Source organism: Megascapheus bottae, chromosome 18, assembly GCF_031878675.1.
Source record: "Megascapheus bottae isolate mThoBot1 chromosome 18, mThoBot2.hap1, whole genome shotgun sequence".
In the NCBI taxonomy this organism is placed as follows: domain Eukaryota; kingdom Metazoa; phylum Chordata; class Mammalia; order Rodentia; family Geomyidae; genus Megascapheus; species Megascapheus bottae.
Genome location: NC_143526.1, coordinates 15,725,942 through 15,786,960, shown reverse-complemented (window position 1 = coordinate 15,786,960; position 61,019 = coordinate 15,725,942). Strand labels below are relative to the sequence as shown.

The 61,019-nt window shown below is 41.7% G+C and overlaps 2 protein-coding genes, 1 long non-coding RNA gene and 1 pseudogene across 4 annotated transcripts; all 4 read left to right on the top strand.

Moving 5' to 3' along the window:
• Positions 1 to 838: 838 nt before the first annotated feature.
• LOC150050158 (small nucleolar RNA SNORA40) lies at positions 839 to 952 on the top strand (annotated as a pseudogene).
• A 7,415-nt stretch (positions 953 to 8,367) lies between these two features.
• LOC150050157 (uncharacterized) lies at positions 8,368 to 10,914 on the top strand. The gene is made up of 2 exons (XR_016538705.1): positions 8,368 to 8,467; positions 10,298 to 10,914. It is a non-coding gene; the product is annotated as an uncharacterized LOC150050157 (long non-coding RNA).
• A 7,350-nt stretch (positions 10,915 to 18,264) lies between these two features.
• Positions 18,265 to 22,514, top strand: Pet117 (PET117 cytochrome c oxidase chaperone). Its single transcript, XM_090351951.1, has 2 exons — positions 18,265 to 18,453; positions 22,365 to 22,514. Exons 1-2 carry the CDS (start codon positions 18,358 to 18,360, stop codon positions 22,509 to 22,511), a joined length of 243 nt encoding a protein of 80 aa, XP_090208077.1. The 5' UTR covers positions 18,265 to 18,357; the 3' UTR covers positions 22,512 to 22,514.
• Positions 22,515 to 22,814: 300 nt separating this feature from the next.
• On the top strand, positions 22,815 to 54,860 carry Kat14 (lysine acetyltransferase 14). Of its 2 annotated transcripts, none has more exons than XM_090351949.1 (10): positions 22,815 to 23,073; positions 25,324 to 25,442; positions 31,575 to 31,696; positions 35,125 to 35,306; positions 35,882 to 36,298; positions 36,931 to 37,493; positions 48,066 to 48,202; positions 48,990 to 49,165; positions 51,110 to 51,300; positions 54,414 to 54,860. In XM_090351949.1, the coding sequence occupies exons 1-10, from the start codon at positions 22,815 to 22,817 to the stop codon at positions 54,585 to 54,587; spliced, it is 2,340 nt and encodes a 779-aa protein (XP_090208075.1). In that variant the 3' UTR covers positions 54,588 to 54,860. The 2 variants fall into 2 exon arrangements, with proteins under 2 accessions (XP_090208075.1, XP_090208076.1); XM_090351950.1 differs by lacking the exon at positions 54,414 to 54,860 and adding an exon at positions 49,898 to 49,943 and having other exon boundaries at positions 51,110 to 51,196.
• Positions 54,861 to 61,019: the final 6,159 nt, after the last annotated feature.

Here is a 61,019-nt window from a genome sequence, read left to right as displayed (position 1 = left end):
CTGTCTTTGAACCTTGATCCTCAGCTCTCAGCCTCCTGAGTAGCTAGGATTACAGGTGTGAGCCATCACACCAGGCTAACAAATACTTTTTTTTTTCTTTTCTCTTTTGCCAGTCCTGAGGCTTGGACTCAGGGCCTGAGCCCAGTCCTTGGGCTTTTTCAAGGATAGAGCTCTACCACTTGAACATGGCACCTCTTCTGGCTTATTCTATTATGTGATACCAAGGAATTGCACCTGGGTCTTCATGTATACTAGGCAAGCACTCTACCACTAGAAACTCCCAGCCCTCTCCTTGGATACTTTTTACTCAAGGCTAGTACCTTGCCATTTGAGCCACAGCACCACTTCTGTTTTTTTCTGAGTAGGTGGTACCAAGGAATGGAACCCAGAGCTGCGAGCATGCTAGGAGAGCACTCTATAACTAGACTATGCTCCCAGCCAAAATCTTGCTTCCATACAAAAAAAATAATAATAATCTCACAGACTTTCCTGCCCTGTCTGGCTTCAAACCCTGATCTTCAGATCTCAGTCTCCTGAACAGTTAGGATTATAGGTGTGATATACTGGCACCTGGCTCAAAATTTATTAAAGAAAAAAAAAAGATACGGTCTAGGAATGTGGCTTGATGGTAGAGTACTCACCTAGCATGCATGAAGTTCTGAGCTTCATTCCTCAGTACCATATAAATAGAAAAAGCCAGAAGTGGCACTGTGGCTCAAATGGCGGAGTGCTAGTCTTGAGCAAAAAGTATGCAAGGACAGTGCAGAGGCCCTGAGTTCAAGCCCTAGGACTGGCAAAAAAAATAGGTGAATCTCATAGACAAAAATACTAACTAAGAAGCACTTGTGTGTGTCTTCATAATAAAGTCTTACAGACAGGTGCAAATAGTAAATCCTCTTTTGCAACTCAGAAGTTATTAATGAGGTTTTTGGTACATATAAGAAATAATATGAAAATGGGGACAAAAGCATGAGGGGGTATCAATGTGTGAGAAATAATGTACCTACTACATGACAAATATAACTATAACCTCTCTATACATTATCCCCCAAATAAAACAAATTAAAAAATAAAGAAAGAAAGAATATGATTCCTACAATAGTTGGCAGTGATAGGGGTTTGTTAACTCATGAAAGCTGGCTCTGATAATAAAGTTGATCTAAAAGCTTTAAAAAGTTAAAGAAGACCCCTCCAGGCAAAAAAAAAACAAAAAAAAACAAAACCTCACAATGTATGGATTTATTTATGTAATGGCCCAAACCAGGCTTGTGGCTGGAAGGAAAAAAATACAAGAACTTTCTGAGGAGCTAGAAGTACACTCGATGGTGACCTATGTGGTGGCTTCATGCATGTGTATTCAGTTGCTAGAGTTCACTGAGCTGTGCATGTTAAGACTTTCACTTGTATAAACAATGCATCTATGTTTTAAATGTGACCCCTGGGTTATTTGTTACTAGACAGTAGACCCCTTATCTCAATTAGACAAACACAGAGGGCACTGTGCAAGGCTCTGGGAACCCACAGAAACAAAAACATTATCCCTGCCTTTAATCAATATTTGCTGTTGATAACAAAGGGATGATGATATTTGCAATCTACCAAAGTCATGATTAGGCTTTGTTCTGGGAAGAAATGACCATTTTTGTCATGGGAAAGGGTATTTAAAAGGACTTGTACCACCATCCATCAGAGAGCCTCACTTCAAACTTTGTTCTTTTGTTTTGGGGGAGAGGAAGAGAAAGATATATTGCCCTTTCTTTTTGTTTCCATATGAATCTGATTTATGCTTGTTTTGTCTTTCACGTTCATATTCCTTATACAGTTTCCAAATAAAAATCAAGTCTATTTATTTTTTTATTTTTATTTTTTGCAGGGCCTGGGCACTGTCCCTGACCCTCTCTGTGCTCAAGGCTAGAGCTCTACCACTTGAGCCACAGCACTACTTACAGCTTTTTCTGAGTAGGTTATTGTAGATAAGAGTCTTACAGACAGGCTGGGAGCGTAGCCTAGTGGTAGAGTGCTCACCAAGCATTCACAAAGCCCTGGGTTCAATTGCTTGGTACCACATACACAGGAAAAGCTGGAGGTGGCACTGTAGCTCAATATGTTCAATGATGGTGCTCAGGCCCCGAGTTCAAGCCCCAGGACTGGGGGAAAAAAAAAGTCTCACAGACTTTCCTGCCTGAGCTTGGCTTTGAACCCTGATCCTCAGATCTCAATTTTCTGAGTAGCTAGAACTACAAGTGTGAGCCACTGGTGCCTAACTATGAAGTCCATTTTTATGAACTAAACCTTGACTTGTTTACTTGGTAAGACCATTTACATATGTTAGAGGTAAGCAAACTTTTTTTTTTTTTTTGGTCAGTCGTGGGGCCTGAATTCAGTGTTTGGGTACTGTCACTGAGCTTTATGGAGATAACAATCTCATTGCCTTTCCTTATGGAGCTGGCTTTGAACTGTGATCCTCGGATCTCAGTGATGTGAGTAGCTAGAATTGCAGATGTGAGCTACCAGCTGATTAAAAAAAAAATAAATTGCCAGTTGTAGAGCTTGAACTCAGGGCCTGTGCACTGTTCCTGAGTGTCTCTTTTGCTCAAGGCTGGCACTCTAGTCATAGTACCACTTGCAACTTTATGTGGTACTGAGGAATTGAACCCAGGGTTTCATGCATACTAGGGAAATGCTCTACCATAAAGTCACATTCCCAGTCCTGATTTTTTTTGGGGGGGGGCTGCCATAGGGCTTGAACACTGGGCCTGGATGCTGGCCCTGAGCTCTTCAACTCTGAGCCCTACCCCTTGAGCCACAGTTTCATTTCCTGTTTTTAGTGATTAATTGGAACTAGGAATGTCAGGTTCTTTTTTTTTTTTGCCAGTCCAGGGGCTTGAGCTCAGGGCCTGAGCACTGTCCTTGGGCTTTCTCAAGGCTAGAGCTCTACCACTTGAGCCTCAGCACCACTTCTGGCTTTTTTCTATGTATGCGGCACCGAGGAATTGAACCTGGGTCTTTGTGCATGCTAGGCAAGCACTCTACCACTAGGCTAAACTCCTGGCCCGAATCTCAGGTTCTTTAGTGCTCTGGCTGGCTTTCAACCCTCAGATCCGAGGAGGAGGAGGAAGAGGAGGAGAGGGGGAGGAGAAGGAGAAGGGGAGAAGGAGAAGAAGAAGAAGAAGAAGAAGAAGAAGAAGAAGAAGAAGAAGAAGAAGAAGAAGAAGAAGAAGAAGAAGAAGAAGAAGAAGAGGCAGCAGCAGCAGCAGCAGCAGCAGCAGCAGCAGCATGCCCATGGTATGACCAGAACTAGGTTGCAATTGTGGTTCCCTAGGGATGGGACCTGAGCTGTGAGGCCAGCAGGTGTGAATAATTTCCCCAGGCTCTGGGACAGGGAAACTGTTTTTAGTTTCTAGGTACCTGGCCCCTGAGGGGGAATAGGGCAGTGAAATGGTAGGCTGGATAAGAAAGTCAAGTAGAGCCTCATTTTAGATTGATTGGTTTGCATTTGAAAGGCATACTGCTTGAGGAGTCCTTTCCCACTTTTAGGAACTGACTAGCCCCAGCCAGGGCAGTCTCTCTAGATCCCCAAAGCCATCCAGGGCAGGAAAGCACTTGAGACTCATCTCCAATTAACTCCCAGAAAAGTTTTTGAGCTGTGGCTGGAAGTGACAGAATAATAGCCTTAAGGAAAAGAGTTCAGGGACAGCACACAGGCCCTGAGTTCAAGGCCCACAAGCAGGGAACAAAACATGAAGTGTGGGGGCTAGAAGCATGGCCTAGTAGTAGCATGCTTGCCTGGCATGGACAACGGCCTGATTTCAAGTCTCCAGAAACAAATAACACAGAACAAGGTGGAAGTAGCACTGTGTCTCCAGTGGCAGAGTGATAGCCTTGAGCAAAAAGTGTCCAAGGACTGGCAAGAAAGAAAGAAAGAAAGAAAGAAAGAAAGAAAGAAAGAAAGAAAGAAAGAAAGAAAGAAAGAAAGAATAAAAAAATGTGAAAGTCTGTCGCATTTGTTTGTTTGTTTTTTGCCAGACCTGGACCTTGAATTCAGGGCCTAAGCACCGTCATTGGGTTTTCTCAAGGCTAGAGCTGTACCACTTGAGCCCCAGCACCACTTCCAACTTTTTTCTATGTATGTGGTACTAAGAAATGGAACTCAGGTCTTCATGCATGCTAGGCAAGCATTCTACCACTAGGCCAAACTCTCAGCCCGAAAGTCCATGTATTAACATATATAAATCAATAAATGTAATCCATTACATCCACAAAGACAAGAACCACAGGATCATCTCAATGCAGAAAATGTCTTTGACAAAATCCAACATCCAGGGCTGGGAGTTTGGCCTACTGGTAGAGTGCTTGTCTAACATGCACAAAGACCTGGGTTCCATTGCTCAATACCATATACATAGAAAAAAGATAAAAGTGATGCTCTGGCTCAAGTGGTAGAGCTCTAGCCTTGAGAAAGCCTAAGGACAGTGTTTAGGCCCTGAGTTCAAGCCCCAGGACTGGCAAAAAAAAAAAAATCAATATCCAGAGGCTGGAAATGTGGCTGAATGGTAGAGTGCTTGTTTGCCTAGCATTGCATGAAGCCCTGAGTTCATTACTCAGTACCACATAAACAGAAAAAGCTGGAAGTGGTGATATGGCTCAAGTGGTAGAGTGCTAGCCTTGAGCAAAAGAAGCCTAGGGATAGCTCCCAGGTCTTGAGCTCAAGTTCCAGGACTGGCTATATATCCAATATCCATTTATGTTAAAAGCCTTGGAAGAAGTAGTGCTGTGAGCCGGTTGTGGTAACTCACACCGGTAATCCTAGCTACTCAGGAGGCTGAGATCTGAGGATCGTGGTTCAAAGCCAGCTCAGGCACTAAAAAGTCCATGAGTCTGTGAGACTCTTATCTCCAAGTAATCACTAGAAAACTGGAAGTAGCACTGTGGTTCAAGAGATAGGGGGGTAGCCTTGAGCTGAAGAGCTGAGAGACAGCACCCAGGCCCAGAGTTCAAGCCACATGACCAACAACAACAACAAAAAATTCAGAGTAAAATTTGGCTGGGAGGGTGGCCCAATGGTAGAGTGCTTGCCTAGCATGCCCGAAGCCCTGGATGCGATTCCTTGGTATCACATACACAGAAAAAGCCAGAAATGGTGCTGTGGATCCTGGAGAAAGCCCAAAGACAGTGCCCAGGCCCTGAGTTCAGGCCCCAGAACTGGTAAAGAAAGAAAGAAAGAAAGAAAGAAAGAAAGAAAGAAAGAAAGAAAGAAAGAAAGAAAGAAAGGCCTTGGAGAAGAATAGAAGGCACATTCCTTAAAATAATAAAGGCTTGATGTGACAGATCAATAGCCAATATCATACTGAATAGTGAAAAACTAAAACTATTTCCTCTAAAAATTAGGGAAAAGATTAAGGTCGTCCACTCTCTCCACAGTTCTTCAATATATTCTGGAGTTCCTAGCCAAAGCAAGAAGGCAAGAAAAGGACACAAAAGAAGTAGTCTATCTCTATTTGCTGGTGACATAATCTCGTATCCAAAAGACTCCAAAGTCTCCACCCCTAAGTTCCTAGAACAGATCAACCATTTTGACAAAATAGCAGGACAGAAAATAAAACCACAGCGAGGTGCCAGTGACTCACGCCTATAATTTTAGCTACTCAGGAAGCTAAAATCTGAGGATCCCAGTTCAAAGCCAGCCCAGGCAGAAATGTTCCCATGTGATTCTCATCTTCAATTAACCGGAAGTAGAGCTATGGCTCAAAGTGGTAAAGCACTAGCTTTGAGCAAAATTGCTCAGGTTCAGTGTCCAGGGCCTGAGTTCAAACCCTATGACAAAAAAAAAAAATCTGGTTTTGACACAAGACCAATGGAACATATTAGAAGACCCAGAAATAAAATCATATACTTAAGAGTTAACTGATATTTGATAAGGGGATCAAAGACATACAGTGAGGAGAAAAACAGCTTCTTCAATAATTGGCGTTTGGGGGCTGGGAGCGTGGCCTAGTGGTAGAGTGTTTGCTTGTCTATCATACATGAAGCCCTGAGTTCAGTTCCTCAGTACCACACACACAGGAAAAGCCAGAAGTGGTATTGTGATTCAGTGGTGCTGTGATCTACCCCCTGATAGAGTGCTAGCCTCGAGCAGAAAATGCTCAAGGACAGTGCTCAGGTCCTGAATTCAAGGCCGAGGACAAAGAAGGAGGAGGAGGAGGAGGAGGAGGAGGAGGAGGAGGAGGAGGAGGAGGTGGAGGCTGAGGAAGCTGAGATCCAAAGGATCAAGGTTCAAAGTCAGCCCAGGTACTAAAGTTTGTGAGACTCTTATCTCCAGTTAACCACTAGAAAACCAGAAGTGGTGCTGCGGATCAAGGGGTAGGGTGGTAGCCTTGAGCTGAATAGCTCAGGGACAGTGCCCAGGCCCAGAGTTCAAGCACCATGACTCAAAAAAAAAAGCCTAGCAAGAAAATGAATTCAAGCCCAGTACTGGTGGTTAACAGTCTCACAGACTTTCTTGCCAGGACTAGTTTCAAATGGTGATCTTCAGATCTCAGCCTCCTGAGTAGCTAGGATTATAGACCTGAGCCACTGGCGCCCAGCCCTGCATATTAAAATGTTCGTTTATATTGGATCAAATAAAACACATAAAAATTAATTTCATGTATTTCTTTCTCATTTCTTCCCTTATTCCTTCTCCCTTTCCTCTTTTCTTCCTTTAAACAAGGTTTATTATGTAGCCTAGACTGGCTATAAACTTGCTATCCTCCAGCCTCAGTCTCCTAAGTGACAGGATTATACCCATGTACCATCACACCCTGCTTTCTTTTGTTCCTCTTTTTTCTGGGGGGGGGGCAGTTGTAGAACTTGAACTCTGGGCCTGAGCACTGTCCCTGAGCTCTGAGCCACAGAACTTCCAGCTTTCTGGTGGTTAATTGGAGATGAGTCTCACAGACTTTCGTACCCAAGCTGGCTTTCAACCAAGATCCCCAGATCTCAGCCTCTTGAGTAGCTATGATTACAGGCATAAGTCACCAGTGCCCAGTCCTGCTTTCTTTTTGTGTGTAATGTTTCTTGAAAATCTAAAGCAGAACTCTGCTTTAGACAAAAGAGTTGGAAATGTTCAGTGAATATTTTCTACCTATTTTTCCCTCCCATGTCTTTGTTATTCATAGTTCCTGTATTTGACTTCTTTTTCTTTTTTTTTTTCTGCCAGTCCTGGGCTTGAGCTCAGGTCCTGAGCACTGTCCTTAGACTTTCTCAAGGCTAGCGCTTTACCACTTGAGCCTCAGCATCACTTCCAGCTAGTTCCTTTATTTGAAAACTACAAAATGCATCAGCTAATGGATTTATAAACTACCTGGAGATCTGTATTTGTTTTTGGTTTGGGGTTTTTTTGTTTGTTTTTGGTCCATTGTGGGGCTTGAACTCTGGGCCTGGGCTCTGTCCCTGAACTATTCGTCTCAACGCTAATGTCTACCACTTGAGCCACAGTGCCATTTCCAAATTTCTGGTGGTTAATTGGAAATAAGAATTTCATGGACTTTTATGCCAGGGCTGGCTTTGAACTGTGATCCTCATATCTCAGCCTCCTTAGTAGCTAGGATTACAGGCATGAGCTACCATTGCCCGGCTTGTTTCAGTTTTTGCCATGAAATTATCATAGTGTTGTAAGAATTCAGAAAAGAATAAATCACCTTGAGTTTTAACTTGATTAGAGAGGAAAAAATGATTAAACATGTGGGACTGAATATATTTTTTATTCCCATTCATCCTTGAGTCTACAAAAATAACATAGGCCAGGTGCTGGTGGCTCACACCTGTAATCCTAGCAATTCAGGAGGCTGAGATCTGCCAGCTTGGACACTAAAGACCTTGAGATTCTCATTTCCAATTCAACACTAGAAAACAGGAAGTGGGGCTGTGGCTCAAGGGGTAGGGCAGTAGCCTTGAGTTAAAGAGCTCAGGGCCAGTGCCCAGGCCCAGATTTCAAGCTCCATGACTCAAAAAAAAAAAAAAAGTACACCTGCCTTGCAAAAGTGATGCCCTGAGTTCAATCTCCATTACCAACAAAAAGAATTGTGTGTGTGCTTTTTCAGGGCTAGTACTCTACCACTTGAGCCACAGCACCACTTCTGGCTTTTTGTATGTATGTGGAACCAAGGAATCGAACTCGGGTCTTTGTGCATGCTAGGCAAGCACTCTTACCACTAGGTCAGCCTCCTGAGTAGCTAGGATTATAGGTGTGAGCCATTGCACCTGGGCCCCTTGTTTTGGCTTAAAATTAAAAAAAGCTAGTTGGGGACTGGGAGTGTGGCCTAGTGGTAGAATGCTTGCCTTCTATGACCTAGCTTATGAGTTAACATTCTGTTGCTATGTCTTTTGGTTATGACTACAAAGTTCCAATCAAACTCAAAGGAGGAATATTTTGATGTCTACCTCAGTGGAGGAGTGTGAAAATAGTTTGTAAGAAGTGGGTTACAAGGTAAGATATACAGAATTGTGGCCATTTTGTAAGCTGAAATTTCCTTCAGGGCAAAAAACTGCCACATAAAGAAGGAACAGTTAGAACCGTAAGGCCAATTCTCTGCCTAGTTTAACCATCAACTCCTTCTACCCAGTTTCAGGAATGGAGAATCTAATCCAGAAACTCCACAAAGGGATAACAGGCAGAGAGGTGACGCCTTACCAGAAGCTAGGAACGGAATTAGCTAATGAGATTTCTAGTGTCATTCTAGAGTTGGCTCTAAGGATGCTGACTGGCAGATCTGTGGCTATGCAGCCAGGAAATTAAAGGACTTCTTTCTGGAGAAACTATCAGCATTAGACATAAGACTGAGGAATAGAAGCTGGGTACTAGTGGCTTATGCCTGTAATCCTAGCAATTCAGGAGTGTGATATCTGAGAATGGTAGCTCAAAGCCAGCTTGGGCAGGAAAGTTGGTGAGACTCTTATCTTCAACTAACCACCAGAAAACCCGAAGTGGGGTTGTGGCACAAAGTGGTAGAGGCTAGTCTTGAACTGTTAGAGATCAGGGACAGCACTCAAGCCCAGAATTCAAGCCCTGTAACCACCTACAACAAAAAACCCAAAACATAGCCTGGCACAGTGAGTCAGTCCTGTAATCCTAGCTACTCAGGAGACTCTTATCTCCAATTAATCACTAGAAAATGGGAAGTGGGGCTGTGGCTCCAGGGGTAGGGTGGTAGCCTTGAGCTGAAGCATTCAGGGACAGCGCCCAGGCCCAGAGTTCAAGTACCATGACCCCTTCTCCCCCCTCCCCCCAAAAAACAAAAGCACTCAAGTTGTCCAATGAAACCACAGACCCTGGCCAATCTCACCAAAGGGACTCCACTAGTCAGCCACCTGGAATGCTCAGAGGACTTTTTTTTTTGGGGGGGGGGGCTTTATCTGAAAGCCTGAGCACTGTCCCTTAGCTTATCCTTTCCCTTGAATAAAAAAAAAATCAAGGTGACAGGGACTTTGGCCTAATGTAGAGTGCTTGCCTACCTAGCATGCACAGACTGGGTTTGATCCCTCAGTACCACATACATAGAAAAGCAAGCCAGAAGTGGTGCTGTGGCTCAAGTGGTAGAGGCCTAGTCTTGAGGAAAAAGCCCAAGGACAGTGCTCAGGCCCTGAGTTCAAGCCCCAGAACTGGCAAAAATCAAGGATAACACTCACTATTGAAGATAAGAGCTCACCAATTCCCTTGTCCACAGTATTTTCTTTTTTTTTTCCGCCAGTCCTGGGCTTGGGCTCAGGGCCAAAGCACTGTCCTTGGGTTTTCCCAAGACTAGCCCTCTACCACTTGAGCCACAGCACCACTCCTAGCTTTTTCTGTGTATGTGGTACTGAGGAATGGAACCCATGGCTTCATGCATGCTAGACAAGCACTCTACCACTAAGCCAAACTCATGGCCCATGTCCAGGGTATGTTTGAACAATAATCCTACTAGAGCCCAGCTGCCAATATTTTTTAAAAGAAAAAAAGAAAAAGAACCATTTCTTAAGCAGACAATTGAGGGGAAGATATGGAAATATCCATAGATCTAGGATTTGAGGGTGACCTTACTGCATGTGACATTTGCCAGGGTTGATTGTGCCTCCATGGCTGGCTAGGTAGGTGTCCACTTTCTCCTTCCCTGCTCTTCCATATGGGTTCATCCCAAATCTGTCAAGGAAGTACTCACAGCTGCACAGTTCTGCTAGAACCCCTGAACACTTCCCCAAGGTCCATAAACCTCCAGTCATGATATAGCCATAGGTACCCTGATGATCAACAGTCTCCATCAATGATGTGCATTTGTTGCAGGTAATGAAAGTGCATCTAGAGCGGCTGCAAAATCCAGACCCGCAATAAAAACTAGCTTCCAAGAAAATCACATTGCAAAAAAAAATGGAAAATAAATGGAACAGAAAGAGTATAAAAATTGAAGAGGTAGAGCCTGAAGAATATGAGGTGAAAAAAGTACTGGCTCGACGTGTAGTGAATGGAAAGGTGAAATATTTGCTGAAGTGGAAAGGATACTCAGATGCTGACAATACCTGGGAACCTGAAGAAAACTTACATTGTCCTAAATTGGTGAAGGCATTTTTTAATTCTCAAAAGGCTGGTAAAGGAAAGAATGGTACAAAAAGGAAATCTGTATTGGAAAGTAAATCTGATGCTACAAAATCCAAGAAGAAAAAAGATGCAAAGGGTTTTGCCCGAGGTCTGAAGGCTGAACAAATACTTGGTGCCACCAACATTTTTGGAGAGCTGATGTTTGTCATAAAATGGAAAGATTCAAATAAGAATGATTTGGTGCTGGCGAAAGAGGCATATGTGAAGTGTCCTCAAGTTGTAATTGCTTTTTATGAAAAGAATCTAACTTGGATTTAGATGATGAAACATTATTTTTGAAATACATACTATGTATACCTGTAAAATCTGAGTCTTGGGTTTTGAATTAATGGTGTAAACAAGAATTACATTTTAATGAAAATTAAGTTTGGTATGCTGGTACTTTAAACAAATAACTTTTTTTTTGTTTGCCAGTCCTGGGGCTTGAACTGAGGGCCTGGGCACTGTCCTTGGGTTTTGTCAAGGCTAGAGCTCTACCACTTGAGCCTCAGCACCACTTCCAGCTTTTTTCTATGTATGTGGTACCTAGGAATCAAACCCGGGTCTTTGTGCATGCTAGACAAGCACTCTACCACTAGGCCGAACTCCCAGCACAAGCTTTTTTTCTTTTTTTTTTTTTTTTAAATGTATGTGGCCTGCTTTTGGGTTTCTTTGGTAGTTGAGTCTCAAAGTCCACAAGGGTCTTATGAATCTTCTTGGAAGTGAAGCTGTGCTCAAGCTAGTAGAGTACTAGCCTTGAGTGTAAAAGCTCATGGACAGCACTCAGGCCCTGAGTTCAAGCCTCACAGCTAACAAAAACAAAAAGTCTTACAGTATTTTACTGTATGAAAATACACTTATATATAGAGAGAAATGGTGAGCATTCTCTCTGATATGTGAAAGTCAGACCTAAAAGGCATTGGGATATGACAAATTATACAGGATTCTAGATACAATGAAACCAAGAAAAGATACTCTTGGGAGAGAAACACAAAGGTACAGTGTATAAGTGCCTCTTCATATTTGTATAAAATAATACACTACTGAGATAAACTCAAAGATACAGAAATAAAAGATTATTGTTTAGTTTTTTTTTTCAGTACTGGGGCTTGAACTCAGGGCCTGAGCACTGTCCTTGGGTTTTCTCAGGACTAGAGCTTTACCACTTGAGCCATATCACCACTTCTGGTTTTTTCTATGTATGTGGTACTGAGGAATCAAACCTGGGTCTTTGTGCATGCTAGGTAAGCACTCTACCACTAGGCCAAATTCTTGGCCTAGTTTTTAGTTTTTGATGATTCTGTCATCTTTACCTTATATATGGTGTATTCACACACACACACACACACACATATATATATATATCTTTGGGAGGGAGGGGCTGAGAGAGAGGGATGGGGAGAGCACAGAATTCAAGGGAAAAAGGATGAAAATGTGTAGCAGTGGAGCTCACTGGACGTTGATGAAAGTAAAGTATACAATTCGTGGGTGGAGATGGGAAGGAGGGATTGGGAGAGAATGAGGTAACAGAAGACACTATATAAAAGAAATGTACTCATTACATGACTCACATAATTATAATCCCTTTGTACATCACCTTTATAATAATACAGTAAATTAATTAAAGAAAATACATTTTATCTGACGGACTCTCCTACTGATAGATACTTGGGTTGTGTTTAGATTTTGCCTGTTGTGGTTGAATCTCCATGTATATTTTTCCACATTTTCTTTTGTGAACCCAGGGAGTACAAGTGTGCTGACTGTATGTATGTGGGAGAAGCTGCTGCATCACATATGCAGGGGAGGAGTTCCACCTATGCTATATCCTTGCCAACATGTGGCATGTGTGTCCAAGCCATTATTTTCTTTCCCTACCCATTTTGGGGCTTTTTGCTCATGGCTGATAATCTACCATTAAGCCATTTCTGGCTTTTTGCTGGCTAACTAGAAACAAGTCTCTCAAATGTGTATCTTGGCTGGCTTTGTGGGGGGGGGGCAGTCCTGGGGCTTGAACTCAGGGCCTGGGTACTGTCCCTGAACTTTTCTGTGCTCAAGGCTAATGCACTACTACTTGAGCCCCAGTGCTATTTCTGGCTTTTTCTGTTTATGGAGTTCCGAGGAATCAAACCCAAGGCTTCATTCATGCTACACAAGCACTGTACCACTAAGTCACATTCCCAGCCTTCTCAGGATAGTACAAAAAGTGATATACATTCAATAGGAATTGTATTTCAACTTGAATTTAAATGTGCATGTGTGTTCATGTGCTGAGGACTAAGCCCACATTCTTCCACATGTTACCACTGAGCTACCATAGTCTTGAATTTTGGTGTATTTCTAGGCTGCTGCTTTTTTTTTTTTTCCAGTCCTAGGCTTTTAGCTTAGGGCCTGAGCACTGTCCTTGGGCTTTCTCAAGGCTAGCACTCTACCACTTGAGTCACAGCACCACTTCTGGCTTTTCTAGGTATATGGTACCAAGGAATTAAACCTGGGTCTTCATGCATGCTAGGCAAGCACTCTACCACTAGGCCAAATTCCCGGCCCCTCTAGGCTATATTTAATGGGACCTTCTCCCACTGTACAGCATAGCAAGCCACAGCTCCCTGTGAATTACGTGATTACAAGGGAATCAACTGACATGCTACAGTGTGTGCGGTGTTGCTGAGTTAAGAGGTTTGGTAGGTGCATATAATGAGAACTAATCCCATTGGAAATCAAAGAATATCTCTATTTTGATATAGATTTCTATTTCACAGCTTAGGCAAATTCTGTTAGAAGGAGTACACTATTGCCAGCGAGGATGTCACCAAACGGCTTACACAACTACAAACAAAGGGGGTAATTTCAAAATTTGTGAAGATAAGCATCCAGGGCCATTGCCTGCAGCAGAAGTGACTGGAGCCTTCCCTGGGTCTTCCTTCCTCTCCCAGGTGGTCTGACTACCAGGTGAGCACTGGAGGCTCCCTGGATGTGATACTCTCTTATGTGTGACTGTCACATGCCTGTCTGTGGTGTAGTCATACTCCTAATTAGTCATCTCGGGGAGCACATGAAAGAACGAACGTTATTTTCACTGTAGTACAGAGGGTGAAACAGAGACCTAGCAAAGCAGAAACTTATCTCCCAAATGATGCAACAAGTGATCAGCCATACTTCCCAACTTTCTTGCTGCAGAGGTGTCTTGTTCATAGACACCAGTTCCTTTGAACATCTCAGTGGAAGGCTGCAGCAGCTGGAAGACCTGAAAAGGCATGTCTCTCTGAATTCCACGGCATTTTTTTAAACCATTAACCCCAAATATTTATACGATGAAGAACTGCCCAATTTGTCAAATAAAGCTGATCAAGATGTTAAAACTATTAGCATTTGAAAAGCCCTGGATTTGATCTCGAGCACACCCCCTCACCCCCACACACAGCATAATTGTGTTCTTTGCTACCATACTGACCTCACAGAATTTGTGGATACCACCCATCCCCTTCCAAAAGTATAGATGATGATCAACTAGGTGCTCTCTTTCTCCCTCTCCCTCCCTCTCTCTTCAGATCACAGTTGGATTAAAGGAAAATTCATTGTTGATGCCTATAGCTTTCTTCAGTGGGATATGATTGTAGGAATAAGCCTTCCTAGAAATGTGATGAACATTGCTAGGAAGACAATAAGGTAAGGGAACATGACCAAAAAAAAAAAATACAAGGGTCTGGGAGTAGCTTAGTGGCAGAGTGCTTGTTAACATGCATGAAGCCCTGTGTTTAATTCCTCAGTCCTACATTATCAGAAAAAGATGGGAATGGCGCTGTGACTCAAGTGGTTGAGTGCTAGCCTTGAGCAAAAGAAGCTTAGGGATTAGTGCCCAAGCTCTAAGTTCAAGTCCCAGGACTGGCAAAAAATAAATAGATAAATAACATGTTCATCAGTGAATGAGTCTTTCTCTGGAAAAGTTTAATGAAAAGGGGAAATACAAAAGAGAGAGAACATATTCAGTGGGACAAATCCTACAAGTTGTTCCAGAACATTTATTCTAACTCACTGCACATACTTAAAAATTCACATAGACTAATAAAAACTACTTTAATGCATAAAAATGCCTCTAAATGTCTGGTGGTACCCAGTCAATCTTAGTCACTCAGTAATTTAAGGACAACAATCATTTACAACATGCTGCTTGGGCTTATAAATATTTAACCAGACAAGCCACCTTTTTTATTTGACATAGCACACATAGAACTTTTTTTTCTGGTCTTGGGGCTTGAACTCAGGGCTTAAGTGCCATTCCTCAATAATTTTGCTCAAGCTTAGGGCTCTACCACTTGAGCCACAGTTCCACTTTCAGCTTTTTTGGTGCTTAATTGAAGTCTCACAGACTTTCCTACATTGTTTGGCTTCAAACTGCAATCCTCAGATCTCAGCCTCCTGAGTAGTTAGAATTAGTTAGGATGGCATGAGCCATACATGCCCAACACACAGAGAAAATTTAACAAGGAGAATACATTTCAAGACAACAAACTGAAAAATTGGTAACAATAAAAGTGAAAAGCTAGGAATGCAGTGCAGCTCATGCCTGTAATCCTAGCTATTTGGGAGGTGGAGTTCTGAGGATCACAGTTTAAAGCCAACTCTAGCAGGAAAGTCTGTGAGTCTCTTAACTCCAATTAATCACAGAAAAAGCCAGAAGTGGAACTGTGACACAAGTGGTAGAGTGGTACCTTTAAGTAAAAATAAGCTCAGGGACAGTGCCTAGGCCAAATTTGAGCCCCAGACCAAGGGGGAGGGGGAGTGAAAATTTATCTTACTATCTGATGTATAATCTAAGGACTTGCATCTCCGTTAAAGGTTAATGATTTACAGGGAAAATGTCTGGGATCTAGCAAAAACAAAAAGCAGACTAGTAAAAATTTTATTTCATTAGATAAATATACAAATACACCATGAATTAAATTTTTTCTCATCCCAAAGTTCATTAGGCCTGAAATTTTATTTTAAAATTTGCTTTCAAGTGGTTCATGCCTTTAATCCTAGCTACTCAAGAGGCTGCGATCAGAGGATGGTGGTTCAAAGCCAGCCCAGGAAGAAAAGTCCATGAGACTCTAGCCTCCAATTTACTACCAAGAAGCCACGTATGGAGCTGTGGTTCAAGTGGCAGAACACTAGCCTTGAGCACAAAAGCTCAGGGACAAGTCCTAAGTCCTAAGTTTAAGCCCCAGGGCTGGCACAGGAAAATTTTTTTTTTTTTTTTTTACTGATTTCAGGCTGTAAAAACTGCTGTGGATGGAATGCTGTTTGGAGAAGGCATGTTATAGAAATAGAGATACAGATATATAGATATAGATATAAATAGTACTGGTACTGGGGCTTGAATTCAGGGCATAGATGCTATCCCTTAGCTTTTTCTGGTCAAGTGTAATGCTCTATCACTTGAGCGACATCACTACTTCTGGCTTTATGCAGGTTAATTGGAGATAAAGAGTTGCACTGACTTTCCTGCCAGAGCTGGTTTCAAATCAAAACATGATTGCCTCCTGAGTAGCTAGGTTTACAGACATGAGCTCAGTCTATTTTATTACATTTCCCTCCCCTGCCCCCCCGTTTTGTTTTTTTTTTTTTTTTTTTTTTCAGTCCTGGAGCTTGGGCTCAGGGTCTGAGCATTGTCCTTGGGCATTCCTCAAGACTAGGGTTCTACCACTTAAGCCATACCACCACTTCTGGCTTTTTCTGTGTATGTGGTACCAAGGAATCGAACCTGGGTCTTCGTGCATACTAGGCAAGCAAGCATTCTATCATTAGGCCACACTCTCGACCCCTTTTCCCCCATTTTTTAATTGTTATTATAAAGGTAATGTACAATGGAGTTACATTTTTTTTTTTTTGCCAGTCCTGGGCTTGAGCTTAGGGCCTGAGCACTGTCTTTGGGTTTTCTCAAAGCTAGAGCTCTACCACTTGAGCTACAGCACCACTTCTGGCTTTTTCCTATGTATGTGGTACCAAGGAATTGAACCCGGGTCTTCATGCATGCTAGGCAAGCACTTTACCACCAGACCAAACTCTTGGCCCCAAGAGGTTACAGTTTTTAAGCCAAGTAATGAGTACATTTATTTTTGGACAACACCATTCCTTATTGCATTTTTTTTCTTTTCTGCAATTTTGTTATTATAAAGGTAATATAGGGATGCGAGAGGAAGAAAATGGAGACAAAAACATGAAAAGGGATATCAATGTGTGAGAAGTAATGCACCTACTATCTGGAGAATGTAACTGTAACCCCTTTATACATTACCCTGATGATAAAAAATTAAAAAATAAAGGTTATATACATAGAGGGTTACAATAAATAAGTCTTTGGAAGAGTACAATTCTTTTTGGACAATACACCTTCATTTGCTCATTGTGTTTCTTTTTCTTTTACCCTTCCTTCCTTCCTTCCTTCCTTCCTTCCTTCTTTAAGTAGAGATAAGAGTCTCTTGGGGACTTTCTTTTTTGGACTGGCTGTTTATAGGATGTAGCTACGATTATAGGCATGAGCCTATACTAGCACTCTGGCTCTCATACATGTCTCATATCATTTGTGGTCTCTTAACTAGAGATTGAATGGGGAAGCATTTAAACACAGATGACAGTTGCAGAATCCTTGGGAGAGGTTAAGCAAGACCTCTTGTTTATTAATTTCCTTGAAAAATTGTAAATGTCTCCTCATAGGGGCTCCTTCCATTGTGCCACTGAGGTGTGGGTGGTTTTTTTTTTTTTTTTGTCATTTGTGGGGCTTGAACCCTGGACTTGGGCACTGTCCCTGAGCTCTTCAGCTCAAGGCTAGCACTCTACCACTTTGAGCAACAGGTCGTTTTCAATGCATTTTTCCAGCTTAAAAACAAACAAACAAACAAACAAACACAGAAGGAATCCTGCATTACCCTTGTGGAAACCAAAACTCCAAAGGTATGTAGGAGATGATGTTACAGGAGGCCAGGATAAGGGCAAATTTCTCCACTCTCCATCCAATATATTTCGTATCAGGAAGAAGTAGAAGAAAAAAAGATTCTGGGCTCCATAACCCGCAGGCAGAGTGTAGTCCCAGCACTCGGGAGGCAGAGACAAGAGAATCGCAAGTTCGAGGCCAGACGGAGCTGCAAAGCAAGAGGCCCAGTCTCAACCCTCTGCCTCCCGCCCCAAAACAACAAACTCAACGCTCTCTTTCTCTTTAAATTCTAAGGAAAGTCATTCTGACCAGATGCCCCAAGGTGAAGGCAGGTGGCTGTGTGTACCCCGTTTCACTGCGGGTCTAACACACATTCCAGTGAAGACCCCTACCTGCACCTCTGAACCCACCCATCGAGGCAGGCGACTTCTGCTTAAGTGAGTTTGACCACCTGGTCTACCCAGGCGCACAGGACGGGCTGGAGCCACCGGCAGAGAGAACCTCGACCCTCGGGGATACCCCAGATTGCTCAGGCTTAGAACCTCCCTAATCCCAAACCTGACAAGATGTTGGCGTCAGCTTTCAACCACAGGTCTCTGGGATTTGAATCGAGTCCGCCTAGGAGCCTAGTGAGGGGATTGGGGGAAGTGGGGGGGGGGGGGGGGGGCGGAGGGAGGGAGTAAACGCACGGCGCTCGGCTATTGATTGTTCCGGCCTGGCGACGGCACCGCTCGTCACTCGAGAGCTCTGCGCTCGAGGGGTCGAGCCTGGCCGGGACGGGCAGGATTCACGGTCTGGGGTAGCCACGGTGCCTCGGGGCGAACGGGAGAAAGAGGCCTCGGCGGCCGGCGCGGGAATGTCAAGAAGCTCGAAAGCGGTCCTGGGCGTCTCGGTGCTCCTGACGACCGCCACGGTGGCCGGCGTGCACCTGAAGCAGCGGCAGGACCGGCAGGTCGGTGTCACGTGACCGTGTCTTCCGGGGGGGGGGGTGGGGGTGGCTCGCGCGTAGCGGGGGCGCCTCGGGCCTCCGGCGGCGGCGGCGGCGGGGCGTCCCACGTGGTTCTCGGAGTGGTCCTCTTGTCTCCCCGCTTGGCCTGACCGAGTCGCCCCTGGCGGCCTCCTCCCGAAGTTCGCGGACCCCGCGCCTGAGGCGCCGGGCCCGAAGCGCTGGGGACTCTCGCTCCGCGCGTGCTCAGTGACGCGCGCCGCCCTCCACTGCTCCCTGGGACCGCTTGGAAGTAGAAGGCGGGAAGGGATTTCTTTCCGGGGTGGGTGTAGGGTGGGGGGTGCGTTCTGCAGGGTACCAGCCTTCTGCGGCCAGTCGAGCCCAGGGTCAGGAGTCTTGGAGCCTAAATGCCTAAGTGCTAAAGGTTTGAAAAGTTGGGGGTGCAGCTCGGCGGTGGGGCGCTTGCCTAGCCCGCGCGAGGCCTCGAGTTCCAGCCTGAGCCTGGTAAAATAAGTTAGCCTGCTTAGCCGACCTCCCCCCCGCCCTCACCGTTAGCCAGGGTGATTTTAGATGAGGTGGGGGGGTGTTTGCTTAATTTAACCTATTACAGTGGAAATTAGATTCCGGGAACGGTAAAGGTACCATCTTCTCCACTTTTCTTTTCAGTGCTTTGTTTCAGAAAACTTTTCTCTGTGCTTTACTAACGAGTGCTGACCATCTACTCTGTCAGTAGTATCTTCTTATTCAAGTTGGCAGTTAGTGACCTTATCACTAAGTGCCAGGCAGTACACTGGGCACTTGGGGAATATGGTTACAAAGGTAAGGAATCAAGGAACAAAGACTCTACAGACTATTAAAAAAAAATGTGTAGCTGTGCTAAAATATTTGTAAGCAGGTCATTCATTACTTTGACAAATTGGGTTGAGCCTAGTTGGCCAAGAGTGGAAGTAAAAAATCCAAGTGAATCAAACTAAACAGTCTTGATGTGCCTGACCAGAGCCTTTTGACTGGTGCTATGGTATATGAAGGCAGCTAAGGTTTGTCTCTGCTGTCCATAAACTGGAAATGGAAGGCTTGGAAGTATGTGAATGGCACAAGTATTTGGAGCCAGTTGAGAGGATCAATGATGACAAGGAAGGAAAGAGATTAGAGGTTTGAAAGTAAAGTATAACTGCACCAGGTTAGCTTTTGGAGTAGAGGCAGGAGATTTCCTGCTTAGAAAGAACAGAAAATGATGGTGATGGAAGAATACAGGATGTCACTGTAGTCCTGAAATTAGCGAAGCCTTTTCAAGAGAAAAGGCTAGGGATAGTTAGAGATTTATCTGGTGCCTTAGCTACACATATATGTACAGCACAGGTTTGTGGGAAGTTTGAACAATCAAGGTTGGGCCCCTTATTCCACACTAATTAAACTCTTGCGTGTGGGGATTCAGTTTCTATATGTTCTGAAAGTCACCTGGAAAACTTTAAGTTTCTTAAGTTAATTTATTTGGCAATTCTGGATTTTGAACCAAGAGTCTTATGCTTGATACTAAAGTGCTGATACCACTGAGCCACACTTCCAGCTCTCTAGAAGACTTTAATCCATAACCAGGGTTGAGAACTTTTAGAGAAGGGAAAAATGAGAGAACACCGAAACTTCTTTATGTGGAAGTTAGTGATGAGTAACCTGTTTGTTTTGTATCCAGACCTCCATTAGAGACCCACTTTGTAGCCGGGAGAAAGAGTAGGATCAGATTGGCATGGTGGATGTGTTGGGACGGTCAAGGAAACAATAAATTAAAGAATAACTATTGTTTCCTGAGCGTCTGCCACATACAAGACAAGGCACTGTATACCTCATCCTTAATCCTCACTGTTCCCCAGCAAAGACCAAGTATGGTGGTTCATTTTATAAATTTTCAAGTTTATGCTGGTCATTTGGTAGAAATGACCTCTAACTTTGACTGTTGGTTACCGCCAGGCTACGGGTATGTTATATGATTATCCTCTTTGGAGACACTGGGCAGTGAAGCAAGTTACAGGTCCCAGTCAGGCAGTCTAAGTCTGTCACTGAATGGTAGGCAGTCTGTTGCTGAATGTTAATGTGTGGTTGGTTGGGGGAAATTCAGTGCATATTTTGCAACATATAATAGGCTTATCAGGGCATAGCCCCTCCTCCCCCTTTTTTTGTGGGTCATGGGGCTTTAACCCTGGGCCTGGGCACTATCCCTGAGCTCTTCAGCTCAAGGCTACCACCCTACCCCTGAGCCACAGCCCCACTTCCCATTTTCTAGTGATTGATTGAAGAGTCTCAGTTTCTTTAGTGCCTGTGACTTTGAACCCACAATCCTCAGATCTCAGCCTCCTGAGTAGCTAGGATTATAGGCATGAGCCACCATGTCCAGTTGACAGTCCTGGATCTTAAACTCAGAGCCTGAACACTATCCTTGAGCCTTCTCAAGGCTAGAGAGAGCTCTTCCACTTGAGCCACAGCACCACTTCCACCTTTTTCTATGTATGTGGTACTGAGGAATCGAACCTGGGTCTTCATGCATGCTAGGCAAGCACTCTACCACTAGGCTAAACTCCTAGCCCTGCATAGGGCAAGTATCTGACTAAGCCAGAGTTGCAGGTAGGTGTTAGAATGACAGCCACCTAAGAGAGATCTTTGGTGGTTAGTAATATAAGAAGGATGTGTGATGCAATCACTTGGCTGAAAGTGATAGAACACTAGCCTTGAGCAAAAAGAGCTCAGAGACAGTGCCCAGGACCCAAGTTCAAGCCCCCAAAACAAACTTACTAGAGTATTTTGTGAGGTTTTTTGTTGTTGTTGTTTGTTTTTGGTGTGCAGGTCCTGGGGTTTAAATGCTTGAGTCACAGTTCCACTTCCAGATCTTAGTGTTTAATTAGAAATGAGAGTTTAACCAGAAATGAGAGTTTAACCAGAAATGAGATTACTTGTGTGAGCCACTGGCATCCAGCTCCATCAAGTATTTGAAGAATCAAATATTAATTAAACTTTCAAATTAATAATGCCAGCTTTTATTTTTCATTAATGTGTGTTATTGTTTTGTATTTATTAATTTTGTAAAATGTGAAAGGAGCCCGGGACTGGTGGCTCACACCTGTAACCCGGCTACTTAGGAGGTTGAGATCTGTGTATCACAGTTCGAAGCCAGCCTAGGCAGGGCATTTTGTGGGACTCTATCTCCAATCATACATGAGAAAGCTGGAAGTAGAGCTGTGGCTCAAAGTGACAGAGTACTAGCTTTGAGCAAAAGAGCTCAGTGACTAGTGTCCTCATCCTAAATTCAAGGCCTTGTGACCCACAAAAAGGAAAGAAGAAAAAAATTAAAATGGTAATTGGGTATTTACAATCTATAATCTGATTTTTTTTTTTATTTTTGTGCCAGTTCTGGGGCTTGAATTTAGGGCCTAGGCGCTGTCCCTGAGCTTCTTTTGCTCAGGTTAGCACTGTACAACTTGAGCTACAGCACCACTTCTACCTTTTTCTATGTATGTGATACTGAGGAATCAAATCCAAGGCTTCATGAATGCTAGGCAAGCACTCTACCACTAAGCCACATACATTCCAGCCCAGTCTGAATTTTTTTTTTTTTTTTTTTTTTTTTTTGGCCAATCCTGGGGTGTGATCTCAGGGCCTGAGCGCTGTCCTATGGCAGTCCCAAGGCTAGAGCTCTACCACATGAGCCACAGCACCACTTCTGGCTTTTTCTGTGTATGTGGTACCAAGGAATCAAACCAGGTCTTTGTGCATGCTAGGCAAGCAAGCACTCTACAACTAGGCAAAACTCCCGGCTCCTGAATGTTTTTAAGTGTATTTTGGTAGTACTGTTGTTTAGATTTGAAAGGCACAAGGATGAGTGTCTCCTGTTGAGGGTGTTATTAAAATCTGTTTCTTAATGTTTTTAGAGGCTTCGTGATGGAGTAATCAGAGACATTGAAAGGCAGAATCGGAAAAAGGAAAATATTCGTCTTTTGGGAGAACAGATTATTTTGACTGAGCAACTTGAAGCAGAAAGAGAGAAGATGTTGGAAAAAGGATCTCAGAAAACATGACTTTAAATGAATGTGGAATACTGGGACATACAGTATTGAGTTGTGTGTGTTGTGTTACAGAGAATAGCTTATTTAGTGCCTTTTTTTTTTTTTTTTTTAAACAACAGCTGTTTTTGGCCAGTGTCCTAAATTTTGATCAAATAAAAAAGACAGAACTTTAAGAATAAAGAATTTTGGGCAGAGGCTTTTTTTTTTTTTGAAGAGTTTGTCTGTAGGATTCTGGTTCCAGCCCTTGGGCAATTCAGTGTCTTGAGGTTAGGGTTATTACTGAAAAAGCATTTCTGAGCCAGTGAGAAAGAAAGGATGGATAATAATATCCACCTGAGCAGTTTGATAAGCCGACATGATGATGAGGCCACAAGAACATCCACCTCAGAAGGGCTGGAGGAGGGAGAGGTGGAAGGAGAGACTCTCCTGATTGTAGAATCGGAGGATCAGGCGTCAGTGGACTTATCTCATGACCAGAGTGGGGATTCCCTCAACAGTGATGAAGGAGATGTGTCATGGATGGAGGAACAGCTGTCCTACTTCTGTGACAAGTGCCAGAAATGGATACCAGCCAGTAAGGAGCTTCTCAATTCCTTTAATTTATCAGTTCCTTGAGGAAAAAAGCTCAGTGTGAAGTGTTTCCAGACTGTGAAAGAAAAGACACATGAATGTAAAAGTAGACTTAAATAAAAGCATAATGATTATATTTATTATTAATTTAGCTGATTATATACAAATTTATATGACATGCAGACGTTTGTACTAATAAAAGTTATTGTCAACTTCCATCCCATTGTTAAATTAACTTTTTTTTTTTGGCCTTACTGGGGTTTGAACTCAGGTCCCCACCTCCTGCCCTAAATGAATATTCTTGATGGTAACTCAATAAAAAAAAATTATAAAATTTGAAATCCCATGTTATTTAAAGTACTAACCATGTTTAATAAGATTATATAAAGGGCTGGGTACCCGTGGTGCACACCTATAATTGTTGCTTCTTTGGATGCTGAGATCTGAGGATCGTGGCTCAAGACCAGCCCGGCAGGAAAATCTGAGAGACTTTTATCTCCAATAAACTACCAAATAGCTAGAAGTAGAGTTCTGGCTCTAGTGATGGGTTACTAGCCTTGAGCAAAATTAGCTCAGGGATAGCAACCAGGCCCTGAGTTCAAGTCCCATGACTGGCACAAAAGAAAAGATTATGTTATGGGTTGGGGACCAAATTCTAGGCCCACTTGAAGTTCAAGAGCATAAAAATTACTGTGAGGTTTAATACATGGACAACTGCTATTGTCAAATTAAAGTTGTTTGGTTCCTTTTCCTAGTACCATTTGTTTCACACTTTCAGACTTCCTTATCTGCTGGCAAGAGTCATATGCATACACCTTGAGTGTTTCAGCTGCTAGCATCCTAGTTTGAATGTTTTGCCTGCTATCATACAATTTGTACCAAAATAAAAGACTAGAAAAAAAAAAAGTAAGTACTAGAAGAATGGTTGGTGTAAGAGAATTTAGAGCCAAGTGAAATTTTTATATGCACATATATTTACATATATTATTGTGAAGTAGGTCATTTTCTGGCATGTGGAAACATTTTTGTGAAAATGGATTCAACTGTTGAGGTTAATGGATACTGTTACAACATCTTTATGGCAAAACAGCCTAAAAACTAGGACTTCAAAACTGGCTTTTGCTTCCAAACTATCTCATTTTATTGACACAGGGTTCTGTCCAAATATCTGTAGCTTTCTTTTGGTCTTCACATATTTTTATTTTTGTCACAATGCCCCAGGCATTGTCCCTGCTTTTTCCCTCAGGGCTAGAGCTCTATCTTGTTGAGCCACAGCTCTACTTCCTGCTTTCTGATGGTTAATTGGAGTTAAGAGTCTCAGGGTCTTCTGAGGAGCTAGAATTATAGATGGGAGCAACTAGCACTGGGCTCAACGTATATTTAAAGTGCCCTTTGTAAGCAGGTTCCTACTAACTTCAGCCTCTCTGTTCCTATCCATAAACAGAACTTTGTGATTAGGGGAAAGTTTTTGTTGTCTGCAAACAATTCTGATCCACTAGGCACATTTTCGTTTCTTCTCTAGAATATGTTTTTCAAGCCTCCCCGGTCTTCACCTCTACATTTCCTAGTTCTTCAGGCCCTCCAGCAAATTCCTCTTAATTTCCTGTTTCCCTAATGTCAATTGGCACCCCCTTTTGGTGCCCTCACATTGCCTCTGTGGTGCACACTACATTATGCTCCTGTGCTTTCCATGTTCAAAGAGCATCAGCATTACCTGGGAACTTGGATGCACAGGCGTACATTCCACCTCAGATTGGTTCATTTCACTTGGGGCAGCTGTAGGCATAGTTAGGGAAAACAATTCTCTGGGTAGTTCAGATGTGCCATAAGAATGGAAAGCCACTGTACAGTTGTGACCTGCGTAGCCCTTGTAGACTTGTAAACTGATGCGACCAGGTACCATGTCTGCCTTAGTCTAGTGCTTGGCAGGCAGTAACTCAAAGAATGTATGAAGAAACCTGAGTGAAAGCATCAGGAATGTGACAGTTGGAAATCCAGTTGGAGCAATCATACCTGCTTTTCCAGTACCTTTTTCCTCTAAAGTTAAGGAACTGCAGAGCCTGGGAGCATGAACTTTAGAAGACTGAAAATATTTTTTTTCTGCTCTCATCCTGCAATTGTGGCTTGATTGAGAAAAGGGGAAAAACTCAGGCTTGGGAAAATGGAAATCTGGTTGATAAGTTGCTGAAAGAAAGCTGTGGATTTGCTGCTTTTAAGATAAACCTGTGTTGTAACTTTTTTGTTTTCCTCCTAGGTCAGCTGAGGGAACAGCTCAGTTACCTTAAGGGTGATAACTTTTTTAGGTTTACTTGTTCAGATTGCTCAGCAGATGGCAAGGAGCAGTATGAGCGGCTGAAGCTAACATGGCAGCAAGTAAGTAAATGTTCTCTTCTAGAATTCGTTGGGTTGGTCCTTTGAAAAAATTGGTGGAAGGGTTATCTGTGGAGAAGAACTTGTGGGCTTTTGAGTTAAGGGGTACTTTCCAGACATTCCCAGAAGTCTGGAAACTGGAGTCTTGGTTAAAAACAACAAAAACCACTTGTTATCTATGTGACTTAAGTTCGCAATTCTCTTGTTTTTAAAATCTTTTATCTTTAAATACATAAGGGGGTATAATACCGACCTTTGATGTTTTAATTGAAAATCAGGTTCACTTTTTTTTTTTCCTGAGGGGCTTGCATGCTGGGCCTGGGTGTTGTCCCTGAGCTCTTCAGTTCAGGGCTGCCGCCCTATCTCTGGAGCCATAGCACCACTTCCTGAGGTTCACATTTTTGTTAGCTATGCTTTTAGTGCAGTGGAGCCATAGGATGGTTGCATAAGAAGTAGATTTGGAAGTAGTGCTGCTACATAACAACATTCAAGACCATTTTAGCATCTTTTGATTTTTTCGGGGGGAGGGGCAGGGGGAAGGGGTAGCTGAAGAACTCTGAGACAACTCCCAGGCCCAGGCGTAGAGTGGTAGCCTTGAGCTGAAGAACTCAGGGACAGGGTCCAGGCTGAGTTCAAGCCCCATGACACTCCCCCCCCCCCCAAAAAAAAAAGTCCTGAAAGACTCATCTCCAATTAACCACCTGGAAACCAAAAGTGGTACTCTGGCTCAAAATGGTACAGCATTAGCCATAAGCAAAAGAGTTCAAGTACAATACCCAGGCCCTGAGTTGACTATAACTAGCACCACCCCCCCCCCCGCAAAAAAAAAGAAGAATTTATTTAATATTTGTTTATGATTTTGGGACTCAATCTTGGGGCCCTGTAAATGCTAAGTAAGCACTCTACTATTTAACTACAATTTCTACCCTTCAGTTTGAAGTGTATTATTGTTTTCTTTTTATATATTTAAGAAATCCTAAGTCCTAAGGTAAAGCAGGCACTTTTGTAGGCCTGGAGACTACTGTGGTTTTGGTACAGATAAGGGGCTTACCCCCTGGGCGGAGTACATTCCACACATATTTACATCATAAATAGATCAACAAGTTAGTAACCCTTAGTATTTTTTGCTTTGAAGAAAACAAACAGTAATGAGAAGAATTCTAGATGATAATGTTTAGACCTCTCACTGAATTTCTAGTAAATTGTTGTTGCTGTAGCAGCCTGAAATTGTTACCTTAGTTATCAGTGCTTTATTAGGACATCTCATGAAGTCCTTTATTAGGACATCTCATGAAGTCCGTAGTAAATTTAGGAAGCCTTTTTTTTGACTTGCCAAAAAAAGTTAACAATGAAGGGAACTTTGAATTGAAGATAAAAATCTCCTGAATACTGTTATTGAGGTCTTTTCTCAATGTGGAACAGTATTCTGGGTAGGCAAGGTCACATTAATATTAACAGTATTGCAAACACATAGATGGATATGTCTTGTAAGATACGGCCAACAAGTAGCTTCTCCTAAAAGTTACAAAGATATATGGAATTTCTCATTTAAAAAATGATTTTTTTCTAGAGGTTGCTTTTAAAAGAAAGGCTAACTTTTGTTTCCATTACCCAGAATATGGGGTTGGGAGTTTGGCCTAGTGGTAGAGGGCTTGCCTAACATGCATAAAGATCTGGATTCAATTCCTCGGTACCACATACATAGGGGGGAAAAAAAAGCCAGAAGTGGTGCTGTTGCTCAAGTGGTAGAACTCCAGCCTTGAGAAAGCCCAAGGACAATGCTTTAGGGACTCCTAAACTCAAGCCTATACTGGGGGAAAGAAAAAATTATTCAGAATACATGATTAGACTTTCTAGTCTAATCATAATTTAGTTACTTGAAAAGTATTTTAGCTTTTGCACATATACTTTTTTTGCTTTTCTTCTTTAAAGTCGGGGTCTCACTATATAGTACAGTTTGGTGTGCTTGGGTGCTGTCCCTGAGCTCTCTTGCTCAATACTAGCACTCTTCCACTTTAAACGATAGCACTACTTCTGGTTTTCTGGTGGGTAATTGGAGATAGGTGTCTCATGGGCTTTCCTCCTTGAGCTGGCTTTGGACCTGGATCCTCATATCACAGTCTTCTGAGTAGCTAGGATTACAGGAGAGAGCCACCAGTGCCTAACCAGTATGGAGCTTTTGATCTCCTTATTTGTGCCTTGTGAGGGCTGGTATTACAGGCATGTACTATCACCATACCCAGCTCAAGTCTGGTTCTTGGTAGAAGACCTGAAAGACAATCAGCTAGTTTTTGCTTCATTGCTGTTTCTAAAACTTAAAATATTGGAATCTGTGCTATCTTTTTAAAATCTTAATAACTTTAGTACTTGTTGATTTATTATAATTAGTAAGGAAAACTGCTTATAATAAACAGAGTTTTGATTACTTTATGAAATCCCAATAGTAAAGAGGTCTGTCTGGAAGGGGCTTTTCCTCTATGCCCCTCTTATCTTTCCCTCTTCCTCCTTGGAGGCTGTGTGGACTCTCTGATAGGAGAAACTTCCATCAAATATCTGGGAATGATAGCAATGATCATACGTTGTGTATGTGTATGCGTGTGCTTGAATTTCAAGGCCTGGGCTTTAGGTTTTTTTTTTTTTTTTTTTTTTTTTTTTTTTTTGCTGGTCCTGGGTATTGAACGCAGCCTGAGTACTGTCCCTGAGCTTCACTGTTCAAGGCTAGCATTCTACCACTTGAGCCACAGCTACACTTCCGCCTTTTTGTGGTTAATTGGAAGTAAGAGTATCTATCATAGACTTTCCTGCCCTGCCTGGCTTTGAACTATGATCTTCAGATCTCAGTCTCCTGAGTAACTAGGATTACTGGAATGAGCTGTTAGCTGGGCTCCTTAGCTTTTTCAATTAAGGCTAGTCCTTTACCACTTTTTAAACTCTTTGGTGGTTAATTGGAGATAAGAATCTCTGACTTTTCTGCCACAGCTGGCTTCCAACCTCAGTCTGGTCAAGATGTTACTATTTGTGCTCATTATTTTTCTAGTTCTTCAACAGATAGTTCTGAGTTTCTGCTGTTGCAGCACCAGCCCTGAGGTAGGCTCCTGGGGATTCATTGGTCCACAAGACTGGTTTTCTTGCTGATGAACTACTCTGGTAGAAAGAGAGCAAGAAACTAAACTGGAATTCATTTTATAGATCACAAATTATTCCACAAGGAACAATGGATTTTTTTCTGTAAGATATGCTTTTCCCAGTAAATAAGTGCATTTTAAGAGTCTTGAAATGTCTTAAATATACTGATAGTAGTTGATATAAACAACACCCATATATACTATTGAGATGACCAGTAAATGCATGTTTCTGAGTGCTCATCCATAGTTATTGAACAATGACTTTTTCTTTAAATTATACTAAGATATACCCTTTTCAGTATATATTTCAGTGGCATTCTATACATTTACATAGAATCAGTACGACCATCCTTCTCCATCTCCGGAACTTTCCCCTCCCCCCACACACACCCCAGTCCTGGGGCTTGAACTCAGCTAGCACTCTACCATTTGAGCCATAGCACCACTCCTTACTTTTTCTGTATATGGGGTTCTGAGCAATGGATCCCAGGGCTTCATGTATGCTAGACAAGCACTCATGTCACTAAGCCACATTCCCAGCTCCCAGACCTTTTTTTTGTTAATCTTCCCAAACTGAAACTTCACGCCAATTGAACAATACCTGTGAATGTTGTTTGTTTAAAGGAAGGTATATGTTGACTGATACTGACTAGATTCAAAACTAAGTGGAAGACATTTGGAAAATGTTCATAAAATTATAGAGTGGAGTGTTGTAAGTTGAGGGATGGGGAAAACTGAAACTCTGTTAGTGGGTTGTTTACTTGTAAGATTGCTGGGGATTTAATACTATGAACAAAGAGGTTGGGCCATTAATTAATTGTACTTTACCAAACTCCTAAAAGCTCCTTGTGGAAAGAAGGATTATTATTATTATTTTTTTTTTTTTTTGCCAGTCCTGGGCTTGGGCTCAGGGCTTGAGCACTGTCCTTGGGCTTTCTCAAGGCTAGAGCTCTACCACTTGAGCCTCAGCACCACTTCCGGCTTTTTGCTATGAATGTGGGGTACCGAGGAATTGAACCCCGGGTCTTCGTGCATGCTAGGCAAGCACTCTACCACTAGGCCAAACTCCTGGCCCCAAGAAGGATTATTTTAGAATTATTTTTTAAATTCTCTCTGTTCTGTTTCCTTGTCCCAAAGTAAATTTTGATTTTTATTACCTGGAAAATGACTTTTGAATGTCTACAGTTTTATCTATTTATATAAAATTGCATATAATATTTACATACTCATGCAAAGAAATGTATGAAAAAAATAGCCTCAGAAATGTTAGAAGTGATTATTTCTTGATGATGATGATACGTTTTTGCCAGTCCTGGAGCTTGAACCCAGGGCCTGGGCACTGTTCTTGATCATTCTCAAGACTAGTACTCTACTACTTGAGCCATAGCACCATTTGCAACTTTTTCTGTGTATGTGGTACTGAGGAATTGAACCCAAGGCTTTGAGTGTGCTAGGTAAGCACTCTACCACTAGGCCATGCTCCTGGCCCAATTGGTTATTTCTTGATGGTGGATTTCAAGTGATTTTTTACTTCCTTTCTTTTCTCTTTTATTATTAAAGTCTTTTACAGTGAGCGTGTGCTGGGAGCCATGTGTAATAACTTTGTGCTGAGACAAGGCAAGACAAGAGGCAGGGGGCAAGACTTGATCACCATTCGTTACAAATGTGTTATTGCTTTATCACTCTTTGCTGAGACCCATAGTGAGGGTATATTAACTGGAGGGACTTCCTTAGGAGGGGGTTTGGGGGTTAGAGATTCCTGCCTTGACGAACCTCCCTGACTCATCTGATTGTCCTCCGGGGAAGGAGGGCTGGGTGCAGGTGGTCAGTGAGTTATCTCCTTGCTCGGCTCATCCTGGTCGGGGTGTGTTTTCCCTATCCCTCCTGCTGATCAAGAGGGACCCCAGACGAAAGACCCTGACAAGTGTGTGATATTCATGTTTCCAGAAAATACTTCCCATTTAGGATTATGAATACTCATCTATAAAAATAGATGTGGAGGGATTGGAAATGTGGTTAGTGGTAGAATGCTTGCCTAGCATGCATGAAGTCCTGGGATCAATTCCTCAATACCACATAAACAGAAAAAACTGGAGGTGGTGCTGTGGCTCAAGTGGTAAAGTGCTAACCTTGAGCAAAAGAAGCTCAGGGACAGTGTCCAGGCCTTGAATTCAAACTCCAGAAGTGGCAAAAAAAGAGAAGTAGATAAGGAGTTCTCCTCATACTGGAGTTCTCACAGTGAGCTGTGGGGCATCTTACATTTCTCTATGAATAGACTGAGAACATTTGAAGAAAAATTCCACAACTAAAGATGGCCAAGCCACTGCATGGATGGCCTTTGACATTATTTACATCTCTGAAAGTTTTGTGTTTTTCCTACAAAGAGCTGAGATAAATATATTCTGAAGGGATTTTCAAAATATTAATAATGGGTAGCATCATCAATCAGAAAATAGTAGCTGGACTAGACAGCTGCCCTGTGGAGCAACTGTTTAGTATTCTGGTTACTAGTTATTAGTCCATTGTATAGCCATTAGCTCAGCCACCTTTCAGCCCTATATATTTAACACCAAGAGCAACTGCACATGACTGTTTGGATTAGTGATGTCTCTTAATTTTTTAAAAAGATAGGGCCGGGAGTTGGCCTAGAGGTAGAGTGCTTGCTAGCATGCAGGAAGACCCAGGTTTGATTCCTCAGTACTGCATACATAGGGAAAAAAGCTGGAAGTGGTATTGAGGCTCAAGTGGTAGAGCGCTAGCCTAGAGAAATCCAAGGACAGTGTTCAGGCCCTGAGCTCAAGCCCAGGACTGGCCCCCCAAAAAAAGCGTATTAATATCTGTATCCAGAATATTCCAGGCTATCATCCTTTCCTGTTTCTTCCCTTCTTATCATTCCTATTCAGGATTTAAGATTGACACCCTCCTGACTGCCCACCAGTCCCCCCCTCCCCCCTAAAAAAAGAAAAACATCACTGATCACACTGATCTCAGTCATTTCATTGTGTTTCAGGTTGTTATGTTGGCAATGTACAACTTGTCTCTGGAAGGAAGTGGACGTCAAGGTTACTTCAGGTGGAAAGAAGATATCTGTGCCTTTATTGAGAAACACTGGACGTTTTTACTGGGAAATAGGTAATGTGAATTTTACCCTTGAAAATGTCCAGTACAAAATAGACATTATTTGAGACTGCATCATGTAGCTCTGTTACAGATTTATTGTATTTTTTTATTTCCTCTAAAATATTTTTTTTTAGGTATTGTAAAGGTGATATACAGAATAAGCTCATTACGTTTTACAAGGAGCGATTTTAGTTCTTGAGTTTTTTATAAGGGTGCTGAGAAAAGAATTAACACTATGTCTGGTTCTTTATCACAAGAATAGAAGATCTGTTTTATTATAATGATTTAGCAGGTTTTTTTGTTTGTTTTTGTTTTTTTAATGGGTCATGGGGCTTGAACTGGGCCTGGCCTGGGCGCTTTTCCTGAGCTCTTCAGCTCAAGGCTACCACCTTACCCCTTAAACTACAGCACCATTTCTCATTTTCTAGTGGTTAATTGGAGATAAGAGTCTCATGGTCTTTAGTGCCTGAGCTTTGAACAAAATCCTCAGATCTCAGCCTGAGTAGGTAGGATTACAGGTGTGAGCCACCACGCCTGGCTTTGATTTTTGTGATTTTTAAGCACATTTAATGTTCTTTGCATTGTAAAATTTCTGACAGCTTTAATACATCTTGTAATTGAGGTAGCTCTCTTATTTGTACATGAGTGATATATCTTAAAGTATATAGAGGTTAGATTTGATGAATGCGATAGAACATATTCATAGTAATTACACTTCAAAAAGGAGGATCCTGAGAAGATGGTGGTGGAGTAGGAAGCACCAGAAATCTGTCTCCTCACCTAGACCATAATTGCACTGATAGAATCTGTTTAAGGTAATTACTTTGGAGCTTGAGAGAGTCTTAATAAAGGCTTGCAACTTCTAAGGGAAGGCTTGAATAAATTTTGGTTAACTTTGGTCATTCTCAGTCTTAGCATAGTGGCATCTACTCATTCCCCACCTCCAGCCCTGAGGCAGGAAGCTCTGTGTGCCTGTTTTTAGAGCAGCCTGCTCATACTGTAGGATTCAGGATAACCAAAAGAACTTTCCCTTCCAAATGTTGGGAATTTGTGCAATGATCATTGCTGCTTCTGATGAGAGGTGGACAAAGAAGCATCATTGTCCAACAAATCTTGAATAACCATCTATTCAAAGATGGAAAAGTGGCCAGTAAGGACAATTTAAAAAAAAAAAAAGGCTTAAGACCAGGCTCATGTCTATAATCCTAGCTACTTAGGTGGCTGAAATTTGAGTATCATGTTTCAAAGCCAGTCTGGGCAGGAAAGTCCATGAGACTCGTAAGTCCAAATAACCACCAAAAAACTGGAAGTAGAGCTGTGGCTTAAGTGGTAGAGTGCTAGCCTTGAATGAAACAGTTCAGGGACAGTACCAAGTTTAAGCCCCATGACAGCAACAACAGCAACAAAAAAACCCCAAATCACTGATCATTAGGAAAATGCAAATTATAGTTGCAGTGAGATAACAAACCTAATGAGATAGTAACTATGAAAACAGGAAAATGCAGACACAATGGCCCATACCTGAAGTTCTAGTACTCAGGAAGCTGAGACAGAAGGATCATGAATTCTAGGCCAGTTTAAGAGTATGTAGCCAGATCCAAATTAAGTTAGGGGGAAAGAAAGTGGGAAAAAAAAAATCACCGTTGGGAATATGGAACAAGTAGAATCTTTATACCAGTGGTATACCATTGAAGGGAATGCACAGTCACATAATCATTTTGGAAAATTAATGGTTCCCCAAATTCAGTATAGGATTACCGAATTATCTGGCAATTCTACTTTGGGGTATTACTCAAGAGAATTTTAAGCAGGATCTGAAAGAGATACTTGTTTAAGTTTCTTTTTGCTGGTCCTGGGGCTTGAATTCAGGGCTTGGGCTCTGTCCCTGAGCCTCTCTGTGCCCAAGGCTCGGGCTCTACCACTTGAGCCATAGTGCCACTTCCAGCTTTTTCTGTTTATGTTATACTAAGGAATTAAACCCAGGGTTTCATGCATGCTAGGCAAGCACTCTACCACTAAGACACACTTCCAGCCCCGAAATACTTAAATTTTGAACTAGGATCCTCAGATTTCAGCTTCTGAGTAACTAGGATTATAGGCATGAACCATGATGCTAGACTGTCATGTAATGTTATTACCATGCCAATGTATCTAGGCAAAAAATCTGAGAAATGTATCAGTCCTCTCTTTGGATGACATTATATACTAGGATTTAGATTTAGGATTTAGATTAACTTGAGTCTCCAAATGCCTACTCCTAACACTGCTTAATTTACATTAAAAAGTAGCTTAATTAGCCAGGCTGGTGGCTCTTGCCTGTAATCCTAGCTACTAAGGAGACTGAAATCCGAGGATAGTGGTTCCAAGCCAGCTAGGCACTTAAATCCATGAGACTCTTATCACTAATTAATCACCAGAAAACCTGAAGTAGCACTGTGGCTCAAAGTGGTAAAACACTAACCTTGAGCTGAAGAGCTCAGGGACAGTGTGCCCGGACCCAGAGTTCAAGCTCCATGACGACCAAAAAAAAAAAAAATGTAGCTTAATGAAAGCTATTTTTTAAGAACTGTAGAATCAGGACGGCTCTTATGGGAAGTTGGTTTTGTTTTTGGTTTTTATTATTTTATTTATTTATTTGTTTATTTTTGGTTTTTAATTGTGTCAGTCCAGAGTAGTGTCCCTGAGCTTTTTTCTGCTTAAGACTAGGATTCTCTCAAGAGGCGCAGTGGCTCACACCTGTAATCATAGCTACTCAGGAGGCTGAGATCTGAGGATCACTCTTCAAAGCAATCCTGAGCACTAAACACCTCTCCAATTACCCACCAGAAAACTGAAATTGGAACTGTGGCTCATGGGGTAGGGTGGTAGCCGTGAGCTGAAGAGCTTAGGGACAATGCCCAAACCCAGAGTTCAAGTCTCATGACTGACAAAAAAAGAAAAAAAAGGACTATCATTCTCCCACTTGAGCCATATATACTTCCATTTCTGACTTTTTTTATTAAAGAATTTATTAACATTGATTTTTACATCCTATTTCAAATGACATGTATAACAAATAAGTACTCAAGAAGGGAATCTTTATATACAATCACTGGCACTTAGATTTTAGAACAGAATTAAAATTAGGCTGAGGGTTTGTATGTCATAGATACATATCATTTCTGACTTTTTTGATGGTTAATTGGAAATAAGAGTTCTGTATACTTTACTGCTTGAGTTGGCTTCAAACCATGATCCTTAGATCTCAGCCTCCTGTGTAACTAGGTTATAGAGCCAGAAATTGAAGCCAGGAAGACTCTAGAACCTCTTTTGATGATTATGGGCCTGTTACAATAAAAAGAATATATCACTGGCAAGAAGTCACACCTGCATGGAATATATTTTCCATATAATAATAAAATTGAAATACCAATGGTTTTTAAATTCTTTTGATTCTTTAGGAAAAAGACTTCGACATGGTGGAGCACAGTAGCAGGCTGCCTTAGTGTGGGAAGTCCTATGTATTTCCGTTCAGGTGCTCAAGAATTTGGAGAACCCGGATGGTGGAAACTTGTTCATAACAAGCCTCCAACAATGAAACCTGAAGGAGAGAAGTTGTCTGCCTCCACTTTGAAAGTAAAAGGTACTGTTGTGAGAAAAGCACAAAAGGAGTTAGTCAGGCCAGGGCCAGGCAAGTATGTCTGCTTTTATGAGGCTTAGGTCATTGTTTCTGGAGCTGTTTCACTTGAAAACTTACGTTGACATATTTTTGTATTCTATTTGATAAAAACACATAAATGTATTTCTTCTTCATTTTCCTCCAGTATGCTTACACATCTTTCAATTATAGTGCATGTAGGTCTGCTATATTTTATTTAATTGATCCTATTAGATGACAACATTTCTTTTTTTTAATTTTTTTTGCCAGTCCTGGGATTTGAACTCAAGACCTGAGCAATGACCTTGGGCTTTTTCCTCAAGGCTAGCACTCTTCCACTTAAGCCACAGCACCACTTCTAGCTTTTACTATGTATGGTACCAAGGAATTAAACCCAGGTCTTTGTGCATGCTAAGCAAACACTGTACCATCCCACCACTGCTGGCACCTACTTTGGACATTTATCTATTGTAAGCATAGCACTGAGTTCACAGTAGTAAAATAAAGAAACTGAAGCTGAATAGTTATGTTAACATTTGATGTTTATCCTTTTCTGGCAGCCTCAAAACCCATGTTAGATCCCATCATTACTGTTGAGGGACTCAGAAAACGGGCAAGTCGAAATCCTGTGGAATCTGCCATGGAATTAAAAGAGAAAAGGTCTCGAACACAGGAAGCAAAAGACATTAGAAGAGCCCAGAAGGAAGCAGCAGGCTTTCTTGACAGAAGCACATCTTCCACCCCTGTAAAATTCATAAGCCGAAGTCGTAGACCAGATGTGATTCTTGAGAAAGGAGAAGTGATTGACTTTTCATCTTTGAGCTCTTCTGACCGAACCCCACTGACCAGCCCTTCTCCTTCTCCCTCTCTGGATTTTTCGGCCCCTGGGACACCAGCCTCTCATTCTGCCACGCCTAGTTTGCTTTCAGAAGCAGATCTGATTCCAGATGTTATGCCACCTCAAGCCTTGTTTCATGGTAAGACTTAAAATATCTGGACCTTGTGTTCTTGGGTAGGGGTGTTAAAATAAATGTCCGAGTTTTCTCTGAGGGCTATATGCTCTGTGTTTCTGTCTCCCTTCCTAAGTTACTTCCTTTATTTCCTTCCTCCTTCCTATTTTCCGTATTTATTTATTTAGGTTGTGTGGCTTGAACTCAAGGCCTGGGTACTGTCCCGAAGCCACTTTGTACTCAAGGCTAGCGGTCTACCACTTGAGCCACAGCACCACCTTTGGTTTTTGTTTTTTGCCAGTCCTGGTCTTGAGCTCAGGGCCTGAGCACTGTCCTTGGACTTTCTCAAGGCTAGAGCTTACCACTTGATCCTCAGCACCACTTCCAGCTTTTTTCTATGTATGTCGTACCGAGGAATCGAACCCAGGTCTTCGTGCATGCTAGGCAAGCACTTTACCAATAGGCCAAACTCCCGGCCTCCACTTTTGGTTTTTGAGTGATTTATTGGAGTTAAGAATGTCTGGGGGACTTTTCCACCCATCTGATTTCAAACTGCTGTCCTTAGACTTAACCTCCTGTGTAGCTAGGTGTGAGCCACCCGCACCCAGCTCTGCATTTCTCTTCTATGTCTTGATGACAGTGTTTTGTAATCTGCACAGATGATGATGAAATGGAAGGTGATGGTGTTATAGACCCAGGGATGGAGTATGTTCCGCCCCCAGCTGGAGCTGCAGCTTCTGGACCAATAGGAGGGAGAAAGAAGGTCAGAGGCCCTGAACAGATAAAGCAGGAGGTAGAAAGCGAGGAGGAAAAACCAGATAGAATGGATGTAGACAGCGAAGACACAGATTCAAACACATCTATGCACACAAGAGCTCGAGAGAAGAGAAAACCTCCTCTGGAGAAGGACACAAAGCCTAAAGGGCCCAAGTATACTCCTGTGACCATTTATGAGGAAAAGCTGCTTCTCAAGAGGCTGGAATCTTGTCCCAGTGCAGTGGCCATGACACCAGAAGCTCGGAGACTGAAGCGGAAGCTGATTGTTAGGCAGGCGAAAAGAGACAGGGGATTACCACTTTTTGACTTGGATGAAGTTGTGAATGCTGCCCTTTTGTTAGTTGATGGGATTTATGGAGCCAGAGAAGGAGTTTCCAGACTTCCATCTGGACAAGCCACTTACAGGACTACCTGTCAGGACTTCAGGATCCTGGACAGATACCAGGTGATGGGAGTGTGTGCTGCATAACTACTGGGGACAGGAGTGGGAAGGGACAGGGAGTCAACACAGCATGCTGTGACAGTCATAATCATGAGTAATGTAGGGAAAAAACTCTAGGAGAAAAATGCAAAAATTCCTGGGCTTTAGATTCCAAAATTATTTAATATAAATACCTCTAATATAGCTGTTTTCTTTTCCCTTGAGTATTAAGACATAGCCTAATATTTTCCTAATATTTTCCTCTGTCTCTGTCTCAGGTTAGTTCATGTCATGGTTTTGACTGACAGATTTGCTGAGGCCTTGCATTTGTGTAGTGAGGTCATGAGTATATTTCTTTTCTTTTCTTTTTTTTTTTTACCGCTCTAGAACTTTTAATATGATTGTTGAATTCATTATTTTATTTTTCCAGTTCTAGGATTTGAATTCAGGTTTTCACACTTGCTAGGCAGGCTCTCTTCTGCTTAAGTTGGAGCAGTAACTCCATTACTTTTTTTGTTGTTTGTCTATTTTTTTTTTTTTTTTGCCAGTCCTAGGGCTCAAACTCAGGGCCTGGGCACTGTCTTTGGACACTTTTTGCTCAAGGCTAGCACTCTGCCACTTGAGCCACAGTGCCACTTCTGGCTTTTTCTGTATGGTACCAAGGAATTAAACCAGTGCTAAGTGAGCACTCTACCACTAGGCCACACTCCTGAGCCCTCTAAATTCTTTTTCTTTTTCAGTTGTGGGGCTTGATCTCTGGGCCTGAGTATTGTCCCTGAGCTCTTCAGCTCAAGGCTACCACCCTACCCTTTGCGCCATAGTGCCATTTCCAGTTTTCTGGTTGTTAGAGATAAGTGTCTCATGGACTTTTAGTGCCCAGGCTGACTTTGAACAGCGATCCTCAGATCTCTGCCTCCTGAGTAGCAAGGATTACAGGCAAGGACCACCGTTACCTGGCTCTAAATTCTTTTTTTTTTTGCAGGGGAGGGGGGTCATTAAATGTACAGAGGGGTTACTGTTATATGTTAGATAAAGAATACATTTCTTTTTGGACAGTGTCACTTCTTCTCTTGCTCGTTCCCATTTTTTTCTCCCATGCCCACCTACAAATTGTATAGTTCATTTTCAGCATAGTGTCTAGTGAGTAGTATTGCTACGTTTGTTCACCATCTCATTGTTGACCATCTCATTATTTCTTTTACTTATGTTTTTCTTTGGTTTTCTGATAAAATTCTTGATCTTTCCCAATATTCACAGAGTGCTTTAATTATGTCTTTAATGTCTAGTAGTGAATAAAAGATGCTTTGCAGCTATAGTACACTCTTGGTATCTGTGGTTCCAAGAAGACCACTACTGAGGAAAATCCAAGCATGCTCAGGATGCATAGAATCTAGTGCTCTATTATGGATGCTTGATTCATTTTTTTCATAAGGGCACCTAACTTTTATTAAACTCATACTACCTTTCAATAACAAATCTAATCACTTTATTGCTTATATTTACTTTTTGTTTTGTTTTGTCAGTCATATGAAGCTTGAACACTGGACCTGGCACTGTCCTTGAGCTTTCCAGCTCAAGGCTAGCACTCTACCACTTGAACCACAGCATCACTTTTGGTTTTCTGCTACTTAATTGAAGATAAGAGTTTCACAGACTTTCATGCCCTAGTTGGTTTTGTACCGTGATCCTTAGATCTCAGCCTCTTGAATAGTCAGCTAGGATTATAGGCATGAGCCATTGGCTCCTGGCTTAAATTCACTTCTATCTTGCATTTTGGGCACTATTTACTTTTTGGGAGGCAGATACTTTTTTTTTTTTTTCATTGCTCTTGTGGTTTTGTTTATATTCAAAGGTATTTCATTTGAATAAAGCATGTCAAGTTAATATCAGTCCAAATTTGATTCACCATATTTTTAGGTGATGGCTTGGACAACAGTGTAGCTTCCCCTAGCACAAGTGATGATTATGACCCTGATAAGGACAAAAAGCATCACAAAAAGTGGGGCATCTTTGGGAGACAGATTTTCCCACTAAGGGAAAGGAAATATACAGCAGATCCTGTAGATGATTCAAACTAAACACAACTTATAATAACTTGGGACTGTCTAAGAGCTTCTCTGTTAACTACATAATGTGTATGCTAGAATTTAAAATGTTTTTCAGATTTTTAAAAAAATTTCTTTAATTTTTTTTTCCCCCCTGTCCTGGGGCTTGAGCTCTGGATCTGGGCACTAGCCTGCAACTTTTTTTTTTCTCTCAAGACTAACACACTCTACCATTTGAGCCACAGTTCCATTTCCAGCTTTTTATGGTTAATTGGAAATAAGAGTCTCATAGATTTTTCTGCTTGGTGTTGGCTTTAAACTATGATCCTCAGGTCTGAGCCTTCTTAACATTTTTTTTTTAAATTTTTTTTCCCAGTCCTGGGGCTTGAACTCAAGGCCTGAGCACTGTCCTTAGACACTTTTTGCTCAAGGCTAGCGCTCTGTCCCTCAAACCATAGCACCATTTCTGGCTTTTCTGTGTATGTGGGACAGAGGAATCAAACCCAAAGCTTTGTGCCTGCTAGGTGATCACTCTACCACTAGGCTACGCTCCCAGACTTAAAATTTATGTTTTAACTGCTGTTATTCAAAGCTGTGTAATAAGAAGTGTCACTGTGGCTCAAGTGGTAGAGTGCTAGTAGCCTTGAGAAAGCCCGAGGACAGTGCTCAGGCCCTGAGCTCAAGCCCTAGTCTGGTTAAAAAAAGAAGAAAAATTCAAAATTAGATTAGATTGTATTTTAGCTGGGCACAGTGGCTCATGCCTATCTATAATCATAGCTACTCAGGATGTTGAAATCTGAGGATCGGGTTCAAAACCCACCCAGGTGCTAAAGACTGAGGCTCATCTCCAATTAACCACTAAGAAAACGGGAAGTGGTGCTATGGCTAGAGGGGTAGGGCTGTAGCCTTGAGCTGAAGAGCACAGGGACAGCACCCAGGCCCAGAGTTCAAGCCCCATAATCAACAACAACAACAACAAAAAACCTGTGTAATAAATCCAGGGATAAGACAGAATAAATGTATTCATTCATGTTACCAGGTTCCTCCTGAACTTGAAGTCGATTTATTATGATTTTGTTTTGTGATAACTTCATTGAGGTATAATTTGGAAACAATTTACCTAAAGTATATAATTTATTAGTTTCTGTTGTATTCACATAGTTGAATCATAATTTTAGAACACTTTATAACCCCCCAAAAGAAACCTTGAATCTTTTTGCTTTTACTGTTTCCCTTTCCCAATTAATCTACTTTTTGCCTCTATAAATTTACCTATTCTGGATATTTCATATAACTAGAATCATATATCATGTAGTCTCTTATTACCTTTTCTCTTATTTAGCATGATTTTTTTAGTCACTTGTGTCATAGTATATATATATTTTTTTTCCCATGGCTTAATCCTCTGTGTACATAAACATATATTGCTTATCCATGCATTAGTAGACAGGCATTTAGGCATTGTTTCTTTTTGCCAGTCCTGAGGCTTGAATTCTGCCTGAACACTGGCCTTGGACTTTCTCAAGGCTAGAATTCTACCACTTGAGACATAGTGCCACTTCCAGGTTTTTCTGTGTATGTGGTGCTGAGAAATCAAACCCAGGGCTTTGTGCATACTAGGCAAGCACTTTGCTACTAGGTCAAATTCCCTCCCCCTCCCCCCTGTTTTTGCCAGTCCTAGGGCCTGAACTCAGGGCCAGGGCACTTTCTCAAGTGCTGCCCTCTACCATGTGAACCACAGCACCACTTCCTGCTTTTTTATGTATAAGTGGTACTGAGGAATTGAACCCAGGGCTTTGGGCATTCTATGCAAGCACTCTACCATTAGGCTACCACTGTTAGCCCCCCTCCCCTTTTTTTGTGGGGCTTGAACTTGATGGCCTGGGTGCTATCCTTGAGCTCTTCAGCTGAAGGCTACTGCCCTATCCTTGAGCCTAGCCCCACTTCCTGTTTTCTAGAGGTTAATTGAAGATAAGAGTCTCAGGTCCTTTTGTGCCCTTTTATGCCTGGGCTGGCTTTAAACCTTGATCCTTAGATCTCAGCGTCCTGAGTAGGTAGGATTATGGGCATGAGCCACCCTGCTCCCTGTTTTCTTTTTGTGTGGTTAAATATTAGGGCTTGACCTCAGGGTCCTCTTGCTTTTACTAGGTGGTTTTCTTTTCACTGCACCACTTGAGACACACCTGTACTTCTGGCATTTTGCTGGTTAGTTGGGAATAACAGTCTCAGCTGACTTTTCTGCCTAGACTAGCTTTGAACTATGTCCTCAGATCTCAGCCTCCTGAGTAGTTAGGATTAAAGACATGAGCTATCAGTGTCTGACTTTTTCTAGTTTTTGACTATTTTGAAAAATATTGCTGTGAATATGTACAAATTTTTTGGAGGGGGGGGTCCTTGGGGCTTGAACTCAGCCTGGGTGCTGTCCCTGTGCTCTTTAGCTCAAGGCTACTACCCTATCCCTAAGCCTAATCATTGTCCCTGAGCTCTGCAGCTCAGGGCTACCGCCCTACCCTTGAGCCAAGCCCCAACACAGGTCCTTTTGTGCCTGGGCTGGCTTTGAACCTTGATCCTCAGATCTCAGCCTCCTGAGTAGCTAGGATTATGGGCATGAGCCACTATGCCTGGCTGCGTACACATATTTTTTTTTAATTAAAGAATTTATTAACGTTGATTTTTACATCATATTTCAAATGTCCTGTTTAACAAATATTCAAGAAGAAAATCTCTATATACAATCACTGGCACATAGATTTTAAAACATAATTAAATTAAGTGATGGTTTGTATGTCATAGATACATACTAATATATGTAATAAAACATGTCTTTAGAGTATATAGCCCATCATAGATTTTTTTTTTTTTTTTTTTGCCAGTCCTGGGCTTGGGCTCAGGGCTTGAGCACTGTCCTTGGACTTTCTCAAGGCTAGCACTCTACCACTTGAGCCTCAGCACCACTTCCAGCTTTTTGCTATGTATGTGGGGTACCAAGGAATCAAACCCGTGCATGCTAGGCAAGCACTCTACCACTAAGCCAAACTCCCGGCCCCCATCATAGATTTTTATGTCTATGTATTTATGTTTATATCCCCAAGACCATGTCCATAAGCTTGGGTACCCAAATATTGAGTCATTACTGTTCTATTTGGATCTAATATCCACATATTAAGCATACCATGTGCCTTTTGTTCCTTTGGTTTTGACTTATCTCACTCAACATGATTCATTCTAGCTTCATCCACTTCCCAGGGAATGCCATTATTTTATCTTGTCTGTTGGCTATGTAGAATTCCATTGTATGTGTGTGTATGTGTGTGTGTGTGTGTGTGTGTATATATATATATATATATATATATATATATATATATATATATATATATGACATTCATCTGCAGTAGTGCATCTAGGTTGTTTCCATTGCTTGGCTATTGTGAATAGTGCAGAGATGAACATGGCTGAGCAGGTGTCCTTATCATATCCTGTGTTATGATGCTCAGGATAGATGTCCCTAAGCTTCATTTGCTCAATGCTACACTCTACCACTTGAGCCACAGCGCCACATTCAGCTTTTTCTCTTTATGTAGTACTGAGGAATCAAACCCAGGGCTTCATGCATGTGCTAAGCAAGCATTCTACCACTAAGCCATAGTCTTAGCCTGCAGGCTTTTCCTTAGCCTTTGTTCCATCTTCCTTCTGACATCTGTGGCTTCTGCCAAGTTGTGTTTGGGAAGGAACTCAGCAGGGCATTTGAAGAAACACATTTGTCATTGCCCACATTTATTTGACTTCAAAATGGTTTTTAGCCATGCACAGTGGCTCATGCCTATAATCCTAGAGGAGGCGGGGATCTGAGGATCATGATTCAAAGTGAGCGCAGGCACTGAAGTCCCTGAGACTCTTATCTCCAATTAGCCATTAGAAAATGGGAAGTGGGGCGGTGACTCAAGGGGTAGGTCAGTAGTCTTGAGCTGAAGAGGTCAGAGACAGCACCCAGGCCCAGAGTCCAAGCCCTATGACTGACAAAAATAAAATAAGATAGAAGGTTTTAAATCCCCATCAATGTCATTTCACAAATGTAAATTGAATAATAAATATGTGCCAAGCACTATTCTAGGTAGAGTTACTTCAGAGTGTTAAGACCAGGGAGGGAAATGGCCACGACTGGCTTAGCCAGTTGGCAATCTTGGATCTCTTAATCCAAGGCGAGTGCAATGGTAGAGGGCAATAGCACTTCTCCGTTCTGGGAAGTTAAGTCCAACCCTTCTATGGAAGTAATACTTGAAATACTTGAGTCCTGATTTACAGGGAGGAGCCAGATTGAAAAAGGCTCAGGATGGAAGGGCCAGGACCAGGCTGGTAACAATGACTGGAACATTATGATGGTAAAGGAACAGATTGGTGGGAGAGGAATCCATAGGAGTAATGGAGCCAGATTCTGCAGGATTCTGCAAGTTTCAGAACAGGAGCTTGAATTATATTCTTAACATATGGTAGAAAAGCCATATATAGGCCTTGAGAACAAGAGGAAATGAATTTATAGTGTGTGTGTGTGTATGTGTGTGTGTGTTTTGTCAGTTGTGGGACTTGAACTCTGGGCCAGGTCACTGTCCCTGAGCTCTGCAGTTCAAGGCTAGCTCTCTATTACTTGAGCCACACCACCACTTCTGGTTTTGTGGAGGTTAATTGGAGGTAAGAATCTCACAGACTGGGCCAGGAGTTTGGCCTAGTGGTTAAAATGCTTGCCTAGCATGCATGAAGACCCGGGTTCAATTCCTCGGTACCAAATACATAGAAAAAAAGCCGGAAGTAGTGCTGAGGCTCAAGTGGTAGAGCTCTAGCCTTGAGAAAGTCCAAGGACATTGCTCAGGCCCTGAGCTCAAGCCCAGGACTGGCAAAAAAAAAAAAAAAAAGAATCTCACAGACTTTCATGCCCCGTCTGGCTTTGAATCACGATCCTAAGATCTCAGCCTCCTGTGTAGCTAGAATTATAGACGTCAACCATCAACACCTGGATAGAAAAAGCTATAAGTGGTTCTGTGGCTCAAGTGGCAGAGAGTTAGCCTTGAGCAAAAAGTGTCCAGGGACAGTGCCCAGGCCCTGAGTTCAAACCCCGCTACTAGCAAAGAAGAAGAAGAAAGAGACATACTGGGTGCTGGTGGCTCATGCCTATAATCCTAGCTCCTCAGGAGGCTGAGATTTGAGGATCACTGCTTAAAGTGAGCCTGGGCACAAAAGTCTTTGGGACTCTTAATCTCCAATTAACCACCAGACAACCAGAAGTGGTATTGTGCCTCAAAGTGGTAGAATGCTAGCCTTGAGCTAAAGAGCTCAGGGACCGCACCCAGGCCCAGAGTTCAAGACTCTTTCTTCTTGGAGATAATGGATGATATGGATGGAGTTGCAGCAGAAATACCAATCTGAGCCCATGGTAGTGATCTAGGCAGAGTGGAAAGTGGTATAAAGTGAAAGCAGGGCAAGTGGAAAGAAGCCAGGGGGTCCGGGAGTTTGGCCTAGGGTTGAGTGCTTGCTTAGCATGCACGAAGACCCGGGTTTGAGTCCTCGGTACCACATACATAGAAAAAAGCCAGAAGTTGTGCTGAGGCTCAAGTGGTAGAGCTCTAGCCTTGTGAAAGTCCAAGGACAGTGCTCAGGCCCTGAGCTCAAGGCCAGGACTGGCAAAAAAAAAAAAAAAAAAAAGAAGAAGCCAGGGAACTCTGTAACATCATGAAGATGCATAGGACTCTTGGAGACTAACTGAATTAGGAGACAAACTACTGGTTCAACAATGAATGTTTCAGTTAGGTTTTTGCATTTCAAGCCACCCCAAATATAAATGATTTATCGTATTATTTATTGTTGTTGTTATTTATTTAGCCTGTCTTGGGCTTGAACTCAGGTCCTGAGCACTGTCCCTGAGCTTCATTTTTGCTCAAGACTAGAACTCTACCACTTGAGCCACAATAACACCTCTAGCTTTTTCTGTTTATGTAGTACTATGAATCAAACCTGTGGCTTTATGGATGCTAGGCAAGCACTCTACCACTAAGCTACATTCCAAGTCCTTTATTTTTATTTTTGATAATACTAGGGATTCAACTCAGGTTTTTACTAAGGCTTGAACTACTGCAGCTCTTTTTTGCTTTAGTTATTTTTCAGGTATTTCTTATGCTTTTGCCTGGGGCAAGCCCTAGATGCCTTCCTGTAGCTAGGAACCCAGGCGTGTGATATCATCTCTTGCTTCCTGATTGACATGGATTCTTCATAATTTTTGTCCTGACTAGGCTCAAACTGAGATCCTCCTGCTTTCTCCTTTCTGAGTAACTTCCATTACAGGCATTGAGCTACCATATCTAATCCATAATAACCACTTACTATTTTGTCTGATTTTATTGATTAACTGGCTCAATAAGTTGGTGGTTCCTCATGTGGTTCTTCTGGGGTCACTTCTGTGACTGCATTCGCCAGGGAGTTGGGTTGGAACTGAAATGACCAAGATACTTCTCTTGTCCCAGAGCTTGTGTCCAGGAAGCCTCTAGTCATTCACTAACTTAGGTGAAGTAGCATAATAGCAGACTCCCAAAAGGGAGGAAGGGAAAGCCTCCAGTTGTCTGAAGGTTGAAAGTCCCATCGTGTTACCTCTGCCACGCTCTGATAGGTCAAAGCCATTTACAAGACCCATCCAGATTCCAGGCATGAGTAGCATAGGCTGCCTTTCATTAGGAAGGGCTATTTATACCCACAGTGTGTGAGGAATTGTTAGTGACCATGTTTAAAAACTTCCCAGCCTGAGGCCTGGGAGTTTGGCTTGGTGATAAGAGTGCTTGCCTGGCATGCAGAAGACGCAGGTTCGGTTCCTCAGTACCACATACACAGAAACCGGAAGTGGTGCTGTGGCTTAAGTGGTAGAGCTCTAGTCTTAAGGAAAGCCCAAAGACAGTGCTTAGGCCCTGAGTTCAAGCCCCAGAAATGGCAAAAAAAAAAAAATAAAAAAACAACTTCCCAGCCTGAAATATTACTTTGAAACTTACTTTCAGCCTTGGAAGAATTTCAAAGTTGGATTTTGAAAATTTTGGTGTCCAGGTTGGGAAAGTATGAAGGCCAATTACAAAGAAGGAAGTCTTGCTCTTCTTTCAGCAAAGCTATTTTCTAGGCTATGAGCAACCTGATTGTACAAAAACAACTCAGGTTTCTAAACTTCATCCAGCTCTTGGCATACTACTTTATAAATGTGTCTTTTAATCTTCCACCTAAGCTCTTTGCTATAAAACCTTAATTGCACATATTCTGTTACTACATGACTGAGGGCCCTGAAGCAACTCTCTCTGAAGAACAGCACCTGATTACAGTTGTTGGGGATTTTGTTTAGTTATTTGTTTATTTATATATTTATTTATTGCCTGTCCTGAGGGCAATTGAACTGAGGGCCTGGGCACTATCCCTGAGCTTTTTTGCTGAAGGCTAAAGCTTTACTCCTTGAGCTCCACTTCTAGCTTTTCTGTTTGTTTAGTCTACAGACTACAAACTCTCCTGCTCAGGCCAGTTTCAAATTGCAATCCTCAGATCTCAGCCTCTTTAGCAGTTAAGACTACTGATATGAGCCATCAGTGCCTGCCTTTGCTGTCAGGTTCTAAAAGAAAGAGTCCACTAACTCTTCTAGGAAATCCTTCTGAGGAAGGGCCAGGTTCCCCACCTCCATCTCTGATAAGACCTCCCTGTTGAGATATGATTTCAGGATGGTAATTTACATCACTCCCATTATTGCCACATTTAATAATTGAAAAAGAGACGCATTTCAGGAAGTCCATACAAGACAGCAACATTTGGCTGCTGTAACTCTTAAGATAGCCTATATGTGTGTTACCTACTAGATATTAATGCTGGTTAACATGTACGTTGAAAGCATAATATACAGATGGAAGAAAACCTGGAGAAGCTGAAAAGTGTGTTTAGCCCTGAATTTCACTCATGTAAATAAAGATTTTTAAATTATTTCAGATTTTAAAATTTTGAAACTGGTGTTTTCACTAATAGGTGACTTTGAACTAGTGTTAGTTTTTTATGTGCTAATTTTAGGCAAAAATGCCTGCAAAGTATATGTTGAAATTTGAGCTTTCCAAAATAAGTAGTGCAGGATTGGAGGTATGGCTCAGGTAGTAGGATGTTTGCCAATGAGTAATAAGCATCAGATACCAAGTTTGAGTTCCAAAAGAAAGAACCAAGGACCTGTGAATGTGGCCTAGTGGTAGGGTGCTTGCCTAGCATGCACGAAGGACTGGGTTTATTTCCTCAGTATCACATCCACAGAAGAAGCCAGAAGTGGTGCTATGACTCAGGTGGTGGAGTGCTAGCCTTGAGAAAGCTCAAGGACAGCTCATGCACCTAGCATGCCCCATGCGCTAGGTTTGTAGCACTGGGGAGAGAGGGTATTAAGACAAGAGGGTTTCAAATTTAAGGCCAGTTTTGACTATCTAGTGAGACTCTGGACCATAATACATGGAAATGAACAAATCCTCTGAGTAATTTTGTTTATGCAACCATTGTTCCTTTTCTATAGACTGCCTTACCATCCAGGAAAGGATTTCGACACCAGACAACCAAATTTTTATATCGTTTGGTGGGATCAGAAGATATGGCTTTGGACCAAAGTATTGTCAGCCCTTACACTTCTCGCATCTTGAAGCCTTATATCAGGTATAAAGAGTTGTGATGTTAAACATGTCATGGGGCAATGTTTGTAGTTTCTGCATCCTGTGCTGTTGACTGACTGAAGACCTAATACTGTAAGTAGTGTTAGTGAGGACAGTTGTTCACATCTACTGTTAGCCTTTTTGTATTGTAAACAGCAAGGGCAAGTTATTAGTTGTCATGTTTTTGGTGATTAACATAGTCATGATCTTGAATATTGAAGTTGTATGTATTTAATAGTGTGTGAAGGGAAAAAAGTCTGTTTTGAATCAGTATCTGAACTGGATGTTGGGACAGTTTGTAATGACACTTGTGTAGTAGAGGCATCTGACTAGGAGAGCACAGTGTCTTTGACTATGCCACACTGGATCTGCAGCTCTGTCATTGCCCTCACCCTCCTTGCCCAGCATTAGGTTCCTGGGCAAACATATGGAGAGGCAATTTTATAGGCAGACCAGGCCCTTCTCTGGCCTCCAGCCATGCTGGAGATGCATCCCTGTGTCAGCACACATTCTTGGGGCCAGACTGCATGTTGGTTCTATTTCAATATTGTTCCTTATATGTCTCTGTATCAGCTCCTAGTATATTCTCTGTTGGGTACAGAGAAGTCTGGACTGATGAATGTGAATTTAAAATTGTATCACATCTATAAACAACATCTATAAACAAGTGTATAAAGCATTGCAACTTAGTTTTATATTTCAAGCAAATCAGAAGTGTGTCTGAGTCAGATAGCTGAAAATAATAACTGTTTCTCTTGACTTGGATTTGTTTATTTTCTGTGGTACTGGAGGCGTGATTATGAGACAAAGCCACCCAAACTACAGCTCCTGTCACAGATTCGTTCTCACTTACACAAGAGTGACCCTTATTGGACACCTGAGCCAGAAGCACCTCTTGACTACTGCTATGTCCGACCAAATCACATCCCAACAATCAACTCTATGTGTCAGGAGTTTTTCTGGCCTGGTATGTTCCCCTTCCTAAATAAGGGAGATCAATTTTCTGTATATTTCACCCTAGTAACTTTTATTTTATTTTGCTAATACTAGAGCTTGAACTCAAGGGCTCAAGCTCTTGTTTGTGTGTTTGTTTGCTTGTTTTTCTCCCAAAGCAGATGATCTACCACTGGAGAGCTATAGCTCCACTTTAAGATATTTGCTGTTAGTTGGAGATAAAAGTCTCACAGACTTCTGTGATCCTTAGATCTCAGTCTCCTGAGTGAGTAGGATGACAGATGTGATCCAGCAGGTCCTGGCTACCCTGGTAATTTTTTTTTTTTCAGTTGGTTTTGGGGCTTGAACTCTGGACCTGGGCACTGTCCCTCAGCTCTTCAGCTCAAGGCTATGGCTCTACCACTTGAGCCAAAATGCCACTACCAGTTTTCTGGTGGTTTATTGGAGATAAGAGTCTCATGGACTTTTCATGCCTGGGCTGGCTTTGAACCGCAATCCTCACATCTCAACCTCCTGAGTAGCTAGGATTACAGGCATTCGCTACTGGTACCTGGCTTAACCTAGTAATTTTTAAAATTAATATATGCCATATGACCGTAAATTCTTTACTCGTATGATTTCATTTAGTTTGTATCTACTAACAAATAAAATACAAAACATCTCACTTTCCTAAGATCAAGAAGAAGCCAGCAGTTAAAGTAATAAACAGTATTTTTGTTTTTCTTTCCTGTTTGTCTGTCTCCAGAAAAAAGATCCATCCTGTTTTGCTTCTACCTATGTTTAGATACCAGGTAATGTCTATCAAAGATACACAATCTGGTAGCTTGGGCATGTTTGGACACTTGTTTTTGGCTTAATAATCATTCTTTATGTATTATTTGTTTAGCTGTTTCTTAGAGAGTGCAAGTATAGCCAAAAAAAAAAAAATTTTTTTTTTAAAGCCAAATGCTCTAATCATAGACTTTGAAAACAAAAGTAAACCCAGGATGTTTTTCATTTTTGTCAGCCTTAACCAAATAGTCTCCAAAGGCAGAAGTCATCAGTTTGAGGGACACATTTTAATTGCTAAGTATGACTGTGTTCTCTGTTTGCTCTGCTTTGGAAACTAAAGGAACTAGTTAGTATGTATCTTCCAAATGTCAGAACAAGATTTCATCCAGATTAAAGCTTGTCACCATTATTGTCTCACAGTCATGTGCTTGTTCAAGGGTGGTAAAGTTGTACTCAATCTTTTGGGAGTGGTATTGGCCACAGGTGATATTCTAGGAACACCTGTTTCTGCCCTTACCTTTCATATACATTATGAACAGAATTTATTTTTTATTTTACTTGTTTCATGTAAAGGAAAATAGTCCAGCTGCTGCAGCAGAGCTAAAGATGTCTACGACCCCTTTCCCCCCACCCCCATCTCACCTGGCCCGGCCCTCATTTCCCTGACTCCAGGGTCCCTCCTTTGCCTGTTTCCCCTCTGGAAATAAAAGTTGTCTGAAACATTAAAAAAAAAAGGAAAATAGTCATAAGAGCTTAATAGTCATAACATGGATGGATAAAGAATATGGTATGGATGCTTTCAGGGTATCTTTACCCAGCTCTGCCAGTCTTTGTGTGTGCCTCACCTCACACATTGTAGGAACCAAGACACTGAGACATTTTGAAATTTGCTAGTCACACACATGGTAGAGGAGGCTGAATCAGAGCCATATGTGTCCAGTTCGGAACCTGAACACTCTAATACCCCACCTGTCTTGCTTCTACTCTTTTAGCATATGTCCTTAGAAAAGACTATGTTAATTCTGATATTTTCAAAAATGTATTTTTATGATTTGAATGTGTGGTATCTATGGTAATATCTTTTCCTTCAATTTTGGAATTTTTTTTTAGTATGCAGGTGTTAACTTGGAGCTCATTAATTCTGAAAGACGTACAGTCTGAGTGTATGGTTGTTTCTTTTCTTTAGGCATTGACCTGTCTGAGTGCTTGCAGTATCCAGATTTTAGTGTTGTTGTTCTTTATAAAAAAGTCATCATTGCCTTTGGCTTCATGGTTCCTGATGTGAAATACAATGAAGCTTACATTTCATTTCTTTTGGTCCATCCTGAATGGAGAAGAGCAGGGATTGCAACTTTCATGATTTATCATCTGATTCAGGTAAGTTATCTGTGTTTGTGATTAACCCTAATCCACATGATTTGTCCAAGGCTTCTCTGAAACACCAAAGGAGGTACAAGGCTAAGCTGCTCCTCCCAATACAGCCCAATGGAGGGTACCTTAGAGACCAAATAAAAGGAAGCCAGTTGTTGCCACTTATGAGGTTGTGAAATCATGCAGATGCAAACTCTGACCTCTAAAATAAGATTGTTATTCATACCCAAGTTTCTTTGTGATTGGTGTCACTGGTAAAGCAACAAAGTACAAATGTGACACTATGAAGTCTACATTATGTAACTTTCTTTTCCTGCTCTAGAATAAATCCCTCATAACTCTGAGAAGTGGGAGTAAGGTTGTACATATTATTTAATAGTTTAGACATCTTATCAATACTGTGTTGGTATTGATAACTACTTTTGACTCTCACTGTGTAAATTTTTGTGTTCCTTTTAAGCCTTGAATCTAATATTCAACTCATCCATCAGAAAGATATGCCATTATTTGTTTTCTAACATTAAAAAAATCCTTACTTTGTGGGCTGGGAGTTTGGCCTAGTGGTAGAGTGCTTGCCTAGATCATACACGAAGACCCAGATTTGATCTCTCGGTACAACGTACATAGAAAGCCAGAAGTTGTGCTGTTGCTCAAGTGGTAGAGCTCTAGCCTTGAGAAAGCCCAAGGACAGTGCTCAGGCCCTGAGTTCAAGCCCCAGGACTGGTTAAAAAAAAAAAATCTTTACTTTGGGCAAAGATTGTTTTTCACCACAGATTTTCTGGTAACTTTTATTGGGAACCATTTGACTTTTAATAAGTCCTTCTAGGAGAGGATTTTTAATCTTGATGTGGACAAATTCCTTTTTTTGGTTTTATTTTGTGATGAAGTCTTGCCTTATAGCTCAGGCTATCCTCAAATTTGTGATAGGATTATAGGGATGCACCACCATATATGCAATGATTGGGATAGAAAAATGTTGCTTTTTCATTATTTAATAAACTAGTTTAATAATTCCAAGAGACACTTGAAAAACCTTTTCCTAGAAATCACTTTCTTGCATGTAATGACTGTGTAAATCATTCCCTTGCAATTGAGGTTGCTACCTTGTGTGGTTTCACCTGAGACTAGCTGGGTTATTTCTGCTGTATCCTCTTTCTCTGTGTCACCTTACCCACAGAATTGATTTATGTGTTTATCTTCTTGTCATAGCAGAGTGCTTCTAGGATTTCCTGCCTTTTGTTACCAGCAGGATCCCAAGGGCATGGCAAAGATTTATTAATTTTTTTTTCTTTTCTCTTTTTCTTTTTGTCTGTCATGGGCTTGAACTTGGGGCCTGGGTGGTGTCCCTGAGTTTTTTGTTCAAGGCTAACGTTGCTTCAAACCATGCCACCAGTGACTGGCAGATTTCGTTGTTATTTTTTGTTGGTTCTAGGACGTGAATTCAGGGCCTGAGCACTATTCTGAGCTTCTTTGTGCTTAAGACTAGTACTCTATCACTTGAGCCACAGCATGACTTCTGACAAAGATGATTTGATTGTTACTGGTACATCTACGTTAAGGCCTGGCATGGAGACAGACTTAGATGAATGTTTGCTAGGCTCATCTTCAAATATGGGTACCTTATACCCTAACCTCACAATAAGCCTCATGGCTCAAACACAAGGCTTGCCAGTAGTAGTTGGATAAGTACAGTAGAATTTGCTGTATATGCTCACAACAAGTTCTTGTCCTTGGTATTGTGGTAGTGCTTGTTCTCTTGTCTCCAAAATGCACTTAGATGCATGTTGTCAGTTAAGCAGAGAAAAGAAAGCTCTCAAGTGACCTTCCATAGAATTCTTAATACAGGCACTGAAAACCACACGGTATAATCTGCTTTTTCATTATTTAATGAAACTACCTTAATAATTCCAAAATCTTGGTAAGAAACTTGAAAAATGTCTTCTTAAACATCACTTTCCTCCCAACAATGACTGTGTAAATCCTTTCCTGGCAATTGACTCTGTCAGCTTTAGCATTTCAGGGTCCTCAGTAAAAGCAAGCTTATCATTTGCATGACTTTTGGGGTATCTCATTTTTTAAATTTTTTTGCCAGTTGGGCTTGAACTCAGGGCCTGGGCACTATTCTTGGACATTTTTTTTTCCCCTCAAGGCTAGAGCTTTGCCACTTTTGAGCCACAGTACCATTTCCAGCTTTTTCTGCGTGTGTGGTACCAAGGAATTGAACCCAAGACTTTGTATACTCTTTCACTAGGCTACATATCTAATTTTTAAAAAACTTTTGTTTTTGTCTTATCTTTTTGGTATTGGGGATTAAACTCAGGACATTACACTTGCAAAGCAAGAGCTTTGCCATTGAGCTATATCCCAGGCCTGGGGCACCTCATTTTGTATAACTGGTTAAAGAATCTAATTTTTTTTTCGTGTGTTCACAATTACTAGTTTTTCTCAGACATTGGGCTAGTGTTAAATGTTAGTGCTAAATGTTCACAATTACTAGTTTTTCTGACATTGGGCTAGTGTTAAATGTTAATGCTAAGTGTTAGTTCCAAGAAATTGATTCTTTCACTTTTGGAGAGATGTTCAGAAGGTCTATATAAGATACTCAGACTTCATAATTATTAATATTTTATATCTGTATATTATAAATATGTAACTTAGCACTTTTTCTAATGGGTCTAGAAAGGAAATTCTTACAGGTTTTTTTTTTTTTTTTGGAGGAAGAGTGACTATAAAGTGTATCTAGTTTGCAAAAGCAAAGTTTGCCATTTTCTCCTATTTAAGGTTGTCATAGGTTGATATCTATACTTTTATTTAAATTAATTGAATTGTAAATAAAATAATAAAGCTGACAAGAAAGTATCCCAGTTGGTCCCAATTTGTTTCAGGGTAAACAAAACAAAACACCAAACACCTAGATTACATCAGTTTGTTTAATCTTGTGATTGCTTGGATCAGCAGAAAATGCCTTTTGGTTTCCAGCTGTTTCTAGGTGCTGCAGTGCTTCAGCTTGATCCCTGATTTCTGTTTCTATAACTAATTCCCTGCACCCACAAGAGTTTCTTCTACTCAATTTCCCTCAGGCTCTTTCATTACCTTATATTTTTCTGCTCTTTTGGCAGACCTGCATGGGCAAGGATGTGACCCTTCACGTCTCAGCAAGCAACCCTGCTATGCTGCTGTACCAGAAGTTTGGATTCAAGACTGAAGAGTATGTTTTAGATTTTTATGATAAGTATTACCCATTGGACAGTACTGAGTGTAAACATGCTTTCTTTCTGAGGCTCCGGCGCTGACATAAACTTAGCTCTTCAGAAAGAACCATTTGTTGTCAAAACAGCATCATGGAGCAGGTAGGCAGTTACTCATCTCACTGTGGGCTCTAATCTCTGTAATAAATGGCCCTGCAGTCCCCTCATTTGGGTGAGCAAAGCAGTGAGCAGTGGGATGGGTAGTGGACACAGTCACTATCCTGTCCTTTTTGGAGTGGCCTGTACCATTTACTAAAACCTGACAGTATGTAAGAATAAAAATTAAAAAAAATAAAATTGGTAATCTTTTTTTTCTTTTCTTTCTTTTTTTTTCTTTTTGGTCAGTCATGGGACTTGAATTGTGGTCCTGGATGGTGTCCCTGAGCTTTTCAGCTCAAGGCTACCACCCTACCCTAGAGCCACAGTACCACTTCAGGTTTTCTGGTGGTTTCTTGGAGGTAAGAGTTTCACAGACTTTAGTGCCAGGGCTGGCTTTGAACCTCAGGCCTTAGATCTCAGCCTCCTGAGTAGCTAGGACTACAGGTGTGAGCCACCATGCCCAGCTAAATTGGTAATTTTGAGAAAGAGAGTCTGACTGTCTGAATTAAGAAAACAAGACAACACACATGCTCTTGAAGATTCCCACAGTGCCAAGGCGTCATTGCACTATCCTGGGAGAAGAGATGATGAGATGATTACAAAACTTCTGTTATCCAGATGGTTGAAATTAACTTCAGGACAATTGAAGTTGTCTCTTTCTGACTTTGGTCACAGTCCAAAAAAATAAACCCAGTATCTGTGTCCACATGTTGCTTTACTTGTTCTACCTGTTAGCTCTCCTTTCAGGAAGGTTGGACTGGTAACAAATGATCACTTTCTCCCCTGGCCTGAATAGCTGGTTTGTCATTAAGCTGACTGGTTTTAGATCTCATGCTAGGACAGTTGCAGATTGGGAGTGGAAATGTGGGGTGGTCCAAGCAAAACCAGCCACTAAAGCTATAGCTGCTCTGTGTATAGACCATGGCTGCTTAAGGTGTTTGTGGGTGTTAGAGATGGACCATTAGTCAGGACTTTTTGGATCCAGCAAGAGTATTTCCAAAAATACCAGATATTCTTAAATAAAATATTTTTCTTGTAGCAGTCAGGTCTTTGGTCTATTCAGGTTGCTTTCAAATCTTCTTTAATTGAGAACAGTACTTGTTAATTTCGTGGGATATGGATTGCTTTGAGAATCTAAAGAGAAATGAATTGTCTGTAGAAAACTGTCTGTTGGAACCCTGTCTAGATCCTCTGCTGTGGGGTTTTCTTGGAGGTGGCTCCACTCCCTGTGTTCACAGAATCACGTTGAGCCCCTACAGTAAGCCAGTCTTCATGTGGTTCATAAAGCACTCTCATATCTTTTTGTTTTGTTTTGATTTGGTTTGGTTTTCCCTCCCACCAAATGTTATCTTATTTCTTTTTCTTTCTCCTTTCTCTCTCTTTCTCTTTCTTCTTCTTCTTCTTCTTCTTTTTTTTTTTTTAAATATATATACCTGGGGCTTGAACTCTGGATCTGGGTACTGTCCCTGAGCTTCTTTTTGCTCAAGAGAAGCACTCTACCACTCGAGCCACAATACCAGTTCAGGTTTGTTTGGTTTTTGTTTGTTTTGGAGATAAGAGTTTCGTAGACTTTCCTACCTAGGATGACTTTGAACCATGGTCCTCAGATCTCAGCCTCCTGAGTTGCAGCGTGAGCCACCCATGTCCAGCTTATTGTCTACTCCTTAAAGGTCTTTGTTGACAAATAGAAGTATTAGCTTAATGAAGTAGAATTGACGAAGCAATATGTTCCAATCCTGGAAACCAGCATGTAACTTGTATGTAAATGACCAGATACATTCTTTCAAAGGATAACTCAAGTAAGTTGTCTCCATAACTTCGTGGGGCTGAAGTTTCTTGAGACTGAAATTTTCTCTGAGGGAAAAAAGGTATGTGTGTGTGTATGTGTGTGTGTACATATGTACGTGTGTGTATACATGTGTACTGGGGCTTGGATTTGGGGCTTTGAGTTCTTAACTTTTTTGCTTACAACAGGTACTCTATCATTTGAGCTACCACTCTACTTCTAGCTTTTTGCTAGTTAATTGAAGATGAGTCGTTTGTTTCCCCTGGCTGGCTTCAAACCTTCATTCTTAGATCTCACTCTCCTGGATGACTAAGATTACAGATGAACCATTTGGCACCTAGTTACGGTGCATATTTCTGATGATGGCATTTTTTTCTCTTTTCTTTTTGTTGTTGGTCATGGTACTTGAACTCTGGGCCTGGGCACTATCCCTGAGGTTTCTTTGGCTCAAGGTTAGTACTCTACTACTTTAGCCACAGCTCCTTCTTGGGCTTTTTCTGTTTATGTGGTACTGTGGAATTAAACCCAGGGCTTTATTTGTGCTAGGCAAGCACTCTATCTCTAAGCCACATTTCCAGCCCTTGTATATTTTTTTATATCAGTGCTTTCTATCAATACTCTAACAAAATGAACCCATCCATTTGGAGGATAATCAACCTTAGATCAAACCTGGATTGTTCACAATCTGGACACTCATATGGACTTACCAATTGTCTCCTTGTTTGTGCCCCATTAGTCCCTTCACAGAAGCCACATCTGTTCCTCTATGGAGTGCCTACCTTGTTGGTTTACATTTGGGGCGAGGTGAGTTGTGGACTTTTCTTTTCAGCAAGAAGCCTGGGAAAAGCTGATTTTCCATGTCCTAACCCAGCCCTGCCTTTGCATTAGGGTAGGCTGTTTCCCAAATCTGAGTTTGGCAGTCCCAAAGTAGTTTACATATGCTTTCCTCTCTGTATTTTCTGAAGCTAGCATTATTTTGTTTTTAATGTAAACAATAAATTTATTTGAGAATGAAAGAAAGTAGTAAAGCTCTCCATTGCTTTCCAACTGGAAATGGGACTCAAAGAGAAGTACAATGGAGTCTCCTTGGAGGACGGTTTTATAGTATAAGGCTCCTCTCCTGGGCATTGTACTGATTGCTTGATGGCTTGTGCATGCACCCCAGTGCCTTTCACTAGTTGAGCAGAAACCCAGAGCATTATGAAAAGAAGAAATGTTTGAACAGGAACGGATAGCATTATGAAAGGTAACATTGGAGCAGAAGCACAAGGCACTATGGAAACAAAAAAATGCCATTATGGGACACATGTTATCTGCCACATGTTATGTCCACCACTTTTTTTTTTTTTTGGCCAGACGTGGGGCTTGAACTCAGGGCCTGAGTACTACCCTTGGACTTTTCTCAAGGCTAGAGCTCTACCACTTGAGCCACAACACTACTTCCAGCTTTTTTCTATGTATCTGGTACCCAGGAATCGAACCCAGATCTTCATGCATGCTAGCCAAGCACTCTACCACTCCGTCAAACTCCCAGCCCATGTCCGCCACTTTTTATTCCTGTCTACCCTCACTCAGGGCCGGAAACCTTGACTGCTATTAGGGAACAGGGGCGATGAATGTTCCAAGCAACTTTGAGCTGGGAGTAGGTGGAGTTGGGTATGGTAGTCTGGATTCTCCAAGAAGGGTCTTTTAGGTACATAGAACATAATGAATGTTCTGTTATAATAAACCATGATGAAACCTTAAAAAGTACAGTTTATATGAGGTTCCTTTTTTTGGTGACCATTTGTAACTTCATGGACTCTAGTCTAGAAGAAACAAACTTAATTAAGCAGATTGAGAAAGCAGTGACTAAGTGTTACTAGAATTCCTATATAAGATTGATTTCCCAGGAAAGGTAGCAGTGAAGACAATCAAGACCAGATATCTCTCTATGAGAGCTGCCCTTGAGTAGCTTACTATCTAAGTTGAGAGTCCTTGTGGTTAAATTTGTTGCTGTTAGTTTGGATTTGCCCTGATCTGTTAATTTAAAAACAATTTTTTTGGATGTAGCTCATTGGCAAAACATTTGCCTACCAATCTTGGGTCAGGAGTTTGGCCTAGTGGCAGAGTGCTTACCTAGCATGCAGGAAGACCCAGGTTGGATTCCTCAGTACCACATACATAGAAAAAAAGCCAGAAGTGGTACTGTGGCTCAAGTGGTAGGACTCTAGCCTTGAGAAAGCCCAAGTACAATGCTCATGCCCTGAGTTCAAGCACCAGGGCTGGCAAAAAGAAAGCTATCTTTCTTTAGCATGACACAACCCCTTCCATGCTTGAGCAAATCTAAACTTTTATTTTGTTAAACCACAACTGGTAGGGGGTCCCTGTAGATTTATATGGATTTGGGCTATGTGTCTAAGTCATTGGCTGTACCTAGCTACAAATCTTCACAGACAAAAGCAGGAATCATTTTTCCTATTCCTGACTCTGCTTGATGTGATTTCAGGACTACCAAGAGGGGTATAAGTTAGGTAGCCTCCTAGTTCTAAGAAGCTCAATTTGCCCAAATGTGGAAAGGGGCTTTTTTTTTTTTTAATACTATAGAAGTAGGTAGCAGGAAGGCAACAGTGCAAGTGCAATTCCCATTTAATTGCAAGGTGAGTAAGCATGGGCATCAAGTAGCTATGCTTATGGACTGTTGGCATTTTTTTAAAAAAATTGTCTCTTGTGTAGCCTTGGCTGGATTGAATTTACTAAGTAGATTAAGCTGGACCCAGTCTTCTGAGTGATTGCAGGAGTGTACTACCATACATACATACGTGTGTGTGTGTGTGTGTGTGTGTGTGTGTGTGTGTATACACACATATATGAGCTATAAAGGCTAATCTTGAACTCCTTGAATTCAAGTGATCCTCCTATCTTAGCCTCCCAAGTTCTAGGTTTATAGAGATAGCTACCCTATCCAGTTTCTAACAAAGTCTTAAATAGTTCTCTAAAAGTGATTCTCCATGATGCAAGAGGTAGAGATTAGAAGAACATTCTCAAATAACTATGCTTTTGTATATTCGAAATCATAATTTGTTTTGAAATTTCAAATAAGGAGTCAGGATGTATTGGTTATTTTTTCTGTAGCACGAGTTCTTCATGACTAAGGAAGTTATCTTGTCTTCATTTTCCTGGCCATTAATTCTGGTCACTATACACTAATACTTGTGAGTTCAATAATACATTGTGAGTTCCCTAATACATTCTTTCTTTTTTTTTCTGGTCCGTTGTGGGACTTGAACTCTGGACTTGGACATTGTCCATGAACTCTTCAGCTCAAGGCTACCACCGTACCCCTTGAGCCAGAGCACCACTTCCGGTTATCTGGTGGTTAACTGGAGATACGAGTCGCTTGGGGGCCCGGAGTTTGGCCTAGTGGTAGAGTGCCTGCCTAGCAAGCATGAAGACCTGCGTTCAATTCCTTGGTACCACATACATAGAAAAAGCCATAAATGGTGCTGTGACTCAAGTGGTTAGAGCTCTTGCCTTGAGAAAGCCCAAGGACAGCACTAACACCCTGAGCTCATGCTCCGGGGCTGGCAAAAAAAAAAAAAAAAAAAAAGAATAACACTATTCCTTTAAAGGGGCCAGGAATTTGGCCTAGTGATAGAGTGCCTGCCTAGCATGCACAAAGACCCGGCTTCAATTCCTCAGTACCACATACACAGAAAAAGTCAGAAATGGTGCTGTGGCTCTAGTGGTAAAGCTATAGCCTTGAGAAAGCCCAATGACAATGCTCAGGCCCTGAGTTCAAGCCCCAGGACTGGCAAAGAAAAAAAAAGCAGGGTGCAATGGCTCATACCTATAATCCTAGCTACCCAGGAGGTTGAGATCTGAGGATCATGGTTTGAAGCCAGCCCAGGCACTAAAGAACTAAAGAATGAGAGACTCTTATCTCCAATTAATCACTAGGAAACAGGAAGTGGGGATGTGGCTCAAAGGGTAAAGTGGTAGCCATGTGCTGAAGAGCTTAGGGACAGCACCCAGGCCCAGAGTTCAAGCCCCATGTCCCACCAAAAAAACAACAAAAAAAAAAAAACGGAAGAAAAAAAGAGGAGGCAACACCCAGGCCCAGGAGTAGGGCGGTAGCCTTGAGCTGAAAAGCTCAGGGACAGCACGCAGGCGCAGAGTTCAAACCCCATGACACACACATACACAAAAGTCTTAAGTACTTTTCAGTGTCCGAGCTGGCTTTGACCCACGATCCTCAGATTTCAGCCTCCTGAATAGCTAGGAACAGGTATGAGCCACCATGCCTGGCTACTAATGCATTCTTGATTTTAAGAACAATTACAGTGCTAGAAACAGGGCTTAGGAGGTAGAGCACTTGCCAGGCAGAGCAAGGACAAAAACACAAGGTAACGTAGTATTAGGTTTTTTTGTTTGCTTGGTTTTTGTTTTGTTTTGTTTCTAAGATGGAATCTCATGGACTTTTCTGCGTAGGCTAGCTTCAATCCTATATCTGGATTTCAGCCTCCTGACTAACAAGAATTATAGGCATTAGCCACTGGTGCTTTGTAGGGCAGAGACAATTCAATCCATAGCATCTGCCTACAGTTTTGATG

Bases quoted from the DNA above. Each gene is read 5' to 3' on its own strand.
- Kat14 (XM_090351949.1), top strand. From the start codon at position 22,815: ATGGATAATAATATCCACCTGAGCAGTTTGATAAGCCGACATGATGAT. The intron at 23,074-25,323 runs GTAAGGAGCTTC...TTTTCCTCCTAG, and splicing joins CCAGAAATGGATACCAGCCA to GTCAGCTGAGGGAACAGCTC. The intron at 35,307-35,881 runs GTACTGTTGTGA...CTTTTCTGGCAG, and splicing joins CTCCACTTTGAAAGTAAAAG to CCTCAAAACCCATGTTAGAT.
- Pet117 (XM_090351951.1), top strand. From the start codon at position 18,358: ATGTCAAGAAGCTCGAAAGCGGTCCTGGGCGTCTCGGTGCTCCTGACG. The intron at 18,454-22,364 runs GTCGGTGTCACG...TAATGTTTTTAG, and splicing joins AGCAGCGGCAGGACCGGCAG to AGGCTTCGTGATGGAGTAAT.